The sequence below is a fragment of the Populus nigra genome, chromosome 14, assembly GCF_951802175.1.
Source record: "Populus nigra chromosome 14, ddPopNigr1.1, whole genome shotgun sequence".
In the NCBI taxonomy this organism is placed as follows: domain Eukaryota; kingdom Viridiplantae; phylum Streptophyta; class Magnoliopsida; order Malpighiales; family Salicaceae; genus Populus; species Populus nigra.
The window spans coordinates 5618139-5689421 of record NC_084865.1 but is presented as its reverse complement, the minus strand read 5'-3'; the positions used below and the strand labels follow the sequence as shown (position 1 = coordinate 5689421).

General features: G+C 31.7%; 5 protein-coding genes, 1 long non-coding RNA gene and 2 other non-coding genes across 13 annotated transcripts; 2 read left to right on the top strand and 6 right to left on the bottom strand.

Annotated features, from left to right (window-relative positions):
• Positions 1-13913: 13913 nt before the first annotated feature.
• On the bottom strand, positions 13914-20031 carry LOC133673351 (ubiquitin carboxyl-terminal hydrolase 27). Of its 3 annotated transcripts, XM_062094085.1 has the most exons (10): positions 19540-20031; positions 18945-19071; positions 18451-18551; positions 18141-18374; positions 17825-17893; positions 17573-17701; positions 17146-17283; positions 16125-16187; positions 15724-15981; positions 13914-14571 (listed from the first exon to the last, which is right to left on the bottom strand). In XM_062094085.1, the coding sequence occupies exons 1-10, from the start codon at positions 19765-19767 to the stop codon at positions 14299-14301; spliced, it is 1620 nt and encodes a 539-aa protein (XP_061950069.1). In that variant the 5' UTR covers positions 19768-20031; the 3' UTR covers positions 13914-14298. The 3 variants fall into 3 exon arrangements, with proteins under 3 accessions (XP_061950069.1, XP_061950070.1, XP_061950071.1); XM_062094086.1 differs by lacking the exon at positions 16125-16187; XM_062094087.1 differs by lacking the exon at positions 17825-17893.
• A 3455-nt stretch (positions 20032-23486) lies between these two features.
• Positions 23487-23594, bottom strand: LOC133673613 (small nucleolar RNA snoR99). Its single transcript, XR_009835026.1, has one exon. It is a non-coding gene; the product is annotated as a small nucleolar RNA snoR99 (small nucleolar RNA).
• A 200-nt stretch (positions 23595-23794) lies between these two features.
• Positions 23795-23922, bottom strand: LOC133673607 (small nucleolar RNA SNORD14). Its single transcript, XR_009835020.1, has one exon. It is a non-coding gene; the product is annotated as a small nucleolar RNA SNORD14 (small nucleolar RNA).
• Positions 23923-27935: 4013 nt separating this feature from the next.
• On the bottom strand, positions 27936-28667 carry LOC133672253 (uncharacterized). The gene is made up of 2 exons (XR_009834825.1): positions 28550-28667; positions 27936-28437 (listed from the first exon to the last, which is right to left on the bottom strand). It is a non-coding gene; the product is annotated as an uncharacterized LOC133672253 (long non-coding RNA).
• A 9130-nt stretch (positions 28668-37797) lies between these two features.
• Positions 37798-46773, top strand: LOC133672348 (crossover junction endonuclease EME1B). The gene is made up of 12 exons (XM_062092734.1): positions 37798-38110; positions 38190-38345; positions 38444-38517; positions 38997-39179; positions 39263-39416; positions 39521-39630; positions 39783-39958; positions 43143-43206; positions 43315-43433; positions 43599-43688; positions 44456-44570; positions 45878-46773. The coding sequence occupies exons 1-12, from the start codon at positions 37870-37872 to the stop codon at positions 46055-46057; spliced, it is 1662 nt and encodes a 553-aa protein (XP_061948718.1). The 5' UTR covers positions 37798-37869; the 3' UTR covers positions 46058-46773.
• Positions 46774-50533: 3760 nt separating this feature from the next.
• LOC133672626 (probable serine/threonine-protein kinase At1g54610) lies at positions 50534-54663 on the bottom strand. Its single transcript, XM_062093093.1, has 7 exons — positions 53769-54663; positions 53305-53589; positions 52716-53033; positions 52290-52511; positions 52045-52139; positions 51851-51956; positions 50534-51058 (listed from the first exon to the last, which is right to left on the bottom strand). The coding sequence occupies exons 1-7, from the start codon at positions 54147-54149 to the stop codon at positions 50702-50704; spliced, it is 1764 nt and encodes a 587-aa protein (XP_061949077.1). The 5' UTR covers positions 54150-54663; the 3' UTR covers positions 50534-50701.
• A 114-nt stretch (positions 54664-54777) lies between these two features.
• Positions 54778-57496, bottom strand: LOC133672627 (TSL-kinase interacting protein 1). Its single transcript, XM_062093094.1, has 7 exons — positions 57374-57496; positions 57056-57152; positions 56708-56943; positions 56391-56634; positions 55625-56038; positions 55182-55301; positions 54778-55102 (listed from the first exon to the last, which is right to left on the bottom strand). Exons 2-7 carry the CDS (start codon positions 57119-57121, stop codon positions 55010-55012), a joined length of 1173 nt encoding a protein of 390 aa, XP_061949078.1. The 5' UTR covers positions 57122-57152; positions 57374-57496; the 3' UTR covers positions 54778-55009.
• A 6973-nt stretch (positions 57497-64469) lies between these two features.
• On the top strand, positions 64470-69491 carry LOC133673425 (UDP-rhamnose/UDP-galactose transporter 4). 4 transcript variants are annotated; one of them, XM_062094220.1, is made up of 6 exons: positions 64470-64714; positions 65808-65980; positions 66884-67068; positions 67158-67358; positions 67738-67899; positions 68921-69491. In XM_062094220.1, exons 2-6 carry the CDS (start codon positions 65854-65856, stop codon positions 69248-69250), a joined length of 1005 nt encoding a protein of 334 aa, XP_061950204.1. In that variant the 5' UTR covers positions 64470-64714; positions 65808-65853; the 3' UTR covers positions 69251-69491. The 4 variants fall into 4 exon arrangements, with proteins under 4 accessions (XP_061950204.1, XP_061950203.1, XP_061950202.1 ...); XM_062094219.1 differs by having other exon boundaries at positions 65758-65980; XM_062094218.1 differs by having other exon boundaries at positions 64470-64798.
• Positions 69492-71283: the final 1792 nt, after the last annotated feature.

Below are 71283 nucleotides of genomic sequence, written 5' to 3'. Positions count from 1 at the left end.
CTTGGGAGGGGCAGGATTGATTGCCACGAAGGAGTGATAAAGCACTTTTTCTGCAAATATTCCGTGGACCAATCTTGGGTAGAATTCTTGTTAACTGACCACACCAGCACCCTTCGTATCTTTGTTTTAGGCAGGTTAGGGGGGCATTTTCGGAAGAAAAAACATGTGGGTGCTCCTGCCTTGCACAAGGGCACCCGTAAATAACAAGGCTTTGCTCCCGTCCTCTTTTTGTCTCCTCCCCTTTCTTTTTTGGCTTGACCGATCTGTCTATTTGTACAATTTTTTTTTATTATTATTAAAGAAAATGTCATTTAGAACATCCGTTAGAAAAAAATTATTCCACCAATACTAATTACGGGTATTTAACTTTTTTTCTTTTTTCGTTTCTGTTTGGTTTTATTGTGATTCTATAACTGGAATTAATTCTATTTTTTTATTGGGTTTTAAACAAATCATTTATATGTAGATTGATATTAACAAAAAAATTATTTTTTACAACCTTTCTTAAGTTATAAAAAAATAAATAATAATAACATAATATAAAAATATTGTATATGATGTCAATATAAAAGACATCTAATAAAAAAAAATTAGGTTTTTTGACATCTAGAGTTACTCTACTCTAAGAATTAAGTTATGTGTTTAAATATATGATTTTAAAAAAAATTAAATCTTTATATTTAAATTTGACATCGCCATTTATCAATTCATATCAGTAAGTCATTGGTACATGGTTTCATCAATGAATTTTTTTATATATTTTTTAATTTTTTTCGTTTAGGTTGGTTTAGGGAATATTTTTACTATTTTTTTAATTTTGATAAAAAATAAAAATAAATTAGTTGATAAAAAAATTAAAATAGTTTTAAATCCAAGCAACCATCTATAAAGACTTATCTTTTTTTCCTTAGAATATATTCAATTTCATTACAATTGAAGTAGATCTCTTTTTTTTGTTGAAAAAGTTTTTTTTTTCATTTTTCATGAAGTCTTCCTATATTTTTTTTATTGAATAATCCCTCCACCACATTAGAAGTAGAAAGCCTATAAAATGAGCTCTAAAAGTCCAGATATTAGGTTATAAAATTATATTTGTCAAGTCTTTTTTTAAAAATGCCAGCTCCAAATACAACAACTAAATCAGTGAGGAAGTAAGTAAGCTCCTCAAATGAGCACAAAGGTGCAAAAGCCTTTCAATATATTTGGTTGACCATAAACATTATGGACTACCAAATTTGAACTTGATGAAGTTGGAAAAAACTTTAAATTGAATTTGGACTTTTCCATGACTACTAGGATGGGATTTAGAAGAATTTTATTTAGTTAGAATGGTTTGGTCCCCGAACTCCTAAAAATAATCCCTCTATCAGGATAGAAGACTCTCTGATACTTAAGTTAGTAAATCATAGGGGAAAAATAATGTACAACAAAGAGGATGAGAATAAAGAGAGTGGATGTTATGATTATTGTCTTATCTAGTGGTGCAGACCTTGTTGTCAAGTATGATAGGACAACTCCCTTATACTGTTTGATCTAACTAGACAATAATCCTAACCGGATAACTTGTTGTTTGATTTTCTTATTCTTCTTCTTTTTTATGGTATTATCATTTCTCCCCTGGTTTTTTAAACATTTTATATTTGAAATACTTGATTGATAAAGGAAAGAAAGCACTTACTCTATTACCATGACTCACGATCTTGAATTATAGTATCTCCTTCCATTTGTATGTTTTTCTCTTATCATGACTTTAGAATGCTTTGTTTGCACTTCCACCTATAACTTGATTTTGTTTGGCAAGTTGCCTGTTTGCATGTTTTTCATGACCTCTTCTTTTCTTTTGTTTTTTTCATTAAAAGATTGCTAAGGAAAAATAGAATTTTTATACAGTTTCTAATCCCCGTAAGTAGTTTTAACATTTGAGCCAGATAAAGAGTATACCTAAGAAGGACAACATTTTTTCATAAAGTGGAAAACATTTTATGACCATGAAAATGAAAGTTCTAAGGATTGTGCAAATGACAATGGAGAATCAATGAAGATATTACCATGATAAATGTTTGGGGAAATCATTACAATAAGACATGAAGATTTCATTTAAAGACATGGAGATTTTTGCAAGGAGACTTTATTTAGAGATATGAAGATTTTGTTGGAGATATGAAAATTTTATTTAGAGACATAGAGATAAGCAATACTACGGAGAAAAAGGCACAAATACTATTTAAAGAGACAATATTATTTTTATTGAAAAGTTTAAAAGAATTTCTAACACAACTGAAAGTATATTTTTTGAAGATTATCTAATCTTGGGCAACACATTATGGGATCTGCTGGACTTTTTCTCTTTTTATTCGGGTAACATTTTCTTTTTTACAAATTTACAAAGGTAACCCTTAACAATCATTCTATCTCATTTGTAGAACATATCAGTCCTCAATATCATGTTCGTTATCGTGAAGAAAAAGAACATTTATTGGGGCTTTATGTGTTTGAAACACTCTTCATATGAGAGGGATATCTCACAAATTCTTTTTCTTTAATGGTAGTCAATATCTTAGTGCATGCAATTATCAAATATATGGTAATGAGCTTTGAAAATATTAGTTGATCATGAATAGATCACTTTATGTTCTTTTTGGATGCCTTAAGATGGTTGGAAGACTAATTGTGCTTGGGAGACTATGTTCTCTATTGCTAAAAGTGAGGGTGTCCTTACCTGGTTACATTAATTTCTTCTACTCAAATATTTTTTTTCATTTCCTATTTCACTTTAAAGAGAATTTGGTTGGAAAAAGTGTACAATCATTTCTATAAAAACTAGTTGTAGACTCCATTATTCAGGGCTTCAGTGGCAATGGATTCAATAGACTTTCCACGTTGAAAATGTTCCTATTAAACTTTTAAAGATAAGCTTTAGGGCCCTTATTTTCTCATTGTATGATAGAGAATAACTTGGTTATTGTTTTAGCTGGTATTTTCTCATTATATGATAGAGAATAACTTGGTTATTGTTTTAGCTGGTATATTTAATCTAAAATAGAAGATGAGTTTAGCATATAGATCCTCAAAGTCAATGATGAATCAAAGATCTAGGTCATGGTACCATACCTAAGCAGATCCTTAAAATGTTGTTAGAAATACTTTACACATAGATCATTGATTTGTGTTACGAGCTCTAACTTGCTTTTTACATTTTGTAAATGCTTTTTTAGGTCTATTAGTTAATCTTAGTTGTCTAAGTTTGTTTTCAAGAACACATAATCCTTGGAAAGACGAGTATGTAGCACCCAATAGAAAAATAAAGAATCTTTCACTCAGTAGGACAATATTCATTCTTAGAAGCTTGTGTCATTATTGATCTCCTCTCGTGTTGGGTCTTTTTTATAAGGAGTATTTGAGTGGGATTGATGGTGGTAAGTGAGATTTAGAGAGAGATTGATGGTAGTAGCCACTCTTATAGATATGATTTTTTAAGCCTTTTTTTATTATTGAAATGTTTAGTTTGATAATTTCCTTATAGTAGGAGCGACTTCTTCAAAGGGTTGGATTATAAGTATCCTCACACTAACTTTCTTATATGTCATTCTTCCATGTTTATTTGAGAAATTAGAGTTGTATACGTGTAATCAATGGTGTGTAAGGGTGACCATTTTTTATTCAATTTGGTTTTTTGATTAAAAAAACACAAACCAAAACTTCTTTATATATATATATATATAACCAGACCTAACCAAAACTGATTTAAATCGATTAGTTTCGATTCGATATTTAAAAGAGGAAAGCCAATAAAACCTTTTGGTTTTTTAGTGGACTTTTTATAAACAAATCCAATTGATTTTTATAGAATATGGGGAAAAACTAAAACAAGTTTATAAAATAAATTAGATAATTGCAGATACTTAACAACATATAAAAATAATCACAAAAATAGAAAAAAAAATATGTGTAACGTATTTACTTTCAAAAACAATAGTCTATGTACCATTCTATGTATCAATTTTTATTTATTTATATATATTATTATTCAATAATTTCTACCGATAATTCAACAGCATTACCCTGAATTTAAACACACCAAGTTATCAACAATCATTCATTATCACAATCCCAATCAATCTCAATCATTTTAATCATTCTTAATTCACCATTCACTTCATATTTCAATTATATTCCATAATAATCAAGTACATAATTAATGATTATCATCTGAAAGTTCACATAATAAGAGAAAAACTAAGAAGAACTAAACATATATCAAAATGTATTTAATAAAGAAAACCTATATCACATGTATTAGTCATACATGTAATTAGTTTACAACTTTATGCTTAAAAGCAATGAGATTACAAACTTAACATGATATCAATAACAACTCAAAAGACATATATATAATATTTAAGTTACATGTCAAAAGTTATGCATTATGCTTAATTTACATTAACAACATAAAACCTACAACACCACTCTAGTTTTACAAAAAAATGGACTTGAAAAATACAAGAAATAGCAAATAAAATAAATTATCATAACTTATTCATTTTCACAACTATAGTTAAATATAAATATCTTTCCTACATTAAGAAACTCAAGACTAACTACTTATTCTTTAAGTTAACTCTTTTTTCATTCTTTATTCACTAATCTCATAATGTTGATATCAAGCTCTTGATATCACCAATCACCATTTTTATGGAATGACTAATCAATGTTGATATCGAATTCATTCGATATCATTAGTTATCACCACATGATAACTAATCAAATGCATTTGATATCATTAGTTATCACCACGTGATAAACTAATCAATTTATGTTGATACCGATTACCTTGGTATCATTAGTAATCAAACCCATAAACAACTAATCAATTTCCATCCAAACATTTTTATTTTCCTTCAAATTGTGTCGATATCAATTTATTGACATTGATATCTTTAACCTTCCTTAGATTCTTATTCTCCTTCACACAACATTCCCTCGATCATTAGGATTTTTTTATGCCAGCCAAACTAATATCATTAGCTTCTAACACGTGGACAACTAATTAAACATCATTTCCCTTTTTTTCCATTTTCCTTTTACTTATTTTATCCATACAACTTAATTAACACAAACATTAATATAACAACAATAATTTAAATAAGGTTCCTAAACCTACATATTATAGGTGTTGAGCACCTACTTGTAACGTGTGACATCCTAGCACCTACTCAAGCCTATGGTATAACTACTAAAGTGTTCATTGTCAATATAAAACTATTGCATCCTCGTTAACTCTCCCAAATTAAAAGTTATGTCTTAGTTTTCAACATAACAATTCTCATCTTAATGTTTATATTACATCACAATTTAAACATCCTTTTCTTTTACCCATTTTAGCTTTACTTACCCTAAATAGCCTTATGGTAATCAACATGCACTTATTCTTTCTATTTCATTTTTTTCCCATCATCTTAAACCTTTTTAGCCACATATATTTATGTATAGACTTATTCACATAATTTAATAAACTTATTCACACTTTCAACATTTAAGATAACCCATTACAAAAAATCAAATTCATGAAATTCCTTTACTTCTTTATACAACTCTATTAATTTCACATGCATTAAATGCTTCAACTAACCCAATTAAACACAAATTTCATAACATTAAAATCAACATAAATCCTTCTTCTTTTCCTAGTGCTGGTCGAAATTCAATGCAGAAAGAACACATTAAATTTCTTTTCTCTATTTCCTTCAATTACTTCATTACCCGTCATTATAAATAAAAATCAACATCATAAACATTTTAACCCATAAGACTCAATATTCCATAATGTAAACCCTAACTAAAAATTTAAAATTCATAAATAACACAAACACTCATGGTAAAAGTTATCCTCACCTTCTAATCACATGGAACTAAAGAGAATTTGCAAAAACAAAAAATCAAACTTTTTATTACTTTTCTTCCTTCTTCCTTCCTCTTTTCTTTTGTCCTGACTTACTCTTTCTCTACCTTTCCCTCACTTGATTTTCTCTAAATCTTGATGTTTATAGTGTTTAATCCTTACAAACTTCAAGAGCTTCTCTTAATTTCTTGATTTTTCTCTAAATTTCTAGGCTTTCCTACATATTTCTATCTTCTCCTTCTTTCTCTCTATAGTTGGCCACACGCACACGCGCATGCACACACACATATTTTTTCAATGTTTTAGGTAATTCATATTATGTCCTTTATTAATACCCTTTTGTTTTTCCAGGTAAATTTCTTTGCCAGTTTTCAACACATATTTATATAAAATTTAAATTAGGCTATTTTGAAACTCTTTAAATTACATTCTAGTATTTTTCATTCCTTTTACTTTATTTCCATTTAATTTTTATTCACGTTTCTGTATTTTTTTATTTCTCAACCATTTTTTAGGTTTTATTATTATTATTATTATTATTTAAATTAGGTCATACACATTTTATTCTAATCTCATAATCATTTTTCATCCCCCAAGTATAAATTTTTAATTTACTAGCTTTTCATAATATTTATCTTATTGTCCATATGGATTTTACCCGGAGGTATATAGTATGAGCTAAATTAATAGCAAGTAAAACTCATCTAAACACTGGATCTCATGTTTTAACAAAAGGATGCAAATCTTAAGGTTTTGGGACAAAACAAACTATATTGTCATTATGAATAACAAGCTTTTCAAAAAATGAGACATCTTTTATATTTATTTTTATGAAACCATATTACAAGCAACATCATTTATATTTATTCTTAAGGGTCCAGTTCAATTGGTTTCAAAAGCTTTAAATTAAAACCAAGTCAGATCTAATTCTTTTCAGTTTTCTAATTAGTTTTTTTTCTTAATTAGTTTTTCTGGTTTTCTTGGTTTAATTATTTTTGGTTTTTTTGCTAATCACTAATGTTGCATGTAGAGGAGCTAGTTGTAATGTCACCCATTGAGGGATTGGAAAAGTTTAAAGCTATTATTGTGTAGCTAGAATAACCTTAATGAGAGCTTTCATTGGATAGGTTATTTGTTGGAGATTTGGAGGAGCTAGTGTACGTACAGTAAGGACGTCAATTACCCTCATATGTCCTGGTGTTTCTATATTGTCAACCATGGAAATAACTTTTGGATGATGTATGAATGAGAAAAAAACTAGCTTTTGTTTAGTTCCCATAGAATACATCGTTAATGAGGTCATAAAAAACTTTAAATTAGATATAGGCCTTTCTATAATTAGTGTAATAGGCTCTGAATGAATTTTTATTAAGTTGGTCCCTAAACTCCTACAAAACAAGTCTTTTATCAAGATAAGAACTCTTTTATGCTTAAGTTTGTAAATCATAGGAGGGGAATAATATATAGGAAAAGGGATAAAAACAACAAGCGTAAAAGAGTGAATGTTGTGATTGTTGTAAGTTGTGTTAAGATTTGTTATGTATTGGTATCTGATGACCTAATGTATTTATACATCTCATTGATAGGAGATTACCTCATGAAGTTTGAAGTTCTAGGCATACATTGATGATAACTATTGGTGAGATAGATAGGCATATGCTTGCTAGTTATCAAATAAGCAGACATTGCACTAAAAATTCATACGTTCATAAGCAACACTATATTGATAGCTCTGTAATGGAGAAATATGTTCCCATCGCTACATATCATAAGGTTATGATGATGTACTAAAGCTATGCGATGGAGAAGTAAGCATGTATTAAAGTTGCAACAATGGTGTACTAAAAGTACATGTTAAAACGTTGCGATGCTGCACTGACAAGATGTGCCCTCAAAGATTAGGTGTATGCAATAACATGTGGATTAGAGATTTTAAGTGACCAAACAAGCATATACATGCCAGGGATTGTGTGGGCTCGAGCCCTAAAAAATTTACTGAAAAGATCTTCGGTATGGTGTTTGGGTCAAGGCCCACTAAAATTAATTAGATATTTTAAAACAATATCCCAACTAGTTTAAATAAGACTAAAGTCGGTTTTTTTTGTAATTTGCTGATAAAATCAAAATCTAGCTTCAAATAAATGGATCTCTCTCATCTAGATGAATTAAAAGTCTTGCAATATATCACTAGAAAGTTATGGATGTCTACTTTACAATGCAACTAAAATAAGTTTAAAATTCCTTTTGTAACTCAAGTTATGACAAAAAAAAATAGTTAGAGGTCAAAACTGATATATTGGAATCTTCTTATTCCAATCTTTTTTGTAATGACTGAATGTTCACCTACAGGCCCTTATTAAACATAAATTAAATAAACGAAAGCTTGTACTTTCTTATTTAATATCTTCTTAAAGTCCACCTTAACCCATGTGTCTTGAAGAAGTCCATTAAAAACCTATTTAACCTCTTAGCTCTAAGTCTTGTTACCGGACTAACTGAAACCTCTAACAAATCTCTTGGTGTTGCTTAGGTCACATCATGAATGATAAATAAAGACTAAACTAGAAAAATCAAGAGGTAGATGTAGATAAAGATATTTAATCTCGCAATATAGGTCATGTACTTGGTTGTGTAATAACTTTGTTTATTAGAATCAATTTTTTATTTAATCAAACGATAATAGAAATAGATACACACATAAAAGCGATTAAATAAACTAAAAGGGAAAAAATATCATGCAGTGTTACACATATTAGAAAAAAAATGTTATCATTTTAAGTGAAAATCAAGTAAAAACTAAACAATATTTAACCAAAAAATAAATTGGAAAGCTAAAAGATAAATATGGATATGAATATTTGATTTTAAAACACGGGTCATAAACTTAATTGTATTTAATAACTTTGTTTCTTGGAATCAATGTTTTATTTAATTAAAAAAAACATGTATAGGAAAATGATTGAGTAAATTAAAGAAAAAAAAACCATGTAAGGCTACACAGAATCAATGCCTTCTAATATTAGAAACAAATGATGAAATCTTATTCGTAAACCAACTAAAATTAAATCATATTCTATTAAAAAAACATCATAAAAATTGTTAAAAAAATTAAAACCCAACATTAAATGAGGTCTAGACATGCAAGTCTAGCTTGGGTGGCTCAATGTGCCTATGCTTAAAACAATCAATGAAATTTTTGTTGGCATTTATATCAGTAATTTGACACGTCATCAAGTGCTAATAATTTTTAATTTCATGGGTAATTCCATCATCAATAATAATCTTGTTTTGTGGACGTACTTTTTCATTTTTATTGGTAAGTCTATCAAGAACGCTATTTTTATCGGCTGATCTATTAGCATTTCACTGTGTTTTTTTCTTGTTATTTGTTAAAATCCCTAACCAGCCTAAAAATAGAACAATAACAACATGAAGAAGAAAAAGCATATTCAAGCCAACAATTACCTATATTAAACCCATAACCACAACAATGAACACTTGAAAAAATATAAAAAATATAATGCATTAATTTAAAGCACCAGCAAATGTCTTAATTACACAATGTTAATTTTATTATACAATGATGTTTCACATCTAAATCAATTCAATACCTTTTTAATCATAATCATCCTTTTTATTTTTATCATTCTCATATCCATCATCATTTTCTTCATTAAATATAAGGTTGTTCTCATCATCTAATTTTTTATATCCAATGTTACTCAATATTTCATTTAACTTATCAATATCAACATCAATATAAGTATTCTTAGTGATATAAAAATTTAGATTTTCTAATTCGATAAATGGAGCAACTCGATAAGGATCAAGTAATAATTTCACTTGAAATACATAATCTCTCATAGTTACTTCATCGTTTCCATCTTCAACAACTTAGACACTACTTATAGTTTTAGTTTTAACAATGGATAACAATAGATAACCAATTAACTCTATTATGATTCTTTCTAAAAAAATTCTAAAGAAATAAGTGTTTATAATACACTTGTTGGCATTGTTTGGCAAAAATAAAAACATCGTCGATGTTGTGAAATTTACTTTTATTTATTTATTTTGACTATAATATAGAAAGGATCTACTTTAATTTCTCTATTGGTATCATACTAGTAACATTTGAATAAAACTAATCTATCTTATGAACTATGATATTGTAATTCAATAACCTCTTATAACTTGCCATAATAGTAAAATTCAAACTTATTGAAAGTTGAACTCTTTTACACAGTCCATATTATTATATGTCTTTCAATCCTCACCATATTCTTCAGTATAAAAAACATATCCATTGATGAAATACCTATTATAATACTAGACTTTTATTTCAAGTTCCAAATATAAGAATTTTAATCAACCAGCATTGCCTTCCATATTGAAAATATGGTTAAAGTTAACGATCATTAACAATCGAAGAAAAAACATAAGTAAATCTATTTTTAGGAGTTATAAAGTATTAAATACTTATATTTTTAAAAAACTACATAGCAAATTGTTCATCTTATAATTGAAAAGCTTGAGCTTTAGTAGCATTTGGATTTCGAGATAACGATAATTGATGATGTTGCTTGTAAAAAAGTTATTGAATTGAGTCTATTTATGAATATAAGAGAAAAAATTTTAAAATTATATAATCATAAAATTGACTTACCGAACAAAAGATCTCAATTCATTTCTGTTGAATAACACATAATTATATGTTTATTTGAATTTGATGTTTATCAAATATCATCTCTTCACTGTATTCATTGATAATGGTCATCCGGGATGGAAAATATTACAAATTCTCATTTAAAAGTAGTTCACCACCACTAATATATCTTGGAACACTGTTAATGCTTATTCTCAAACAAGGCTCAAAATAATACAAGGTAAATGTTGAAATTTACTTAACAACATAAACCTCTAATATCAAAGTTGATGCAGACCTTATAATCACATGGTCAAGCAACCCACAATGAAGATGATACAACTCCTAGAAAGCCAATAAATCAGATTTGATAGGAGTGTGACACAACAGAAACCTTTCCTAATACACCAACACTATTGGAATAGAAACCCTTACCTAACAAATACCAATTCGCAATGAGAAGTATAAAGAAAATACCACAAGGTCAGTTATAACTTGATAAGTCAAAATTGTTCTTTGTCCTAGCAAAGAAAATATGTTGCATCACACAAAACACAAGTTTATTCATAAATCCATGGCTGTTGAAAATTTCTTCGTACAAAACCTTATATAATAGTTCAACTAGTAACCCTAACGGATCAAAAACTTGTGGGCTAATATTTACCAACTTACAATAAACTCAAAGTATGTTAACTAAACCCAACACGAAGAAAATAATAAAAATACTAATTTGACACATAAACTAAAGTTGTTGCACCTAATTAAATAAAATAACCTAAGATGGATAGTTTTTCCTGTTTAAGTAATATCACGAACGAAATTCTCATCCTAGAAACACTACGATCTTTGTTGCCACCTCTAGCTATCCAAAATAAACTAGGTTATTGATTGCTGAAGTTGTCTCCCCTTTAGTTTCCTTGTATGTCTAGGATAATTAATTGTAACTTTAATGAATCCTCTCAAAGCATGAAAAACCTTGTTTCCTTCCTTTAACCTTCCTTGTAAGATTAGGAAACTCCTAAAATAAACTGTCATATCCTTGTAGGAAAAGGATCCTTGCTAAATAAAAAGTCCACAAGTTCAAATGAAGTAAGTAACAAAATTCATACAGCCTGTTCTGACCTATATCGCAAGCCTTCCTGAACTTCAATTGACTTTAAATTTTACCTCAATATAAAACAATATGTCGGGAAACTCTGGGTAAATTTCATCTCGAACTAATGATTGGATTGAGAATTATGATTATTGTTGTAAAACTAGACAGTAGACACGATTATACTAGAATTTGAATTTCCTTATTTAACCCTTTCTTGGATTATATCATTCCCTCTCTCTTTATGATGATTCGTCCTCGAATCATCGATAGGTATAATGGAGGTTTCATAAGCCTCTTGTTTAAGCATTCATAGCTTTTTTCTTGCCAACATTCGCCTCCAATAATTTTGTATGAAAGTAGCAGCTCTTATCTTTCATCCTTTCAGCATTGTTGCTCATCTTTCTCTAAAGCTTGTCATTCATATAATATTTCGTTTAACTAATCAAATTCTTTCATTAAAACCCCAAACTTATAGGATAGATCTTTGCATTCTTCATCAAAAACACCAATTTTTTTATTCATCTCCTTTTGATACCTCATCTTCCTTTACCATAATACCTCATCAGAATACATGTAATCTTGATTGTAATACTCTATTTACATGTTTTTACTCTAAGTTTTCAAACTGGATAGAAAACAAAAAAAATTCGACCAATCCTTTTTTATATATATAAAAGACCCTAAAACAAAATCTAATGATAGTAAAGAAAGTAAGAAGACACTAAGGACTAGACAAAACTAACCTGAAACAAAAACATGGATAGAAACAAGTAGGTTTGACGCGGAACAAGATTAAAAAAATGAAATTAATAGAAGGATATAACTTAATTAATGGAATCAAGTTTTGATACCAAATGATATAGGCCTCTTGATCATGTGATCAAGCAACCCGCAGTGAAGATGGTACAACTCCTGGAAAGCCAAAAAATCAGGTTTGATAAGAGTGTGACACAATGAAAACTCATTTCAAGGCACCAGCACTATTAAAATAAGAAACCCTACCCAACAAATAAAAATTTGCGAACGAGAAGTATAAGAAAGACGTTACAAAGTTAATTATACCTTGATAAGTCAAATTTATTCTGTCTCAACAAAGAAAATAAGTTGTATCACACAAAACACAAGTTTATTTTATAAATCCATGACTGCTGAAAATTTCAACTTACAAAACTTTATATAATAGTTCAACTAGTAACTCTAATGGACCCAAAACTGGTGGGCTAATATTTACCCACTTACAATAAACCCAAAGTATGTTAACTAAGTGCATGTATGAAGAAAATAATAAAAATAATTAATCTGACACATAAACTAAAGTTGTTGCACCTAATTAAACAAAATAACATAAGATAGATAGTTTTCCTAGTTTAAGTAATGTTATGAACGAAATTCTCATCCTAGAAACACTAGGATCTTTGTTTCCATCTTTAGATAATCCAAAATAAGCTAGGAAATTGATTGCTGAAGTTGTCTACCCTTTAGTTTTCTTATTTGTCTAGGATAATTAATTGGAATTTTAAAGAATCCTCTCAAAGCATAAAAACTTTTATTGTCTTCTTTTAACATTCCTTGTAGGATGAGGAAACTCCTAAAATAAGATGTTATATCCTTATAAGAAACGAATCCTTGCCAAATAGAAAATTCACAAGTCAAAAAGAAATAAATAGCAAAATTCATATAACATGTTCTAACTTATATCACAAAGTCTTTATAAGCTCCGATTAACCTTCAATTATTTTTTTACCTAAAGACCTAAGTAAATTTATTTATCCCTTCAAATAACTTAAAATTCGATCCAAAAACAAAAACATTAACCCAAAGCCCAAAAACTTTCTAATATTAGATCTATTTTAATAGATAATTTTAAAATAAAAAAATATATCAATAAAACTCTTTATATATAATAAAACTCATTGATACAAGATTGATTATTTTTAAGGTCAAAATTAATGTCAACATATTTTTTTTTCCTAATATTAAAATCCAACTGCTCTTTCTCTTCTTTCTCAAACCAAAAATTAAAAAATAAAAATAATAAACTTTTAAATTAAAATTGAATTTTAAAAATCAACAGGAAATCTATCAATTAGAAAGTAGAAGAACAAAAGTTAGTCTTTTTCACTTTGATTCCTAACTTTAGATCTTGTGCCTTCATCAACAAATTAGAAGCAAATAGCTTTTATTTTGGCTATGAAAGATCAAATTGTCCTGGAGAGAAAATGTTTATGATCGAAATAAATAAAAAAAATCATTGTGAAATGTAAGAGCGCCTCTCATAAAAGCAACCAGTCAATTGAAAACTTCAATCAAACATCATTCCACTGTTCATCTTTGTAGCCAAAGACTATACCTTCATATTTTACAACAATTTTTTGAGTGCAAACAAGAAGAAACCATGTGAAAGTTCTTTGTAGTTTATAACTATTCAGTTTTGAACATGAAACAACCAAACATGGCAGCGCTGCTTCATCCACAAGCACTTCCTCGGTGAAAGAATAAAAAATTGAGCCCTCATATTTCTTATCAGGCTTTGTTGAATCGAAAATGGCTATCTGCATACATTTGATTCCATGACATCCATACATGGCTTTGTGATTGAAAAATCTGCTTGTGAAGGGACATGCAGCTTCAAAAACTACAGGTGTGATTGGTGCGTTGTCAGCTTTCTACAATTCTCTCATAAAAGAGCAAGCTAGCTTCTGCAGCTAGAACATCCTCCTCTGAAACCCTATACACATTGGAGTCTGAAATACAAAACCAGTGCATGAGGGAAGGTTTGCAATTTTCATCAGGATGTTCCTCATGCGATTCTGATTGCAAACTTCTGTAAACAGTATAATGCCCACCACAAGCTCTTCCAAAATGCTCCACGACAGAAACAAGACGATATACCTGAGGTATTGAAGGGACTAATTCACAAGCTGCACTGACCTGTCAAAAATACCAAACACATGGAAGAATGTACATCACATTTATTGAGTTAAGAACAATCTCAGAGGTCATCGCATACATCGACCCAAAAGAGCGCTGGGCCAGCACCACTGAAAGATCCAAGATAGCAATCTCATCCCGCTATTATGGTTATAAAAAATTCAACATATTGAGTCTCAATATAAGGTAGACTGAGTCTCAATATAAGGTAGATGGAGATGACAATGATGACAGTTTGTTTATCCTTTTTCTAGGGTAAATAACAAACTCATTAGTTTCAGGAGATCAAAAGCAAGAGCCACGATATAATGAGTTCCTTAACAAGGTGGCATCTATCATAGAACCATTGGACTTGAAAGCTTAAGTTGTTATCTAAGATTAAAAAAAAAAAAACATGGGAGAGGTAGGATTTAAACTTATTATTGCTTGATCAAATAAAATACCATGTCAAAGGTCATCTCAACCTAAAAACTTGAGTTATTAGGTAATGAAATGGTTTTATATCAATTTAATTCTGTTACAGCATAAAAAAGAATGCATACGATTTTTAAAACTGCCCTTTCATTTCTCTTTGTGAGAGCAAAACTTCACATTGGGCTCTATTTAGTTAGTAAGTTACATATTACAACTATGAAACATATGCTATTCCACTTAATAGATTGAACCCATAACTAAGACGTTGTAGTTAAACTTGGGACATATCGTCTCTTCTACATTTCAGTGACAAACTAGGATTCAAAATTGTTGGTGAACAAACTACATGTACACAAGAGCATGAGTGCCAAAGCATGTTTCTCAACTCCTTTCTTGACTCGAGCCTTATGCCCCGTACACTTCCTAAATATGTGTCTTCAATTATTCAAGAGTTCATGAGCATATGGAGGCCAATATATGTGTCTTCAATTATTCAAGAGTTCATGAGCATATGGAGACCAATTTGGCCTTGGACTAAACAATGTTGTAGCCCGCCCCAATCATACCCTCATCAAAGCTTCCAGCTAGATTTAATCCCAAATGGCTTGGCACAAGGTGAAGTTACTTGACCAGCTAAACTAGCTAATGCTACCAAGTTCATAAACTACTAAAGCATTAACAATATTAACTTTAAAAAATGTACGACGATACATTCATATCAGCAATCATTCAGCATACCTTTTCATTAGCTTGCGAACTAAAGATGTCCGTGGTTTGTGGTATCTTGGATTGTCCCAGGAAAGCTTCTGTATGTGCGGGGGATCTAAATGCATTTGCAGATAATAATTTTGAAGCATTTCTTTCATAAATGCTGTTCAGCATTCTGGTGTCATATTGCACATCAAAATGGTTTAGATGAGAGCTTGGTTTTTGACATTGCATCTCTTTCATCATGAATGGAAGCAGGTTCAAAGTTAATGGAAAGCTAATGTGGCCCTGCAAGCATCAATAAAGCAGTCTTCTATGACGTTGAATCCTCATTCTATTAATTCTAACATGTTAATACTAAGAAAGTGTCCTTGGAACAAACTGTGAAGAAATCTGGGCATGCGATACCACCAAGCTAAAAATTTGAATACCTGAAGTTTGACTACTTCTCCGAAAAAATTTATAGAAGCACGTTGTAATTGAATGCAAAGAATCTGTAACAAAGTAAGAGTGATGAGCGAGACAACATATTTCACTGCATTTCTACAGCCAAGTGAGATCAAATGCTATTTTTTTTTTGTGTGTTCCAATTTTTATTTGAAAAAGGTGGGACTCAAACCTAAGACCTCTCCTCTCTTATGCAAGAGCACCACTCAGCTAAAGCTCTTTTTTTTTTTTGGATAATGCTCGAGAATTTAATTAAACAGTCATCAAGAGACTGACCACAAAAGAAAAAGGTACAAATTAAAGGAAAAGAAAACGTAAAGGTACAACAATGAAGAGTGAAGGCTCCTCTTATTCCTATAACAAACATGGAAACGACATCAGCAAAGCCTTGAGAAGCAACATATATAGCATGGGATCCCCACAAACTCAGACCATGGATGAACCACAAACAGGCGTAACAACATCCCCAAAAAGTCGCCACCTCCATAGTCAAGCACCAAGAAATTAATGAATCAGAAGCTACAAAGCCCTCCCCCTTCCAATGTTAGTCCAAAGTAAAATCCTCTTAGACAAATAAAATAGCAGGAACTATGTAAAAGAGAATAAAGGCTTGAAGAAATTAAAAAAATCTAGAAGCCAGGCGGTCATTTTTATCCTAAGACTACACTATCCATGCAAGAAATGAAAGGCATCTGTAATGCATGGCAGATTCAGACTGCTCATAACCATAAACCACAGCTGCTTTCCCTGATATCTGCCATTTTTTATCCCACTCTCAACCAACAACAAAATCCATCCTGCATTATTTAATAACATTCAAATCCAGTTACTTGCTCCAGATGATTTCATTATTTGATTAATGAACACCCAGTAGCTAGATTTTATTACTGATGAAGAGATCCCAAAGCTTTATACCAACTTTCCAGATGGTGATGCCCATGAAAATTCTTATACACTTTGAATTCTATTATAACAAATAAGAAGTTTGGAATCAAAACTTCATACCTTGGGACTACGAGCAATGCTTAGTTGCTTTAAAGTGCGAGAAAAATTATTTGACCATGGTAGATTTTCTAGATGAACAAGGAGATGGCAGGTACACGAGTCTTGCTCATTACAACTCTTAAGTCTTTTTATCTCCGTCTGTAACACAAAGTCATGAATAACCATTAAGTAGTACATATAGAGCACTCAATATCTTCCTAATAATAGGTCAGAAAAATTGAAAAGCCCATATCAGACCAACATAGAAAGAAGAGGCAAGGCAAAAAAGCAAAAAGAAAAAAAAAAGAAAAGGGATGAGTTCAGGGTGTGCAGGAGAAGAGAGATGCATAAAAGGGGTCTGTTGGACATGCACAAATCTGTTCCTTTTCTCCAGTAGGCTAGCCATTAACAATTGAGGATAGACAGATTATTTTAAAGACAGGATTACCTCTGTTGCTCCCCTTAAAGATAAATACTTTATTGCAGCAATGTGCCAACAGTGGCTGCAGCTGTAATTCTCAACTTGCTCAGAAACAGTGAACTGCCTGAGGCAATCCTCCAATCTACACCCAACCCTCTAGTATCATGTTCAAAAAAATGTAAGGCAGGCATATGGTTAGTTAGAAAAACCACAAAAACAAAATTCAAGTGGTAAAATTAAATAAATAAAACTAAATGTCGAAACCTTTGTTTAACATACAATGGTGGCACCACCTTCAAGCACAGGCAAAAGAGGCAAGCTATGAAAAAATTGAAAATTCAATGAAATCTGCAAATAGAAAAAAAATTGAAAAGGAGATAAAATATGAGGAGAAAATCACAAGATTCAACGCAATTGAGAATTAAAATGCAAGAACTTCAAATGTTAGAACCTCGTATATATACAAAAGCACTCACCAAATCATTATTAAATTACATATGCTCCAAACATCATGTATCAAACTATACAAACTAAAAAAAAGGGCAGAGAACGCTGATATTTTGCAAGGAGAGAGTGTTTTATGAGGAGTACAAACCTCAGTCGAACAACTTTGACACGTTAAAATGCTACTAAGAATTCCATCAAATGGTCCGAGGAAGTGCTGCTGCCACCTTTCTTGCTCACTCTGGATCTCAATCCTCTTTGGAGTCAGAATTCTACAGTTTAGGGATGCAAATGCATCTGACAGAGAATGATGTTTTGGAAGATAAGAATCAGAAAATTCATCCCTTAAAGAGGACAGTAGATGAAGGAATGCTTCTTCGGCATCCTACACACACACAAAAGATGAATCAGTCACTTGGACATCAATATTTGTTCAAATAATTGTGAAGATACATTCGCACCTGTTGGCTCGTCAGATTAAAATTTTGAGTATAATGAGCCATTGCAAGCATCACCTTTCTTGGACTCAATACAATTCTCTCTCTGCTAATCACAGACAGTTCTGCAGAAATGGACACTTGTCAGTCGGGTTTCAATAATCATGTCAACTATTTGTAATAATTGTATGGTTTCCTGAAAATTCTGAAAGTTAAATAGTAATTCAATGTCCGGGACTCCTAGTAGTTTTCTTGAGGAGCCAATGCAATAATTTATCAGAAATGATATTAGAACTCTCAACATAATCTTTTTTACTTCAATAACATCCATGAGAGCATTGTATCCATTAAAGTCTGATATTCATTGTGTAAAAAGAAATGTAGGAGTTACAAAAATAGAAGTGAATATAAGCATGCATAATTCTGCAATCCTTCACCTGTAACAACAACAATATTTAAATTATTTTGGAAAACTCAAAGGCCATTCATATAACTTGTAATATTTGTATTCATTTTACCTTCTAATAAAGCAGCCAAAGCCACCGTAAGCTGCAAGCTCTCATTCCATTCCTCACCGGCAAATGATTCCCATTCTTCTATAACCTTTTGAAGAAAAGATTGGAAATTTGAACAGCTACCTAAAGCCTGAAAATCAAGAATTCAAGAATAAGAACATCTTCAGGGGAAAAGCTAAAATAAAAGGACAATTTTTTTTTACTTTTATCCCTCATTTTTAACTTTAAGAAGATAGTTATATTGGAGAGCCAAATTGGCATTTCTAAATTGAATAGAGCTCAAAATTTGTTTAATATACTTTGATGTAAAAAAACTTTGATTGTAGTTGTATTAGTTAATTATTATTAATAAATAATTATATCAATATCAAATATATTAAAATACAAATATTTTTTAAATGATTTTTTTCCATTGAAATGTATATATAAGAAAAAAAAACTATATCTATATTATTCAAAAAACTATATTACTAATTTGAGTCTTCTAAATAATTTTTTCAAGATACTCTAACAAAACAGCTTCTTGATTCACTATAACAATTCAAGGCAAAAAAAAAAAAAAAACGAAAACAGCCCGGTTGGTAGAAAGTGATGATACCTGTAAGATAACATTCAAAAAGCAATTATTGCCAAGATTTTGCAAGCCAGGAAGCAAGAAAAGCTTCTTTGGACGATTATTATTCTCTCTCTGGTTTAATTCCAGCCAAGAAGGCAAGGCACTTAGTTTTAGATTCCAAGATTTGGGATCTTTTATTAGAGCCAACACCAAACCAGCAACCCCCAAAACAGCTGCAAGCCCAGATGCTGAAACCCAATTCGTCTTCATGTGAGATAAAAGATTGTCTATGAGTATTGCCGCCTTCCTTCAGTTGCTCCACAAGGACTACTCCCGCTGTAGTAGGGGTATTTGTCCCTCCCAACTTCTTTTTTTAACTGTTCTATTTTCGATTTCTAAAACTTTAGCCAGGAGAGATTGATCATGGCAAAACCTAGAAAAAATCAATCTTACAAGGTTTCAAGTTCAACATCTCATAGGTGTTATTATTTATATGAGCTCATGCTTTGAGGATTGGGTTTCAGGACATGAATCTCAAATATGTTTTTAAAGAGTTTGGTGAGAAACAAACTACAGTAATACTGTAGTTTTTTTATTAAATTAAAATCTCAAAAATAAAAATTATAATTTATTATTCAAATGTAATATTTTTCAGATTTATACTAAAATATGAGCAATATAATTATTATGATGAAAACTAGAAAATAAAAAACAAAGTGGAAATGAAAAAAAAAAATATATATATATATATATATATATATATATATATATATATATATATATATATTCTGTTACTAACACACCCTCAAGGTCTGTAACACAAAATCATTTTCTTTTTTATTTTCAATTTTTTAGTTTATTTTAAAATTAGGAAACAAGTTCATTTATTAAAAATAAAAAATAAATTTTCATAAAAAATACAGCAAGGTTATGACTTTTCTTCATGAGAAAATTGAAAACAAAATTTATAATAGTAATTTTTATGTATAATAATATAATTGTAAAATATTAGTATTATTTTATTTAAATTAAGAATTATCATGAAAACTCCATGCATGTTGACTAAAAAACAATCCTGTGTATAATATTTATAATAAAAATAAATAAATTTATAATATCAACTAAATATAAAAATATAAAATAATAATAATTTCAGTGTTTCACTTTGCTAAAATGTTTTTGTATATAAAACAAAATATTTTATTTGTTTTGAAAAACAGCAAAAACAAATGTAAAGAAATATTTTAGAGAACTCAAAAATGTACCTTCCAAACTCAATATAAATTTTGAGAACTAGAAAATACTGAAAGGATACTCATTATAATCAAAGGTTTTGTCTTCTAGAAAAAAATAACCTCTATGAATTATTGATTAAAGTGCAAATAATACCTGGAAAAAATTGAAAGTAAAAATTAGTGATTCTTTTTTTAAAAAAAAATCACATGTATTTGATATTATTTAAGTATAGTGTATTAATCACATGATTAATACCAATATCAATATATATATATATATATAAACTTAACCTAAATTAACAAAAAATACTATTAATTAACCTTAAGTACTGTTTGCATTGAATAAATTAAATATAAACTATTTACATTTATTTTTTCCTTTATTCATTGCATCTATAAGCAGCATTAAAGGATTTTCCATTTAAAAACTAATTTTGTAATTAGTTCATTTAAAGTGTTTTCCATATGAGTATCTAAATATAAATGTTTTGTAACTCCAATGAAATTTAAATTATTATCATTCATTTTATAATAAATATTTCAAAAAAAAATTGGAGTTGAAAAAGAAAAAAAAAAGAATAAGAATAAGAAGGTAGCCATGAGATTTCATATTTAAAAAAGGAAGGGATGTAAAGGATGCTTTTTTTATTGTTCAAAAAGATTGGAATAAAGACATTAAAGAAGAGAACTTGCTAAGCGAGAAAGATTTTAAAAGTCATAAAAAAATTATTTATTTGCAATCCAAAAATAATAATAATAATAAGATATTTAAAAGATGATAAAGTCATCCTTGGTATGACAATTCATGGAGCACTTTTGCCTTGGATTGTTTGAAATGTTCAACAATAAAAATAAAAGGACGAACGGAAAGTCATATTGTTTTTTAGAATTTTAAATAAAGCTTTATATTATGGATGAACAAAGCTTTAAATTCTCTAATGTAGAGAACTTATTGAGCCCTAATAATTACTTAAAAATTAAAATTTTGATGCATTTTGGCTATTTCTCATGCTCATTTTTATGTTTTTTGACTATTTTTTCTTGTTTATTTCTACTTGAAAAAAAACTCAAAATCATGTTTTTGATGCATTTGTATTCATTTCCTATTTTTCAATGTTTTTTCAAAAAACAAAAATTCAAAAAATATAATTTCAATGTTTTTAAGTCATTAACGTGTACATTTTGTAATTTCAGATTATTTTTTTTATCGAATTGATGCTAGAATTGTTTTCCAAAAACATCAAAATACAAAAAACAAAATTAAAAAATCAAAATGTAAAGAAAAATGGATGTCATAATCCAATTTTAGGTTCCAAAAAATTCTTTTATATTAAATTATTTTTCCTTTTTGAAATATTAAAAAATATCAAAAACTCAAAATTAAAAAATCAAAAAATATATTGTAGGGTCACAAATGGACAAGCAATTTAAAAGTGATAAAAATAGACTGAAAAGGAACTTGATCATATAAATTAAAAGTTTAAGGACTAAATTAGACCAAATAGAAAAGGTTAAGAACTCAATCGCAACAATAAAAGGTCTAATTGAAAAAACAAATATTGAAGATCTGGGCAGATTTGCAAAATAATTAAGTTCAGAAACTTAATTGAACTTTTGGTGGACCTAATTGATTTCATTAAGGGCTTAATCAAAAACAAAATTAAATTTAAAAGTCAATTTAACCAAAATTAAAAATATTAATCAAATCATTAAACTCTTAATAGGTTTAATTGATTTAACTGGGGCTAAGTTGAAGGCAAATTAGGTTTGAAAGTTTAATTTTGGTTAAATTGCAAGAGCTGTAAGTCCTGGGGACTAATTTTTAAATTCTAATAAGTTAATTGGCCAAATTAGGGCTTAACTGAAAGTCTAAGTTTGGTTAAATTGCAAGAGCTATAAGTCCTGGGGACTAATTTTTAAATTCTAATAAGTTAATTGGCCAAATTAGGAGCTTAACTGAAAGTCTAATTTTGGTTAAATTGCAAGAACTGTAAGTCCTGGGGACTAATTTTTAAATTCTAATAAGTTCAATGACCAAATTAGGGCTTAACTGAAAGTCTAATTTTGGTTAAATTGCAAGAGCTATAAGTCCTGGGGACTAATTTTTAAATTCTAATAAGTTAATTGGCCAAATTAGAAGCTTAACTGAAAATCTAAGTTTGGTTAAATTGCAAGAGATATAAGTCCTGGGGACTAATTTTTAAATTCTAATAATTTAATTTGCCAAATTAGGAGCTTAACTGTGAAGAAAAGAAAATTTGAAGGCTAATTAATAACTTAATTTAAGAAATCCAAAATTGAAAGTCTAGGATTAGAATGAAAATTCACAAAACCCTAATTTTTAAGGATGGGAAGGGATGGCGTGTCCTTCAACCACTCTTCTTCTTCTTCAGCCAGGATGCAAATCCGATTTCAATCTCGGTTAGAATTTAGGTTCAATTTCATCGGCTCATTAATACAATCACAGCAGGAAGCAAATCCAATTTCAATCTCTGTTAGCATGCAAATTTCAACAGAATAAATTAATTCTAAGCTCCAGAAATTTTCAAATAAAATGAAACCATTCAAGCTGGAGCATTGCAATTTTTTGGAAAAATGAAAAAGAAAAATAGGTTGATAAAATCCCTCAAGCCCCCACGAAGGCAAAAGCTCTTTGGCGGCCACTGCGAATGTTATGAGAAACAAGCAGCCTTTGAAATTAACATCATTGAACTCAATTACAGAGAAAGAGTAAAAAAATTTGAATAATTAAAATAATATTCCACCCTCTAATGATCAGCAAGAAACCAAAGAACACTGCTGACAAAGTGAAACGGATGGATGTAAATTAAATATCAGGGACTCTTTCACCCCCTAGAGCACTCCAAAGTTCGCTAAAGGGGCAGACGAAAAGTCCCAAAAACTGATAAATCTGATTCAAGTTGCAAAGAAAATCAAGCAGCTGGGTCATTGTGTAAATTTGCAAAATAATCGCAAAACTGGATCAAACTCTATGATAAACACATACAATCAAAAGATGATAAAAGATTCAAATAAGAAATGAGAAAGGGATAAAGGAAGGGGGGCTCAGACATCCAAGGAAGGAAAGATGCAGCAGAAGCTCTCAAGCCTTGGGCGAAAGGCGAAAGCTCTCAGGCGGCCACTGCGAATGTTCTTGAGAAACAAGCCTTTGGATCTATCATCATCATCCATTCATTAGTATATCCATAAAACAACCAGGAAACAATTACATAGAAAATTGAAAGACTAGACGGGTTAGGATGGATTAGCCATTTTTATACGGGGGCAGCGCAGAGGGTTTGGATTTTTTAGGGTTTGTGCGTCATTGTCTTATAGGCATAGCAGTGAGCCGTATTTTTTTAAAATATTAAATATGTTTTTTTAAAAAATTTAAATTAATATTTTTCATTATTTTAATGTATATAAAAAACTATCATTCGAAAACATTTTTAAATAAAAATTATATTAAAAATACTTTATGCCAATATTTCAAGCACGAAATTAAAATGTTTGAGATTTTTTCTGTTTTTTCTTAATATTTTTAGCTTGAAAATGAAAATATTAATTGATATTTTTATTATTTTAGTATTAAAAATTAAATTAAATTAAATTAAAAAATATTATAAGAAGCACCCCCACAATCTTAGACCCACACAGACACAGCCCAGATAAAAGTTGTGTAATGGAACCATCTAAACGCGGTGCTGCTGGCTGGAGTTCAATAACCTGGGCTGGGTGCCCCTATCTGTTTTCAATTCTATGGGCTCGTTTCACATGTTTTTATATATATATATATATATATATATATATATATAATTTTACCATGTAATTGCTTTATCTTATTTTAAAATTATTATTGTTTTTTTTAATGTAAAGAAAAATATGCAAGTGTTGAATTTTCTATTTGTAAGTGAGGAACAAGACATGTAATGTATTCGAAGTAAAAAATCAAATTAATTATCAAGATATAAACATTTTTTATTAACTAGGTTAACTTAAACTATGAATAGAATAGAAATATGAAAAAAAATTATTAAAATATTTATTTCATTACTATTAAAAGGGTATTATTTAGATACTCTTTGTAGTATTAATTACTCCACTTGAATATAATATAATCTAGAAATAAAGATATTTTGATTCTAAACCAATTTTAAATAATAACTTAGATCTACTCTTGATTAATTTAAAAATTCAATAAACTACTTTATTTATAATATTTTAAATTAATTAATTTAGAAATAAACTAAAATTGTTTTGTCTTAAAAAAAAAGGTCATGCCATAGGGCAAACCTGATCTGAATTTGCATGTTTGGAAGTGTGGTTATGGTTGCTTTTCAAATAACTTTTCATGCCAAAATATATTAAAATAATATTTTTTTATTTTAAAAAAATTATTTTTAAGATAAGCACGTCAAAATGATCCAAAACATACAAAAAAATTTAATTTTTTGAAAAAAAAATTTAAATTTTTTTGAGGACGCGATGTAACGCTAAAAAGCCTTAGCGGCCACGTGCACGGGCTTTTTTTTAATCATAACCTTAGGTCATCTGCTCTTTAATTTATTTATTTTTTTAAAAAACTAAGTATACAACAAGTTGTCCGTTGCAATGATGGTTAGAAAATCAGGAGGGTTTTTTAAAATTAATTTCTCAACCCATTTTCATACAAAAACACACTAGATACCTCAATAAATCAATCTTTCAACTCAAAATTAACGCCTCTAAATCATTTCAAAAACACAATATCAAATTTTTAAAAAAAAATCTCTCGAGTTTGATATACTTTTTCAAGCAATAAGAAATTTTAAAATCATTATCATTGAACTTTTCTTAACAAATGAAACATCAAACTTGATCATTTTGGTTGCTAGAATAGCGAAAAACATAACTTTCTCACTTCTTACCCTTTTTAAGTGAATTTAATGGGATGAACATAGAATTTAAGGGATACAAGAGTTACTAAAACACCATATATTTTATTGTGAAAATGAGGACCATATCCATCCACATCTACTGATAACAAAATGCATTTTTAAAGTTGTATTTTTATTCATAATATATATAAGGAAAATTATTTGTTTGTGTGTAAAACATAACGACAAGTTTAGTCTCTACCACAAATCGTAGAATTTAAAGAATATATAGAAAAGTTCACGATAAAATTATATATTTTATAGTGAAAATGATAATAATATACATCCACATCCAGGGACAGAGTAAGAAAAATAAAATCAAGAGGGGCCAAATTAAAAAAATTATTTTAAAAAGGGTTAAAATTTCAAGGGAGGGGTTGGAAAAAAAATTTCTTGCAGGGGCTGGGGCTCCTGTCAGCCCCCGCTGCCTCCATCACTGTTCACATTTGATAACAAAATGCATTTTTAAAGTTGTACTTTTATTCATAATATTTATAAGGAAAAGTATTTGTTTTTTAATTATTTTTTATTCTTATTTAATTTAAGAAAATAATTCTTGATATCTTTTTTTTTCTATTTAATTTAGTTATCTATACCAATGAATAAATAAAAATCATATAAGAAAGACTAAAGCACAAGTAACACAAAACTCTTTCAAATAAAGCTACCACATGAAAACTTTAATTTAAAATTTTATTATCAAATATTTTTTTAAATAGCCTTAATTTTGAAATAAAAACTAAACTATGAAATATTTTCTTTTCAAGTAGTTTTTTGAAATAAAAACTAAACTATAAATACATTTTTTAGTAGTTTGTTGAATTAATTAGACATTCTAAAAAACATTATTTATATTAATCTTATGTCTAAACTGAATAAGAATAAATTAATTCTTAAATTAACTAGAAAAAAAATCATTAAAAAGAATATTTGATCTTCTAAATTAAACATGGAAAAAACAAAAACAAAACTAAAAAAAATATTTTCATAAACTAAATAGAAATAAAGATGACTAATAAAACAAATAATTTTCCTTAAATTAAAATCCTCTGCATTAAATTCAAAAGGGAATCAGTGCATTCATCACCATCTACCGACAAGGCGATCGATAACAAAATGCATTTTCAAAGTTGTCATTTTAATCAATTAATTTTGTCGATATATAGCATATATATCACAATCTTCAGACGTGAATCCGAATTTTTTGACAAGATAATTGACAAGTGTGATAGAGTTTTTGGTAGGTTTTTTTTCTCAGATAATCCAGAGTTTTGAGCCCTAATAAAAGAAAAAAAGGAGGTGCGGCATGCGTTTAACAATTCCAGGCCCATTGTGAAAAAGCAGCACAGACACCACGGATTTAAGGAATTTAATTAGTTATTAATCTATCCATATTGTAATGGGAACAAAACAAAAATACGCCAATGTCATAGCTTCATTGTCAAAGTCACTTGCTATTGTACTCCATTCACTTGCTATTGTAATCCATTGATGGAACAAACACTCTTGAGTGATCTTAATCGCCAGCCGGGTGATTAATTTGACTGCAAAGGTTGTGACAGAGAAAAGGTGTTGTATTTGGGAATCAATCTTGTAGCATTTGTGTGAGGATTAAGTGTCCATATGTATGTAATGCGGGATGTTCTTCATCATCATCATTATTTCTGTAGAAGATAACCTAAATTGTTAAAAAATATATGATTTTATAGAGAAACTTTTGTATTCCTGTAGACGAAAGCAATGTGACTGATCAAAATACGATGAACATAGAATTTAAGGAATGAACATGCATGGCTATAGTTTGATAAGCATTAGTGTTCTCCCTTGTATTTTAAACACTCGAGTTTTAAACAAAAAAGAAAGAAAAAGAAAAGGTAAAGAAGAACATACACTTTCAATTCAAAGAAAATAGCAAATTAACATGAGTTTTATATGCAGTCTGTTCGGAATCTAAGGTGGCTTCGCCTGGAGTCTCTAATTCCATCGGTTTTTATATCTTTACAGGTTAAAAGATAGATTTAATTATATTTCAATGCATTAATTTGTTGCACCTCAGCCTCACCATTGAATCTGAGAACGTGACTTGATTTCAGTCTAGCAATGTATTGAAGATTGATCCCGTCAAAATCCCTACCTGGGATGTCACTAAATAGCACATACCCCTGGCAAGCAGCAAGTGCAACCACATTATCATCCAAGAAAAAACAAAAACGCAGAGCAATTCTCAAGAATCTATCTAGGAGTAGCTCAAACCAAAGAATTAAGCCCTCCAAAGACACACAAAAAGGGAGAAAAAATAAAAGTGTGCTTGGATTTCATATCCAAGGTATTACAAGCATGATTGATACTTCTGTATCTCAAGTTACTGTTAGTTCTCTTTAAGCCATGATTTATAACCTAATTTACAAAAAACAAATTTCCATAGACTAATTAAACCCCTCCTAGTGCAATATTCTTTGCAAGTAACACTCCTAAATAACCATGTCCTAATACACACACACACACTGCAATAATTGTCCCTCGATCCTATATATTGAACTGTATGTGCTAGCTAGCTCAAAACCATAGTAGAAGTGTATGATGAGTACTCGTATAGACAAGACTCTTGTCGAAGCTCAACCAGAAATTTCCATTTTTTTAGTTGTGGATTGGAGGCTTCTTTCTCGCTGGAGTGTAGTCCATCCCAACCAATTCCTCCACGTCTGGTAAACCATTTTCTTTTGATGGAAACATATCATTTTGGTCCTTTTTCTCTGCTCCGTGGTTGCTAGCCTCTCGCAAAGTCCTTGCTGCTAGAAATATAGGAGAAGAGGAATCAATTAAGGAATAGTTAATCTACAATATCGAAACTTCAACTCTAGTTGTATAAAGATCGATTGTCAGACATGGAAATTAGTTTACCTCTAGCACAAGTGGAAACAAAGCAAAGAAGGAAAAAGGCTACAAGAACAAGATGATTGCGTGAAATCTTTGCCATCTTAGGACTTCTTTTTGGTTTATGTCAATATCTTGTTTTCTTTGTGTTGCCTCTTCAAACTGATCATCTCTTATATAGAAGTGGATTGGTACTTTGATGCCTACATGCTTGGACATGTGTTGCAGTCGACTGTGACCTAATTTTTTGTAGTAATTCTACGTGAGCAAATGTGGTCTTGTAAGTGTCAAAATCAATGTCTCCCTGCTGTCTCTGCATGAAAATGCTAGCATAGACAAGACCGGCCTCCTGTTGAAAGCTAGAAATGTACCAGTTGACGGGGGTCACTTTTAATGCCTGTGTGTTAGGTACCTTCTATCTTTTCTCTCTTAATTTCTTGATTGTTTTACTTCGGATTAACTTATTTAATTTCATGCAAATTAATATACGTAGATGTTCAAGGCCCTTTGCTATAATAAGTGGGATTTCTTTCATATCTTTCTCTCCTTTTTTTGTCAAATCGAGATAAAACACATTCAGCAAAGGCTGTTTCCAATCACACTTCAAGAGATGAAATATTCGTCTTGAAAATCCCATTTGATTGTTTGCTGGGAAAGAAGGGTATGATTCCGCGCAAGGAGACTTGTTTTAGCTGTGAGGTGCTGTGCCACAAGAATCTGCTAGAGCCTAGGATCATTCTTGAAATTTCTGCTCAAGATACTGGAAACCTTGCAAGGTAGTGATTGTTAAATGTAGCTGAAAAGCATGATAAGATAGCCAACGTCATAGAATTTAATTAATTGTTTCATACTATCAAATTCATTATAAAAAAAAGAGAACAGAAGCTGTGTATCACTTTATGTTGATTTTTAATTAATAATGGCGCAAATCATCTAGGCCCAAATGGCAATAATTGCATTTGTCTTATTTTATTTCCTTGTATTATTCATTTGTTGGCAAGCTTATAATAGAGAGGGAGGCAGCAAATCATGGTGTAGAGGTGAATTGAATTTATTACAGTTTAGGGATCAGGGAACAGCTTCAAGCATGACAGATTTCTGGGCCCTAGTTCTTGTATACCGAAAAGCAGACGCTAGCTGCATTACCAAATCACAAGGAAATTTCCCCTCAAGTGGCAAATGAAATCAGCGCATAAAAGTTAGCTAACATGACAGTGTTAAAAAAACGCCTAGAGATTTAATTACTCTTGTTCATCGATCTGATTGATTCAACAGAGATTTGGATTCTTCTTCTTCGAGAAACCATGCATTAATCAGTGGAGGGAGAAAAACCGACATTGATGGAGGCTATCATCATTTCTAGATGAGCTGATCAGCTATGTTTGTACAAGAAAATCACGTGAAATACACTCTGGACTATCTGCTTCAGGGAACCCTACTTGCACTCATACACCAAGCATGTCTAATCTTCCAAATTACTACTTGATCTGCGAATTAATTTTTACTATGTTTAATTCTCTAATTCTTACTATACTATATTTTAAAAATATTTTTGAAAAAAATTATATTTTTTATTTTATTTAAATTATTTTTTTAATATTTTTAAATTGTTTTGATGTGATAATATTAAAAATATTTTAAAAAACAACCTAAAATTAATTACAAAATAACTTCACATCCAAATCATATTGCATTACACAGCGCATTAAAACATTACCTAATGTGTATTATTTTAGTTAGCAGACAAACACGTATTGGAGAAGTTAGTGTTTCTTTTCTGTTTTTTTTTTTTTTTTGTCGGTTCATCAGGAGATCTAATTACGAGTGGTGGACATTATTCATAATGGAGAATAGTCCTTTTGCATTCCACTTTTTCGATTTTTTTAGCTGCATCGCAGTGGAGCCTAGCTCTTTAAATTATTATATATATAATGATAATATTGCATTAATGGATTACTTGACTTTCCATTTCTTTTTCGTAAAAAAGATGTTCTTTTAAGCTAAATAATATTACTGTATTTAAGTTAGGTAGAGCTGAGCATTTCCGGTTCGGTCCGGTTTTGAACTAAAATAAATGATTAAACCGAATTTTTTTTTTATTTTTTGAACCGAACCGAAAATCCGTTCAAACCTATTAATTTCGGTTTGGTTCGGTTCGGTTTTTTTCCCTTCCAAACCAGTTCAAACCCAATGGTCCTTTCTACTTCTCCTGCAGCTGCGTACAACAGATCCCAAGTTGTTGGAGGTGAAGATCCATTCGGGCTTCCATGGCTAGACCTTTGTCTACAACCGCACCTGCGTCTAACTGTACATAGCGTTGATTGAGGCAATCCAAACAAAACCCAACCCTGTAAATTAGGCAAAAACCCCAAGACCCAAACATTAGCCCCGAAAAACATAATCACAAAAACCAGCAAGTTGTCCTACTTTAAAAAGAAACATAAAGGAAGCAATATCTTAGTTTTTTCGGTGCCGCAAGAGAGGTCATTTCTCTTGAAAACATCTTCAAGGGTGGAGTGAGTCATTTGACGAGTTAACCCGGTCATGTAATCTTCTTCATCATTCTCTGCCTCAGTAGAGCTAACCACAGACTCAACAGGAGAACTAAGATCCGAAGAAAACCCAAAGAAACCAAATCCATAAGAGAGGGGAGGAAAATCAAAGCAGAGCAGAGAGTAAAAGGAGAGGAGAAAAATCAAAATAGAGAGCAAAGTGAGAGTAAAGGGAGAGAGATGTAGAGAAGGGAGGGGGGCGGCTGATGGTCGAATGTTACTCTAGGGTTAGAAAACATTGTATTTATACTTGCTTTTTTTTAAGTGTTGGCTGGTTGAACCGGTTCGGTTCGTTTCGTTCAATTGGTTTCAGACTTTAGAAACCGAAACCAAACCAAACCGAGAATTTTTTGTGATTTTTTAATAGATTATTTTGGTTTTTTTCGGTTCGGTTTTTATCAAAAAAATAACAAAAACTGGTTTTTTAAAAAACAAAACCGAACCAAAAACGATTCAAACCAACCGGTTTCGGTTCAATTATTTTGGGAAAAAAATCGGTTCACACCAGTTAGGCTCAATTTTTGCAGTTTGACTTGGTTTTTTCGATTTGGCTCGGTTTTTTTAGTTTGGCTCTGTTTTTTTAGGTTTTTTTCGGTTTGGGTTCAGTTCGGTTTTTTCAGTTTCAGACTTATAAAACTGAACTAGTCAGTTTTTTCAAAATTCTAATCGGTTTAATCGAGTTTTTTTCATGGTTTGTTTTTTTTGGTTTGATCGGTTTTTTAATTTTTTTCTCACCCCTAATTTAAGTTCACCAATGCTTTGTAAATGGAAGGAGGCAATTAAGAGATTAGAGTTTTATTAAAATCTTCAATTTTTTTTTATAATGTTTCTAATTTCATTTTAATTCTTTGGATATGTATCATTTTATAAAATTTTTATTAGTTTTCAGTCTCATCATTCAATTTAAATTAATTAAAATATTATATTTTTCAATTTGATTCTTATTATTTTGATTTCTAATTTATTTCTTGATTTTTTTATAAAAATTAGAATTCCTTTCAATTTCACCCTTTAATTACAATATTTTTTTTCTATTTTTTATATCAGTTTTAAGTCTTGTTCCTTTTTAAAAAAATTTATCATTTTACTAAATTGATTTTTCTTGTTTCAATTTCACCCTTCAGTTAAATATAAAATTTATTTTTTATTTTTATTTTAATGATCATTCTTTTAATTGCTATTTTTTAAAATCATTTTGTATAATTAAATTTTTTTTTCAACTTCTTCATTCCATATATAAGTGATCATGAATTCGATTTTATATTTTTTCAGATTAGATGTTTTAGATCTAATAACTCGAGTCACATATTTAAAAAATAAACATATATTTTTTATATAAAAAAATTTTAAAATTCTTTTTATTTTTTTATCATATTATTTCAATTACGTGATTATTACCGTGAATGTGGCAAAAAAAAAAAATACAGCTCCACGACAAATCATGGACACCGATGCTAGTATATACTACCAAAATGCCATAATATCTTTCAACAGCTTGGACCTTGGTGATATTTTGCATTAATTAAGAGTTAAATCGTACGTATTCCTTTGTCGTCATTTTACAGTGATTTTAAGATTTCCATTTACAATTGAGAATTTAGAAATGAAAACTAATGTCTCAGTTGTAATTAACTTCCATTTCCTACCAGCAAAGTAGGATGTCATGACAAGGTGAGGGCTTCTACAGCCACGCCCCTCCCTCCTCGTAGTTATCAGATATGGCTAAAATTCTGATCTAATCCAAAGTTCATATCAAGAATTTACAGAGATTATCTCAAAATTAAATTGTTTTTATTAAAAATATTTAAATGGTATTATTTTAAATATATTTTTATTTTTTTAAGAAAAATAATATTGTTTAAACAATGATTAAAAAAAATCTAAAAGTTGACTTAGCTCGGTAAAATTAGTTTTTTATGTTTACTAGTGTAATAAAAAATAAATTGAAATATACTTTTCAGTTTTTTACTATATTATAAAAAATAAATTGAAAAATAATGTATTAATAATTTAATTTTTTTTCAAGTTTATTGAAAGAATAGGGACTAAATCTAACACATAAAACAATTGAAGGAGGTTGAAATTGAAAAAAAATAATCTAATTTTATAAATTATTTCAAATAAAACAAATAGTAATCAAACGAATAGAAACCAAATCTAATATATAAAAAAATTGAAAAATGATAAAATTAAAAAAAATAATTTAATTTCATAAATTATTTCAAATAAAATAAATAGAAATAAAAAGAATGAGAATATAATCTAATAGATAAAAAAAATAATTAATAAAAGGATAAGAGAAAATAAATATTAATAAAAAAATAAAAATCAAAATTGATATAAAAATCAAATTGAGTCAGATTCTAAAAAATGAAATTGAAGAAAAAAAAACATACAGCAATCAAAAGATCAAGGATCAAATCTAATATAATCAAGAAATAACAAGATATTTTTTTTAATATTTCATAACTTTTAGAAAATAATGTCTTTCATCTGAAAATAAAAAAAAAATTAATTTTCAAGAAAATATTTTTTTTATAAAATAAACTGGTATCTACAACCCATTTTTCACTGCTCACAGAGAGTTGGGGCCCTTGAATACTTATCAGAAGACAGAAACCTAACAATTAGAACCATCCAATCTACTGAAGTGAATCTGGCCCACTAAATGGATGGGAACAGGGGAGGTTGGGCTTTTTTATCACTAATAGGAGAAGCTGCTTTCTTCATTAACAAATATATATATATATATATATATATATATATATATATATTATTTTTTAAAATTTATTTTTAATATCAACACATTAAAAAAATAAAAACACCAAAAAATAGTTGAATTTGAAGCAAAAAAGATTTTTTAAAAAAACTCCAGCCGAAAAAAAAAACCCTCCAAACACCCTAAAAAAAAGCAAGGAAGGATGCCATTAGAAAATTGCTAACTCAATAATCCAATTTCTGTTGTTGGAATTTGGATGACTAATTCATGGTAAACTCAGTGAGGATAATAAAGCTAATCCATACCTTTAATTATTTTTGTTAGAAATCTCTCTTAAAACCAAACTATCAGCTCAAAATAGAGCACGTGTCACACTTTCTTGTCAAGCTTGATCATTAATGAAGTTAGTTTAACATTAATTGTCCATTAACTTCGACTAAATTTGTATTAATCTCATATTCCAAGACCTATTTTACTTCGATCGATATTGAAAATGAGTGTTGGAGCTGAATGGAGCCGAGCTTCGATTATAAAATGGTTGTTTGTATCTAAAATTTCTTTAAATTTGTTGACTTAGTGACCACTGACGACGGCAATCTCTGTTCACAAATCATGCTTCGATCAACAAGTTGGTTTACCTTACAGACAATATAATTGATAATGGGAGCTTCCTGTAACCCATAGCCATGGCCAGCCTCGAGATATAAAACTAGGTGGGAAGTTTGTGACCACTCTCCATGGCCTGCAGCGAGCTCCACACCCTCTTTTTCGATATAACATCCACGTAGAGCCATAAATATCGCAATCAAAGAATTAATTTCATTTAATAATTTAAATTATTAGATTATATATATGAAGATATGATTTATATTATTCTTTAATACATTCCTTCAAGTAAAAGATATTTGGACTTAAAACTTGCACATGTTCATACTATTTTATATTTAATTTTTATTATATAAATAAAAATTATAATATTTGAATTTATAACAATTTGATTATTAAAACTCTAATATTATATTAAAGAATCAATTTAATTCAATAACTTATACGTGAGATCAAATTTTAAGAAATAATTTCAATTATTTTCTAATAAATAAATGAGTACGATGCACCTGTCTATCATGATTAGACGCGAGAAGAGCCCAGGATTAGGCTTGAAAGTGATTCTCTGTGAAGCTAGGTAACTGGTGCTGAGAATGTCATGGTCTGGCATGAGCCGGGTTGTTGGAGTCCATTCGATGGTCCATCACGTGCCATGCAGGGTGGATTGGGAGAGAGCAGCGTTGATGCGTCTGGGTATCAATTGCTTTGCCTTTTGGACTCATCTGGGTCCTTTATGGTTCTTGGACTCGAGGAAGGGTGCGAGTAAAGATCACAATAATGGTGGCTGTGCTCGGCTCTTGTTGGGTTGTAGTTTTAGGTCATTTTCAAGATTATTGTAGTTATTATTTTCTTGTGCTATTGGGGACAGTCTGAGAGGTACAAGGGAGCAAGATCACATGAATGTGTTGCTCATCAACACTACCTTGATGTGGACAAAGTTAGGATGGCCTAGCAAACCATGGCCAGAGCATTGAAATCTCCTCCGGTCAAAGTCGGCTATTAGTCTCTGTAGACCAGTTTAGATTTAGCGGGAGGGTGGAAGAACTGGAAACAACTTCCAAGCAGTATCAACGAGTAGAAAATACGGTGTTTGTTTTTATTACTCGAGCCAAAACAATGTTCAACCATTCAAGAGATGGAAGGCTTTGTGAGGGTCCGCCGCATTGACAAAAATTGATAAATATAAATAGACATATCGATAGAATGTTTTTGTTGATAGATTATAGTTAATTTTTTTAATTGAATATGCCTTCTAGTATTCATCGGTAAACATTAACGAAAATACTCATTTTATATATATATTAAAGGAATTACAATGAAAAAGAAGGAATAAAAAAAAAACAGAAACTATGAAGTATGATAATGTGTCATTTTTACAGACAGATTTTTATTAAGGATTCCTCACTTCAAATAAACAAAATTACCCCTTTTTTATTTGAATTTAATTTGAAAATGTTAATTTTTATTGCATATTTTTATAGCATATGTATTTTGTGTAGGTGTTTACTTGTTTTATGACTTTTTAACATATAATTTTGTTATATGAATATATGATTTGTACATGTTAGGATTTGTTTAAGATTTTATAAAATTGTATCTGTTTGTAAGTTGATGAAATTTAATTTGAATTTGTGATGAAATAAATAATGGTTTTTTTACGAGTCCGATTTATATTTTTTTTAATTTTATTGTTGAGTTAATTTTTTTTTTGTCAATGTATAAAAGTTTAAATTTATATAGAAAATTGATAATGAATTAATTGTACTATTAAAATAATTTGAATAAATCTGAGTTAAACCAATGTTTTATTATTTATTTAGTTTAGGTAATTAATTAATACATGTTATCATCAATATTCTATATAGGTTTGACATAAGTAATGAATGATCATTCATGGATGTATCGAGATTCACCTGAAGATGATCGTTATATAGAAAATGGATGATCATTCATAAATTATTTTTAATATCAGTACATTAAAATAATTTGAAAACATATAAAAGTATTAGTTTAAAACAAAAAAATAAAAAATTTTATTTTTTTTTAAATATTTTTAAAACATAAAAATAAACTGGCTTTAAATATTTTTTTATTGTCTATTTGTTTAAAAAAATAAAAGAGAAAGATTTGAAAAAAATGATAGCGATGCTACGATTTTCCAAGAAGAATGAGAAAAATTATGATGGAGAAACTGCCACATCAACCAGAAAAAAAAAATATATGAAAAAATTGCAAACACGTGCCTGCTCCATGTGAAAAATCAGACGAGCTTGGGCCTGTAAAGTGTAAACTCAAACTCTCCGCCAGGTTTTTATTTCCCTCAATTTTGTTTAAAAAAACGTAGACGTCCGGTATCATTTGAATTTGATAATTAAAAAATTGGGATTCAAGTTTTTAAGCAAAAAAATCTAAATTCCTATTATTTTTCATCAAAAATATATATATATATATATATATAAAACATTTTATAAATCTTTATAACCCTATTTCTAACAACAAAACATATTTTAATCACTTTAAAAATTTAAAATTAAATCATTTAAAAATTTCATAACTCCTATCTATTTTAATATATTTTCTCCGGTATCACTAAAAATATAAACCATTTCTATTAAGTTTCTTTCTCAAAACTAAATTTTATGGTACAAAAATTAAAGTTATTGGTGACAAGAATTTAGACATTTGATAACTTTATTTTTTAAATTTTTTTTTTGGCTACTTTATTTTTTTTTCTTAAAATTTAAGGACTAAAAAGTAAAATAAAATATTCACAAGCCACTTAAACAATAACACATGAAAAAGAATGTTAATTTTGTCATTGTTATTTTAATTTTTTTTTTTACATTATTAAGAATTTTCTCTTGTAAAAAATGACTTATTCTTTAACCCTGAAACAATTTTTTACGACTCATGCATGCAATAATATGCAATCCAAATGAAAAAAATCTTGTAGAGGCAATAACAAAACTTTGGAGGACCAAATTAAAAGAAACTAAACTTGAATAATCACATTGAAATAAGTATAAAATTTGAGGAACCAAGAAAGGAAATTTATGCAATACTATTTACAGGAAAAGTGAAGTATTTTATTGTTTTTTTAATTAATATTAGAAACTGTTTGGAAACACGTGCAAATCGTATTTTTAAAAATTTAATTTTTTTTATTAAAATTTAATATGATTTGTAAGTTTTGGATCGTTTTAATGTATTAATATTAAAAATAATTTTTAAAAAATAAAAAAATATCACTAATATACATTTTAATATAAAAAATTATTTGAAAATCAACCATTAGCATACTATCAAATATAATCTTAAATTTTAACAATAATAAAAAAAAACTAACCCCTAAATATAAAATCAGAAAATAATAATATTACAGTATCAAAACTGTTTTCTTGTATCCCGCGCTTATTCGAAGACACTAACCAAACCAGTAACAGTCTCTCTCTCTCTCTCTCTCGTGTTGAATGTGGAATCCGATAATCCTCTCCGATGAAGAAGAAGAAAACCAAAAAACGCCACTCCCATCTCTCCCTAAAAAACCCCGAACCCTACCCGATCCGACCATTCTAGTCCTCGACGTCGATGACCCGACCCCACACAAATCTCCCTCTTTCGTTCCCGAAACTCCATTGTCCGATGTCTCCATCGTCAAATGCACTTTCCCCCATATTAGGGTTCCCGATTTTGATTATGAAACCCTCTCTGGTTAGTTAGGGTTCCCAAGTTATCCATTGAAATGTCGTTTTTATTTGCAATTAATTAGGGTTTTGTTCTTGTGTGAAAGGAAATGCTGGATTGATCTGTTTGGAATCCGAAAATGATGAGCCGGATAGTGCGAAAAACTGGAAGGAGAAGACGACTATGGATGCGGGTTATGATGAAGTGCAGGAGAGAAGAAGATGGAGTACTTCTACCAACTTTGACTCAGTCGATTGGCTTGGTAAAATCAATGTTGATTTAGTGGACCATGCTATTAAAAATCTCTTCGATGTTTAGGTAAAATTTACGGATGCTAACCGAAGATATTTGGTTTATCAGTGGATGCTAATGTAAATCAAATGTCTGGGGTCAGTTCTTCGCAACCGAGTCTCTCACAAGATGATATCTATCAGGTAATCCCTTAATAACAATAACATATTGCGTTTTTGTTTGTAGTTTATTTAAGGTCGAACTTGAAGATTGAGTGGGATTGTTTTCTTACGATTTATATGAAATTGATGTCATACTAGAAAATCTTGATGATAAGATCAATTTGTATTTTCTGTTTTTGAAGTCTTAACTTCATTTTTCTCTTTTCTTAAAAGTATCTGTAAATTGAAGTTATGTTGCTTGTTAATTCTGTTTTGATTTATCAAGTTAATTAAAATGGATTTTTCGAAGCTTTTTGTGAGAAGTTTATTAAGTTCAAAATAATTAAAGCCAAAACTCTGTTCGTGTTAAAAAGCTAGTAGTGATTTCTGCTGTGAGCATATGAGCTTTTCCACTTTAGGATACACTATTCTAATCAACTTGTTTTTTTTTTTTTAAATCTAGTTGAATATGTGTCTCAATTTTCTGATTCACATTAGCTTAATTATTGAAATTGAACCAGATAGGCGATTGTCCTGAGAAAGAAAATTTTAGCATGGAGCAGATGGCTTGCACCTTGAAAGAGAAAAGGAAAACTAAAGTTAACTCTGCCAGGGAAAATAGTGCAGATGAAGCAGTGGGAACGAAGAATACAAAAAAGGATGAAAGAATTCGTTTAATGGAAGAAAAGAAGCTAAAGAAAGAAGTAATAATTTTAGTAATGTTACTCAACTTATATAGTATATGAGTTTATAAATTAAAATTATCTAATCAAAATCTGCTGAGCAGCAAGAGAAGTTGCAGAAAGCAGCTCTAAAGGCTCAAGCAGCAGAGTTGAAAAAAATGGAGAAAGAAATGCAAAAGTGGGAAAAAGGGAAGTTTGCTCTAAATTCTATTGTTGCTGAATTTGACACTAGAGTAATTGAGCATGGCTCAGTGGGAGGTAAGGATTATTTTTTTCTTGTTCAATATATTTCTTCTTTTATACTTCAGTAGATTCCTTATGCTAATATATAGTTTTCTGAATTATCTACTTTATTAGTATAGGACCTCTGCTTACCAGGTTTGCTGAGAAGGGCCTTACATATCGCGTAACATCAAATCCAATTGAAAGATCTATTCTGTGGACCATGAGTGCTCCAGAACATATTTCTCAGGTAATTAGTGCAGTAGATTTTGAAAGTACAAGCTAATTACAAATTTGCAAACGACATACCTTGCCAGTTTCTTTCAAAATTGTATTGTTTTTATGCATGCACTTCTCCTATCGTTAAATTATTACCTATATAATCCTCATTATTTAATGCAGGTTTCTCGTGAAGGAACTGACATTCAATATGTAGCCCTTGTATATGAAGCAGAAGAGTTCTGCAATCTTGTTATGAGTGAATCTCTCCTGGATCATGTGTCTTCAGTTCGAAGCCGTTATCCTTCTCATACAATTTGCTATCTCACAATTAGGCTGATGGCTTATGTCAATAAAAGGTGAGCAATTGGTGAAGTTTAATTAATGTAAATTTTTAACATCTTCGTTCTTTCCATGTTTGATGCTTGTCTACTTTCTGTGAAATTTTATGCCTTGTTTCTGCTTCTATGATTGTGTTGTCTCTGTGTTTTGCATGTGGAGGGATAGTCATGTTTATCATAGCTGGCCAAAGAGACATGGATTGTTCATCTTGTTTTTTTGTTGTTTTTTACCCTAGAAAATCAAGATTTAATAGATGAGGTCATAAAAAAAGTAGAGAACTGTGAATCCAAATTTATTAAAACTCATTCCAAAAACGTGAGTTCTTCAGATTGATTAAATTTAAATTTGAAGCGGTGAGCAATCACTTGATTTGCAGAATCAGAAAGGAATGAAAACTATTTAAGTTTGCAAATCTGACTGGAGACATAATTCAAAGATGTGTGTTTGAATATCAGGAAATTGATTTCATTAATAAAATGGTGAATTTTGTTTTACTTGAGAAGCCTGAGTACTTATCTAGAACCACATAATCAAGCATTGAAGCACAAATCTCAATGATACAGGAAAGGAATTAAGCTTAATAAAGGGCTGTTATGGCAGTGTTATTATAAAGTTTTGTGGTATCATACAGTAGTAGCACTATTATGGCTATTAAGGGCTTGTTGTTGCTGGTATCATACTGTAGTAGTGCTACTCAAGTAGCACTCTGTTCAGAAATTTCTCCATCTTATTTAGTAATCTTTTTATCATTATGATATGCACCTTCCCCTCACCTTAAGCAAGTGAGATCCCCAACCCCCCCACACCCCCCCCCCCCCCCCCCCCCCCCCCCGGGCGGGCATTGAAAGTCCAAAATACAGTAGTTTTTGTATTTTGATACTAAATAATATATTTCTGTGAGTTAGTAAATTTTTTAAATAATTGATATGGTAAAATATAAGGTACAAGTACATAAGTTTGGGTCCTGGTGGATTTTGTGGTGGGGGGTATCTTTGCCACCTTGGTCTGACAGGGACAACTTCTCCTCAAATAGTCAGATCTGGCTAAGTTTCCATCTCCAAAGGGAGAAAAACTACCATCCAACCTCTCGGAGACCTTCCAGATTATTGGTCCCAAATGGATTCACCTCGTGGTTTTCTTCCAAGCAAAGGGCAGCATCATGTTAGGCGCAATAACTATGAACGCTATGCCATTTTCAACATGTTCATATTCAGGTCCAAATTTTCAGTAGAAGATATGTGGAAAAGATTGCACATTGAAGAAGCGACTATCATCATCCTCCAAGAAATAGATAGTGTCTTCCACTAATCACCATCCCATCCTCAACACCATCTTATGACCCTTCACCAGGTTCCACTACACATTCTTGTTGATCATGTTATTGGAACACATCATCCACAACGGGAAAAAGTAAAGGAGACAGCAAATCACCTTGATGCGACCCTCTAAAACCTTCACACCATATTATTTTTTATCCTAATTGACAATCAATGTAAATACCACTATTTAAACATATTTCATAATCTGCTTCATCTATCTTCTAAAATATCTCCACTCCTAGAAAATCCCAATTTACACTGTCATAGGATAGGCCTTCTTAAATCCACATTGAAACAATACCCTTTGTCATCTCTAGACTCATCACCTTTTCGCTTCATTAACTCCTGATTATGCTTGTAGAATCTCTGTCCTCCATGAAAGTGCTTTTGTAATGCTAACTCTCATCAGTCAACACAAGCCTGGAGAATCCTCATAGCCAAGACTTTATAAACACCTGGCACCAAAACTTGTCGGTCTTAAGTCCACTGTAACTGAAGAATCCACTTGGGAACCAATGTAGCAAGCTCAAGTTAGCACTTCACTGACAATTCTATTGCAAAATGATTCTCCACAAGCTCTCTTTTCAGAGATGAGGCCAATCCATATCCTTGATAATTTTTCTAGTGATGTCTCCAATCGAATTCCTTAATGATCTAGCCAACTAGGTAATCCCCTCTTAAATCAGGTCCGGGTTTCTGACCATTTCAACCTTCTCCTATCTTCCAAAGGGAATTGCAGTCACCATCATTCACTTTCCAATTTATCTAATTGTTCTCCTTTTAGCAGAACACTGCTCTTTCAGCCACACTGCTCTTTCAGCCACAACTGACAATGAAGACCTCAACATTTCAATTCTTCAATTTCTTTTAAAGAATAGCAGCCTCATAAAGTGAATTCAGCCCACCATCCAGACCAAGGCATATTTTTCTAAGCAAAAAACCGTGTATTGGTTATCCTTGGCCTTTAACTGATCCTTGTAATTTGAACAGATTTAGCAATCTTTACCAAAGTGTAAGTTGGAGAGAGAGCCTTCTCGAACTCTGCTTTGAAGCTGTTGGTAAATACAAGAATCTGCAAAACCCATTTCATGTAATCAGTACCCCAAAGTGCTCCTCACCAGAGTCTGGATTATTAACTGATCCCCAGCCTCAAAAATTAATCTCCAGATTGTCATCTCTGTTTCTCCACTCAGCATATAATTTTGGCGATGACCACTCAAGGAGGTAAGAGTGTTCTCTTTGCCTTAATGTCCTTGCCAGGCTAAGGCCTTGTTTATGGTAAAATGTGAATGGATAACAAGAACTACTCTCTCTTGGACGCCATTTGGTGGGTTCTATGGGTTAGCTGAGATCCTTGCTACTGGAACAATGCGACTTTCTTCTCGCACTCTAACAAATGAAAGAAGGGCAACTGAGATGGTTTGGCCATGTCCAGCATAGGCCACATGTAGCTTTGGTTCGGAGAAGTGATAAGTTGACAGGAAGGACATGGGGAAGATGAAGTTAAGATAATGTGGATGGAAGTGGTATCAGAGGATCTAAAACTATTGATATTGAAGTAGATTTGGTTTATGATCCACGTAGCCAATCCCAAATAAGTTTGGGATTGAGGTTCTGTTGCTGTACTCTCTAATAAATGCCAGCTACATCTAAAAAGAAAGTTGCTTCATTTGTGTAGCAGTTTCCATCTTCTCTAGCATTTTCGTTTACTTGATAAATATGCTGCAATGTTTGCTGCTGCTGTGTCAAAATGGAAATCTGTGATTGTACTGAAGCTTGTACTGTCTACTTTAGTGTTTTCTGCTATTCTTTATGTTGTTTATTTTTTGATAATGTTGTAGTATTGTATTGCTTTCTAAATTGGATGTTGACAATGTATTAGGGGAAAGGAGCAGTACAAGCAGCAGGAAAATGATGATGGTTGGAGATGTCCATCTGTTGAAGAGGTCAGAAGACAAGCTTAAAGTTTATACAAGTCTAATCACTTCCTGTATTTTCATAATAGATGTTTGGAAGGCATTATGAAGTTTAATAAATCGCAAACTTGTCTGCAGGTGCTAGCAAAGTTAACCACACATTTTGTTAGGGTACATTATAGGCTGTGCACAGATGAAGCTGAGCTTGCTGATCATGTCTTTGGTTTGACACGCAGCTTGGCATCTTGTCAATTTAGGTGCTGAAAATTATTTTTCTGTTGTCATGTAATCAGCTCAACTTGTAATCACCATCACACATTTTTTTATTCTTTTTGAATCACAACTCCTCTATCCTGCTTTCTTTTTCATAGTTTAGCTGTTCAATTTTCTCACTCTTTCTTCTGTTTTACTTTTAATTGCAGAAAGAAGTTAACACAACTATCCGTAAATGCTAATGGGTCCTTTATCCCTAAAGACTTCATTGACAGAAATTTAATAAAAAAGAGTCCATGGTGAGTAATATTTTTTCCAAATTATATTAGTGACGAGCCTGCTTGTGTACATATTATCGTATAACTCTTAAAATCTATAAAATATTGCTTATGTAAACTATTGAGTTCTGTTTCTCCAGTTGTCAATTGTTTTTATTCTAGTACATTTTTGGCAAGTCTACTTGCCATCCCATTTGCATTTTTCAACACTTTCTGTAACAAAAAATCATGATGTTTATTTAAATATGCATGTGCTGATATTCTTCAATCTTCATGCTGCAGTTTTCCTATTATCATGAAAAAGCGATTTGCATATTTGAATCTAAATTCAAATTGTTTGGAAAATAATTACTTGAGCTGATGCATGACAAAATTACAGCGCCATGATGCTCCTCCTTTCCTTTTTTCCCCCTTTACCTTCCACCAGAGACTTCAATGCTGAAAAATACTGAGATCATGCATAAAAACAGAAGATGCAGAACTGGAATGAGCAGAGAACTAGCAAAATTGAAATATTTTTATTAGGTTCTCCTTTTCAGTTTGATATGGTTTTGTTAACAATTAATCAGTAATACTATAAAAGTGAGTCAAACCGACAAAATGTTCTTGAAATATATCAAGTTTCCTTTGTAAATTCATCCATAGATATGAAACTGAATATAGTATCAATTTTAGTTTCAAATCTAGCTGAGTAGTATATTGGAATGTTGGCTTTCCTTTTATATTTGCCTCCATTTATTTTCTCTGTTGCAATTGCTGTTGTTTGTGATTCTTCTATCTGCATTCAGGTTAAAGGCTTTGGTAGCTATTCCAAAGGTGCAGCCACGGTTTGCTATTGCTATATGGAAGAAGTACCCTACCATGAAGTCTCTTTTGAGTGTATACATGGACCCTAACAAATCAGTAAGTACTAAGAAAAGGCCACCAAAATTTTGGCATTAATGTTGACATTCAAGCTTTGCCCTTTATGTATATCATTAATGGTTTATATACTACATATTTTACTATGGGTTTTTTGCTACCATCCCTGTGAATTGAAATGGTCCATTTTGGATTAATTTTGGGCTTGGATTTCATTCAATGTAGTTGACACTTCCACCATCATGCTGTCTATTGTGACAATATATCCTTTATATAAAAAGAAACAGGGCTCTTTAACTGGTCAGAAGATGCTATTTATTGCCATATTAATTTCACTAGAGGGAGGGGGAGAGACTCAGAGAGCAAGGGAGGGGGTGTTAATCTCTATTCCTATATATGCAAATTTCTGTTTTTGCGCATGCATTTTGGTCTGGAAGGTCTGTTTACTATACATATACTGTTAAGTAGAACTTGTGGAGTTTAATAGCACCAATCTTTTTACTAAAGAAAATTAAAGGACTGGACCAAAATGTTTGCCTGTCAAGTTTTCAATTACCTAGTGGGGAGATCTTGAAAATTATAACATGGAAATATGTGAGGTTCAGAATGGGTGTGCAGGTTTCATGTGATGGGAGATGCTGACCCTTTATATAGCTGAAGGTATAATGAACCTTCTGATGAGTCAACAATAAAAAATAAAAAGAAAATAGAAAAGGCACAATTTCCCAAGGATGAAACGATTATATGATTTTGTGACCCCTTGTCCTGGAACATTATAATCAACTGTCTTCCATATCCTTTTAAGGGAAAAATTAAATGAGCTGACGAGTACTAGAAAATGTTTTGAAGGATGATCCAAAATTAAGAGTATCAATGAATGAAAAGCAACCTAGCAATTGCTGCATAATATCATTAATTTATAGACATTTATTTTGAGGCTATTATGCAAATGAAGTTACAGTGGTTGTGTTGGGAGTAAAGTTTGATGACAAGTACACTCATGCGCACTGCTCCAGGCATGATGTTGAATTCTTTAAACAAAGAAGGTGCTTGTTTCAATAATTCTGCAGGTCTTTTTTTTTGTTTTTCCATTCCATCCATTCTCTTTATAATTTTTTAAAATTTACAAGAAACAACAACCCCTTTTCATTGTCAAATGTAAACCAAAGGCAGAGCCAAATGCTGCTCTTGACACTGTTGGACGGCAGAATATTCCCCAACTCTCATTTGTATCCTTGCAGTGCACCAGTGTCTAGAAGATGGCCCTTAAATTGTGTAATTCTATTTTGTGCTGTTAGAGGTAGCTGCATTAGAATAACCGTACATTTTTCTCTTTTATGAAAATGTAGGTGCACGAAAAGGAATTTCTGCTTGAGAATCTGACCACTGAGGGTTTCATTGGTGGTGAAAGAAGAGTGGGTCAGATTTGTTCAAAGCGAGTTTACAGGATACTTATGGCTCAAAGTGGAAACATCATAACTGATAACGTTGAAGATGGTGCTGACTTTTTCAGAGACCACTCATCTTAAACAACTCCCTGCTGTTATTCTCGGGGATCAAGAGTAGAGGTTTCTATAAATCATTTATAATTTTTTTCAGTCATTCTTTCTTTATGAGGACAATTGATCTGTTAACTTCACTTAGGAAAATGACCTTCTTGTGGAAGTTCTAGTTGGAATACACTCCCTCAAGTGGCATTTTTCATGTGTCATGATCAGTCAGGCCTGTTGACAAACAGAGCAAATGAAATCCATCACCAGTGAAGGTGGGGAGATTTGAGATAGTTCTGTCTTGTTCTTGTCAGCAAGTTCTCAGACATCTTTCAACGCATCTGAAGGATGAGGCCACCTCACGGGTATTCTCTGTAGCTTTGCACTCGGGATAACCACTCTTTAGTGCGCGCTTATACTGGTAGAGTGTGAATATAGACACCAATCACTATTGCTAAGATCAGCTATATCAGAAATAGGTTTGCACTTCTTCCCAAGTTTCAACAGGTTACTTGGTCCTTAATAATCATTCTGGATTGTGATGTCTCGTCATCGTCCTGTCCTGGAGCCTACTGATAGATGACTACTGAAGTTCTCTTTGATTTGTGTTTTGAGGTGGGGTGTTTAGTTTTAACTTTCAATTGGTTGCTTGATCAATGGTTTCGATCAGGTTGGTGATGAGGGTTGGCCAAGTGCGTTAAGCCTGTTTGGGATATGAACTCCATTATTTATTCAGGTTCCAAATTTGATCTCAAGCCATGCTTCCGTTGTATCAGTTGTTTTCTTTTATCAGGAAGAAGACAATTCTTGTTGATGCAAATGGAGATTGAGTTCTTAGGAGCAGAGACACTGAACAGTTTGAAGAAATTATCAGATCAGAGAAAAAGTGCTGCGTTATTTGTCGAGGCAGCAGTTTAGTCTTTACTGTGTTTTTCACCACCCGCTTTCCTGGTGGCTGTCTTCTTTTTAGCTTCTGAGTTGCGGTAGGTCCCTCCGGCCTTTACCTAACATCTGTGGGGGCCTCCATCACATCAAACTCATCTAGAACACTGATAATTTGTGAACATCTTTATTTCGAATAGGGTCAGCCGCCACTGGATTGAGGTTTGGATTGAGGTGCGTAGATGTGAAAAATAAATTTTAAAAAATAAAATAGAAATATTATTTTAATGTTTTTTTAAATAAAATATATTTTAAAAAGTAATAAGTACATCTGTTAGTGTTATTGGATTGGATCACTCCCAAGAATATGTGAAAACAATAGTCGTCTTCTAAGGTGCCACCAAAGTTGAAGAGAGAGGATATGGACTGATCTTCAGCTGTCTTGGAGGGCATAATGACAGTTTCAATTCGATAGAGATGGTTAATCCCTCCATTGACTAATACGTTTATTGAGGGGAAAAAACAATTAATGGGGGGACCGTTCCTTAGTTTAGCCGTGAAAAGTTGGGTGATGTTCAACTACATAATAATATTCTAATTTTCTTTTTCTTTTTCTTTTTTTTAAAAAACAAGCTTAGGTCATAAAAAAGGAATTCAAAATCACTATTTAAAAGCAATATTTCTTCATCAGAAAACTAAAAAACTAATTTCTTAATTTTTTAAATTTATACTGAGTTTGAAAAACATTTTAAATGTTTCTTCCTGATTTTTCTTTACAAATTTTTGTTTTAAAATGAACAATACAATTTTTTATATATAAATACTTTTTAACGTTATAAATATTAAAATTATTTTTTTATATATTTTGTGTTTAATTATTTTTATAAATTTAGTTTCTATTATAAATCGAATATACTTTTTTCGAGTAAATAATATAACTTTGTTAAGTTAATGTTTAGTTTGAATGAAATAAAATTAATATTCTATAATTAGATTATTACGAATACAAGATATTTATTATAAATTATGGCTTTAGTTTTTTATATATAAAAGAAATAGTAGTGGTCTTGATATATTTTTTTGCAGTGAAAAAATGCATTTTTGTTCTCAACAAATGAATACATTTTCTATTTTTTTTATTTGATAAGGAAAAGAAAAGGAAAAATAGTTTTCTGTAATAGATACTATAATTTCCATAAAGTTTCTAGTTTCATCATGTATACAAAACCAAAGAGGTGATCTTATTGCATGAAAGATGCCTGGAGATGCTACTATTTCAAAGAAATAAAAAACAAAAGAATAGTATGTTTGTTTTTGTGTTTTAAAAACGTCTCAAGATATTTTTTTTTTAAATTAATTTTTTAGTGTTTTCAAATCATTTTGATGTGTCGATGTCAAAAATAATTTTTAAAAAATTAAAAAAATATTATTTTAATATATTTTCAATAAAAAAAATACTTTAAAAAACAATCAATATTATACCCTTAAATATCCAAAAAAAAAAAAAAAAAGCAGCAGTAATTCCGTTGAGTGAGAGCAAAACAGGTATAGCACGGCAATACGGTAATGCATAGAGGGACCGTTCTTTTTCTCAAAGTTTTATGCTAAACACACACACACACACACACACACACACACACACACACACATATATATATATATATATATATTGCATATGGCCCTCCTCTCCTCTCCTCTCCTCTCGTCTCCACAGACTATTGTCTCCCACCAAATCCCACAATATCATATTTTCCCATCTAATCAAACACCATTTACTAATAATGTTCAAAACGATCTCCATCTTCTTTTAATCAAACTCCATACTCATCAGCTAATTCAAGCACACGTCATTGCCCATGCAAACTCCACTACCACTAGGTTAGGTTTGGTTTAGCTTAGCTTAGCTTCTCTTATATAATACAAGTTAGGCCATGGCCTGCCTCTTGTGCTCGTTGATCTGATGGAGAAGAGCAAATCATTTTCCGGTTACTCAAATGCCTACTCAGAAATCCGGCTAGGCTTCGAGGAACGGTCTAGATCTTACAGCTTTAATGGCCCGGCCGGCAAGGTGGATGATGTTGAGCTAGAAAGTTCAGGCAATCCGGAGCTCAAGCGGAGGAAGAGAGTGGCACAGTATAACATGTACACCATGGAAGGTAAGATCAAATCATCGTTGAGAAACAGCTTCAAGTGGATCAAGAGCAAGCTTGTAGATGACTATTTTGATGACTGAACTATATCTATATATTCTGCCGCCTTGCTACTGTTTATATATATATTTTATATGCAAGAGTGTAAATTAATAATTATTTCTAAAGTCTTCGCATGCAGTACTTTGCAAAAGAAGAGTGCGATGTTACTGGGTTTTATATGCAATAACCATGCTCTCTACTCTCTAATTTCTCAGACTGTAACCAAGGAGGAGGAGAAACATGCTTCTCCTTCCATATTCAATTCATGCGAATCCACCCATGAAACCCTTTCACGTCTTCGCTGGAACTGTGTTCATGTTCTTGGCTTGAGTTGCTCTGTTTAACCCAAGTTCTTAAAAGCTCAGCAACTGTAATATTGACTAGTGAGGTAACCCTTTATTAGTCCAACATATATATACATATCAACGAATCTCATTTCATAAACCCTGAATTAATTGTTTAGATAAGTGGTTTTTATAAAGGATTCTTCATAAAATTACCGTTAGTTAATTGGTTTAATTGAGCTAGATATGTAGTCTTAATCTAACCATTAATTTTGTAAAAAAAAAGAAAAGAAAATAAATCAAGCCATTAACTTTTGAAATTAACAAAATGAAATAAGAATACTTCGGTTGCATGATATGAAAAAAAAAATTAATTAAATGATGAAGTCTTGAATTTGTTTTTCAAATCAAACAAATTAATAAGAACCCTTGAAATTCCTCAAAGGATAGGTTGGATGATTAAGAAGATTTACTGATTTTATAACGTTTTGAATTCGAGTTAATACTAGCTAGTATCTGGGAGAAAAAAACTCACTCATATTAAAATAGAGTCTCTGCATAATTAGACCTAATTAGGTGCATATTTTAGAAAATATTTATGGTATTTACGAGTTAATTAGTTATATCTTATTAATTAATTTTTAGATTCATCTTGAAAATAAAAAGTAACATGAAAAAAAAACTCATAAGCCATCAAAAATAATAAAATTATTTAACAAAAAAAAATTATAGAATCTAATTTATTTGATTTTCCTCATGTTTTTCTTTTTCTTCTTTGTTAGACGTGTGGGCCGGACAATGTACAGGCCCAGCCTGTTGATTATTATTATTATTATTATTATTAACGGATCTGCTTAGAGCATCTCTATGATTTATAGAATATTAAAATTAAAAAAAAAAATAAGAGACGAAAAGGTTGAAATCCAATTCTATATATATATATATATCCTCACACCTAATCATGAAAGCAAACACTCTAGGTAGACCCGGTTGGAATGGACAATAGCAATTGTTTTAAGGGATAATTAGAAAAAATATATATCTTATAAGATTTGATCGTGTTTTTTCTTTTTGAAAAATCAAATTTAACATCGTAAAAAATCAAAAGATAATTGCTCAGGATATCACGCCGGAAAGATTGTGAAATTAGCCGGAAAAAAACGAAGAAGAAAGGCTGCTCTCATTTATTGATGAGTGCAGATAAAACAAGAACAGTTTACAAACATGAACGCATTGTACAATATTTCCTCGCAGCAACAGCTTCAAGGAGGGGAGATGAAGATGCAGTAATATCACAGATAGTAACTGGTGAGATTTTGCTTGGCCTAATCTTTATCAAGTCCAAAGAGTTTTGATATTTTTTCTGGATCAAGAGTACGAAAGTCCAGCGTAGAAACAGACCGGCGGTAACCACCTGGCATTGCATTGCCTCCATTAAGGTTAATGATGTCTGTTATAGAAGCCTGTAAAAGGGTGAAATTCTGGATGTTCTTGGTAGCATTAGGATGAGCCTCCGTTCTTATCGATCTGTTCTGATTCTGATCAAGAATCGGCGAGAAGGATGGCCGCGGGGGGCCTTGCTCTTGCCTCAGTATTGATTTTAGACCCAAGGATGTGCTGCTGCTTGCACTGTTTCCTGTCTCAAGGCCATTATTCATGCTTGGCTCTGAGATTTTCGCCACCTAAAACAAAGCAGAATACCATAGATTATTTCCAACATCATCACTTCTTCTTCTTTATTGAATTACTAGTTTGATTTCTCACACTACGAGTCAACGCGCCAAAAAATAAAGCTTTTTTCTTTTTTTTCTTAGCACTAAAACGGTGCATGCGTTTGTTAATATTTTTTTATATGTGTGTTAACTAAAATAAATAGCGAATTATATATGGTAATAAATAATAATAATAATAAGTTTGTTTACTTTAATTCAAAATTAAGTTGGGAAGTTAAGATAAATATATTATTTTTTAGAAAAAAAAAACTGAATATTTATTTCATTTAGAAATCAAGTTTCTAAAGTTTTAATTGGTTTGAATTAATAAAATTAAATTTTATTTTATCAAATCAAACATTACTCATATTGAAACATATTTTTAACATCGTGAAAGCCCTATATAAAATTAACTGAAATAAAACATCAAACTCAACCCTAAGTCAAGTTAAGAATAAAATTAATAAAAAAATCAAGTAATAAAAAAATTAAAAAGAGAAAAAAATATTATGGATTATTATTGCAATCTAAGTGGATGTTGTCTTTCTTCTATGTTGTATTTTCATTGTTTTTTAACATTTATTTCATCTTTCATTACTTCGTGTAATCATGATTTAAAACATTATTTCATGGTTTATCTAGAGTTAATTTTGTAAAATTAAATGATAATTATTAAATGAATAAAAAAATTGATCCAAAAAAAATGGAAAAAAAATAAGGTGGTTGACTGTTTATATATATATATATAATCAAGAATGTTACCTCTTTAGAAGATTCTGTTTCTTCTTTGGCACGTTGAGAAAATGAGCTCTTTCTCCCTTGACCACCTTGTCTTGCTCGAGATGAGTGCTTCTTTGGATTCCTGCGCCTATAAGATGGAAGTACAAGCAAGTACACATTCATCAGTTTGTTGGGTGCGGAAATAAATCGATAAGTTAAGCAGCATTGATACTTACTTTTTCCGATCATCGATTTGATTTGGCTCATCCTCCTCTTTGTAAATTACTGGTAGACCTGAAAGTTCGCATGCCATTGGACTCGAAGAGAAGAACTGCTGGGGAAAGAACTACTTATAATTTTACTCATTGAAATAAGCTCCAGAAATTTGCAAAAGCAGCAGGAAAGAAAGAAGAAGAACAGATATAACACAGTATATAACAATCACAAATTAAGGTAGGCATTGCCATTATCGCTCACGTACGTGACTTTGGAGAGCAGAAGCAGCAGTGCCTCGATATGCTGGGTTCAGAGCGAGAAGTGTGGTCAAGAGGACAAGTGAAGACTCAGGAAAATCCTTAAAGGCTTCTTGGAAACTAGGTTTGTAGTGCTGAGGTGGTCTGAAGCTTGTTGGTAGCCTCATTATCTTCCAATAATCCTCTGGTGGTGAACCACAGAGCTTGAAAATCCTATGAAGTTGCTCAACCTGAAAACATGCATATTGCATATATATAACCTCACAAAACAGACAAGGAGGAAAATCTGCATTCAAGAAAATGGAAATGAAAACAATATGTTCCTCTAGCATTTGATTGTGTGTGCTTCTTGGTGATCATGGGATCTATAAATTATGAATAGGAATTGATTCAATGAACTTTCCTGATGGTCTCATAATGTCTTATCAATGTACCTCTGTCCTTCCAGGCATGATTGGCCTTCCAATGAACATCTCAGCCAATAAGCAACCAGCGCTCCAAAGATCAATACCTACTCCATAATCAGTGGAACCTAATAATAGCTCTGGGGCTCTATACCAGAGTGTTACCACTCTGTTGGTAAGGGGTCGTTTTGGTTTAGGTATGAAGAAATTTGCAAGCCCGAAATCTGCGATTTTCAGCATCCCATTTTTGTCTATCAACAAGTTGGAAGCTTTAATGTCTCTGTGCAGAATACCCCTCTCATGGCAGTGCTGGAGACCTGAAAGCAGTTGCTGCATGTAGCATTTGACCTATATCAAAGACAGCAAATCGCCATGTTTAGAATCTCGTATATATGCACATAGCATTAAGTGACCACTAGTTTATGTAACTTTCATTTTTCCCATTTTAATGTAATATTTGAAACTTTTTCCATTCCGGTTCTACATATTTTCCAGGAGGTAATAGATTAAACATCTCTTTGAGCCGCATACAATTAATGAATGGTCAGTTCATTACTGTGGCCCCAACAAACAGCCAGAGACAGTTGTTTTTCGAAGAAGCAGGAGGGAAAGTTCAAACCTGTGGTTCAGTGAGCCTTTCGCCTGGACGAGAGATGATCCTGGTTAGGTCTGACTGCATGAAATCAAAGACAAGATAAAGACTATATTGCATCCTTGATGTGGCTAGTCCTTCAAGCTTGATTACATTTGGATGATCTAGCTTCTGTAGCATCATTATTTCTCTTGCCATAAACTTGACACTTTCAGGCTCTGATGTGTCAAACCGAACCTTCTTTAGAGCAACTATCTTTCGAGTGTCCCTATCTCGAGCTTTATAGACATTGCTATAAGTTCCCTGGCCTACCTGCAAATGAAAAACACAATTCCAATAAGATGATTCATAGTTTCTGCTCCATTAATTTCCCACTAATCACCCTAGCCTCTATCGCCATACAAATTCGAAAAAGAGTTCTTCGAATACTGTTTTGATGTATGTTTGTGGGTCTGAAGTAGAGGAAAAGGTAACAAATATCAAACGCTAACCTTAGCTAGCTTATCATAAGAATCAGCACTCTTTGGAACCAAACCAGCCAAAACCTCTCTAGCAATGTTGTCAACAAGCCATTTTGGCCACCCATCTACAAGTTCATCTCCCCCTGCCTTCTTCGAAGAAAATCTTTGTGACACATTTCCAACATCATTCTTTAACCCTTCTCCCACAACCAACTTATCTCCTCCATTGACAGCACCATTCACGGCAACCTCTCTCTTCTTGTCCAATTCTTGCCTGAACAACTTTCCAGGTTCTCTCTGACCAGCAGGTCTCCCTCCATTCTCTCTCTTAACATACCCATTTTCTTGTTTCAACTTCTCTAGTGTCTGAGGAGGCGAGTATGTTGAACTCTTGGTCTGAACACACCCCATTTTTCAGAATCCTTAACTCTTCGCAGGGAATCAAAAGCACGTTGATTGCTAGGTGACATAGTAATGGTAATGAAAGGAGTTACATATGAAATGATTGTGAGCAGCATAGAGATTTATTTTTGAACAATCAAGAAATGCGAATTGGCCGTCCTTTGGCCTGCATTTTGTTTGGATTTTTGCAAAATGGAAATGCCTGTTGTCTTTGTTTGACCCTGCTTTCTCCGCCTTAGGAGTTAAGGAAGACGTTAGAGACAAGTTTCACTTTTGTCCTCCATCGTCAATGACTCGTTCTGTGTTACCAAGGAAAAGCTCTAGCTCTTTCTTATTTTGGAGGGTTGGTGAGATTCAAGGGTGTCGGTCCGATCACAACCTCTTGCATGCAGGGACAATTCAGAGTTTCAAACTTCACTATAAATAATAATTTACCCTTGTTTGCAATAGACAAGCATTTTCCACTAGAAGTCTAGCTCTATATCCAAGATTCTGGATTCTAGATGCAGTTACTTTCCATAGTGTTTGAAGAGATTGTACTGTGGAGAAAACAGAAGTGCTCTCTCTCTAGTTATCAACAGAAGCTAAACTTGAAAAATACATTCCAAGAACATTGGAAAAGAGACCAATGTAGGAGTGGATTTATAACGTGTTGTGCACATTGCTCTTTTAAACAAAAAATGGGACAACCAAAAGTTCAAGTACCTTTATAGACCTTCAGATTTCATGGCTAATAAAACACATTTCAAATATTTTCAAATTGATATCCCACAGTTGTTTATCCAACGACCAAGCTTTAGCTTGCTTATTTCAATTTCACTTTGCCCAGTATGCTCCAACTTTCACAATTAAGACAATGCAATCAGACGTCAGGAAATAATCCTGCCAATGCTTAAGCTGTCACCATTGATAATCTTTCTAGAAGATGACAGGCCAAGGTCGAAGGGTCCCAAAGAATCAGTCTGCATCAAGAAAGTAAATTAGCTGTTTGTAAGGTTATATGCAGGAAAGAGAATACATTTCAATTACGAATTCAAGTACCCATTTAATTCCTGAAAGCCCTAGGCTGTTTTCATGATTGTAAACTCGAGAACCAAGTGACAGCCCTGTTTCAGATTCTTCATAACCATGACCTTGTTGAAGGTCAGATTGGTTATTGACCTGCAAACCAAGGACACAAAATTTAATGGCTTACTGAAGTTTATCTGAAATCGTGAAAATTTTGGTCCTCAACTACAACTTTTTATGAGATCAATACCCCTAAAATGACTTCAACTGCTGTTCCAAACCAAGTGTATAATACCAAATTATCAAATATCTATTAGCAGAGCTCTGCTTCAAATTTCTTGGAACCATCAAACATTTATATCAATCAATTTAATAGGTGAGCACGGGTCTAACGATGCAGCTAAAGTACTCTACACAACCAGTATCCTCAGACATATTTCCATAAGTAAATTACGGTATGGGAGAACTTAACAAACCGCAGTCATAGTTGGATGTTTAGATGACTTTGAACCAGCATCTTGACTGCAGGTCTGAGAATATGCCCTTCCACTCAAAGCTTGACAATCTTTGCCTGAGGCAGAGAATTTCTTAATGGCAAACTCATGGCAAGTGTCTTCAGCATCCAAAATAGATGAGCTAGAACATTGAGGAAGTCTCGGTCCTTGGGAATGATTTACTTGCGCAGCAATAAAGGCATCTAGTGAATCAGAGATTAACTGGGAAGGCTTCAAGCCTGGGTTACTCCCATTTGATTTTGGATCAAAGGTATTCAACACTCCCTGCAATGATGCTTCAGATAGCAGGCCCCCGATGCTTATGTTAGTTAGACCATCATCCCACAGAGTTGAAGGCTGCCCAATGCTGCCAACATCCCTCTTTGCTTCGTTAACCTAGATAGACACGAATAAGCAAATTTCAGAAATATATAACATTGAAAAGCACATTCTAATCAAATCTCCATAAAGATCAAACATGCAAAGTTGACCTTAATCAAATAATTCTGGCAATCGATCTTGAAACTTTCTCAAGTAACTTCCACAAATCTTAAAACACTAAGATCCGATGATCATTTTGATGACTTATCAGTTACACACACACACACACTCTAAAGGCTGAAATCTGGAAGCACTCATAAGTCACAATCGCCACAGGAAAAGATTGCTGAACACTCAAATCAAGCAAATTACACAAGAACACAATAACAGCAATCAATTGAGAAAATGCCCAAAAAATATACAGTACCACAGGTCCAATTAATTCATTGGAAGACACCTTATCAGCCAAAACCGCATTTGTAGCTCCAGTTGAAGTGCTTGGTTGGAACTCCTCACTGGTTTCCTCCATCCACTTCACTTCACCACGGGCACTCACTGCACCAATGCTGCAAACTTGCTGCATGATTTGAGGTTGCAAACAGGCATCATAGGTAGTTGACATTGAAGGTACTCCAACAGATTCAGTTCCAGAATCCGAGAACCAACCATACCTTAAGACACAAAACAAATCAGAAAACTAAACCAAACTAATAAATGCAACAAAAAGGTGATCAGACCCAAGACCTTAGACGGAAAATAGATGGGTTCCCAATAGCTGCATAGACCTCTCCTGCACTGATATTAATGTCACTCAACGTCCACTTCTTAGTAGTTGAAGCTTCAGATGTGTTGTAAGGGTAGAGGACTGGCTCCCCGCAAGCAATTCCCGAACCACCCCACTTGTCATTTAAATGCTTTAGCACAGACGACACCTTTTTCCGAGCGCTTAGAGTGAGTTCCAGGTAGGGATGATAGCCATCCTGCAGAGATTAATATATATAAAAAAAAAGGGTCAGCATTTAAAAATACACAAAACAAAATAGAATTAGGTCAAAACATATTTGCAACATCCCGCTGGTTGATATTCTTGACCTTTTCCAATCCCACACGAGTTCCTTCATCAATTGGAAAAAGCTGCAGCTTTATCTTCGCGGGCATTCGCTTGCTTTCTCCGCTGACCCGCTTTTTCCTACGTAATAATTAAAAATCAATTTTACACTAAAACAATACCATAATCAAATAATTAACTAAAGAAAAGACCTTTAGCGGATCTCATAATCAGCTTGGTTTAGTTTAGTGCAAATTAATTAATGATTAGCTAGGGTTTGTTTGTAGTACTAATCAATATCAGAATTCATGAAAGAGACTTTATAGAAATTTGGAGTTATGAGATTGAGAAAAATAGCGTACCTGGATTGAATTTTCAAGCTGATTGCTGAGAGAGAGAGAGGGAGGGAGGGAGAGATTTGAAAACTGTATAGAGAAAGAGAAATGTTGGCGGGAATGAGTTTTTTTTGTGAGGGTGTGTGTGCGGGGGGGCGCTGTGATTGGATGAAAAGAAAGGTAGTTCAGCTTACATGTTACACACTTGTGGGCCTCATATTTGGGCTTGGGTCTATCTTGTTGACTGGGCCTTGATATGTTAAAGTAAAAATGTATCCTCATCTTCAAGAAGTTTGGACTAATTTTTTTTTATAAAAAAAAAAACTAATATAGACAAGTGGCATGAGTTATCCTATTCTAGTAAATAAAACCATAACGACCAAAATAAATAAGATTTAAAGATAACTCATTTTAGAGAATAAGAAATGGATTTAATGATTGGTAATTATATTATACAAAAGTCTCTCTCCTTTTTTTTCCCACTCTCATCTTTAATTTTTTTAATCTAAATTTCTTTATTTGTGTTTATAGATAGATCTATATACTTATTTGTCTTTGATTTGTTGTCCCATTCATTAAGAAACTTTTTTTTTAGAATAATGGTTGATTATAATTACTCAACAATCATGAATCTTTTTAAAATATTGTTTAGAATCATGAGAGGTATAACTCAATTGGTCAGACTCTAGATTTTTTTTCTAAAAATCACAAATTTGAGTTTCACAAATATTAGAGTCATTGGAGGCTTACATGGTCATTAACTTTAAGACTCGTGATATTAGTAGAGATGCGCGCCAATTGCCCTGACACCCACTTTAATAATAATAATAATAATAATAAAACTTGTTTAGTATTATAATAATAGTTATTTTTTAAAGTATTTTTTGTTTAGAAATGTATTGAAATAATTTATTTTTGATATTTTCACACCAAAACCAAATAAAAATACCAAAAAATTAATTTAAAGTCAAGAAAAAATAAAAAAATTAATTTTGTCAAAAACTTTTAAAACAAAAAAATAAACAGAATTAAAAGAGGATATTTAACCTAAACCTAAACATGATATAGGTCTTCTTTGTTTTTATATTTCAAAAGTGATTTTGAAAAAATTAAATTTTATTTATTTTTTTCTTTACTTCAAATTAATATTTTTTTGGTATTTTTAGATTATTTTAATACGCTGATGTCAAAAATAATTTTTAAAAAATAAAAATATATTATTTTGATACATTTCTATATGAAAAATATTTTAAAAAACAACCGCAGCCACACTCTCAAACACATTAATAAACTACTACCATGCATTATCATAAATGAAGGAGTTGTTAGCTGATTGAGAAGCAGCTTGGAGTAGCTTTTACTTCACTTGCGTTTTCAACAAAAAAATTAACTGGGATCCACAAACAGTAAACAGCTGTTTATATGTTACCAATATTTTAAATAAAAAAATTAATTGGGTTTCACAAACGGTAAACAACTGTTTATATATTACCATACATGTATTTTCCATTACATATATTTTTTATAATTAGTTTTAAACACATAAATAACCACGAAAACAAACACATTCTAACACTAGGATGAAGACCAGCACTGGCGAGCTTTGACATGTCTTCTCCCTCTTTACTTTTCAAAGAAAACGGAGGAGTTGTGTGTAAATGGGTGAGTGATATTTGCATCATGGAAAGGAAAGGATGGCGGCTTTAGCCACGAGACTAGAGCACCCCTACCCTCTACCTAATTTTATTAGGTTTACAACGAAAACGACAACGCTCCCATTAAAGTCATTTTAATGACATGTTTATTACTTCTTCTTCTTCTTCTGGAGATGTTAATTTGTTACCTTCCTTTGGAAAAAGAAATTTAATTATGGGAATTATAGAATCATTAGAAAATTAAAATAAATAATAATAAGGCTGAGAATGTTTCACATGGTTGATTGGCATGCTTGATGCCATTTTTTCCCCACCAGCCACTTAATTGTAGATTTTGTTGTTAATTAACTTATTTAGTGTTTATTTATGGCAGCGGTGCATTACTGTTTTATTAAATTTTAAATTTGTTTTTACTATAATATTTTTTAGATTGTATTGGTATGCTGATATTTAAAAAAAATTAATAAAATAAATATTTTTTAATATATTTTTAAATAAAAAATACTTTTAAAAGTAATCTTTATTATTATCCTAAATACCCCCGACATCATTACCTGATGATCAAATAAGAGAGTGTTTTATTATAGACTACATTATTTGGTGGAGGCATGGTGAGGCTGCAGCCTACAGGATCCAAGTGCCAAGCTGGAGGCACGGCCATTGGGATTGCGGACACCCGGCGCTTGGCTGCCAAGCCTGAGCTTTGGGCAGGTCGCGCCTGCCTGGCCGCACCCCGGGCCGCAGCCACCTGGCGCTTGATCTGCCCAGCCTTGGTCACTGAGAGCAAACTCGTGCGCCTTGCTGCAGTCCCCGGGCGTGGGGGTCTGCAGACCCGCGAGGTAGCCTGCAGGCCCCAAGCACCAAGTTGGAGGCATGCTCACTAGGGCTGCGGACACTTGACGCTTGGCTGTCAAGCCTGGGCATTGGGCAGGCTACACTCCAAGCTGCAACCACCTGGCGCTTGGCCTGCCCAGCCTTGGGCGCATGTGTCAGGACCTAATTGGCTTGGGTCCTGCCTCAGGACCCAATGTTCTTGGGTCTTGAGTTGTGTTAGGAATAATATTATTTTTATTATAATTCTAGGTATTAATATAAAAATATTATAATTTGTTTTATCAATATTCTTGGGTTTTTTAATATAATTATTTGTGTTATAAATATTATTATTCTTTTTATAATTCAACATATTCATGTCAAAAATATTATTATTTGTGTTATGCATATTATTATAATTCTAAATATTTATCTCAAAAATACTATTATTTGTGTTAGAAATATTCTTTGGTTTCTAAATATAATTATTTGTGTTAGAAATATTATTATTAAAAAAAACAATAATAAATTTGGTTTGAAGGGTAGAATTACAAATTATTATTATTATTATTATTATTATTATTATTATTATTATTATCATTAGTAAATTGAAAAAACATTATTATTACTAAAAAAACCATATATTTTTTAATATATATATATATATATATATATATATAAAAGAACTTGGGCATAAGTTAAATATTATTATTAATATTATAAATAACTATGTTGGGTCCAGCATTGTGCATGACCCAAATAACCTTGGGTCCTGGCCGCATATGGACCAAAATAGCCTCTGGTCCTGCAGGTTGCAGCACCCAAAATAGCCTTGGGTCCACCCGAATGCAGGATCCAAATAGCTTGGGCCCTGCAGGCTGCATAACCCAGAATAGCCTTGGGTTCGACCAAATACAGGACCCAAATAGTTTGAGGTTCTGGCCGCCGTAAGACCTCAATAGCCTCGGGTCATGCAGGCTATAGGACCCTAAATAGCCTAGGGTCCGGCCAGGTGCAGGATCCAAATACCCGAGGGTCCTGCAGGCTGCATAACCTAAAATAGATTAGTGTCCGGCCGGGTGCAGGACTCAAATACCTTGGGGTCCTCGCCGGGGTAGGACCGGAATACCCTCGGGTCATGCAAGTTGCAAGATCCAAAATAGTCCTGAGTCCTACCGGGTACAAAACCCAAATAACCTTGGGTCCTGGCCGCGGTAGGACCCAACTAGCCTTAGGTCCTGCAGGACCTAAAATTAACCCAGATAGTTGTAGAACCCAAACTAGCATTTGGTCTTGGCATCATTAAAACCTAAATTATTTATGAAAATAAAAGGTAGGTCCACGATATAACATGGACTACTTAACTAGTAAAATCTAATTATCGTCGTAGATAAGTAAAATGTAAATCTTAAAAATTCACTGCAATCAAAAGGGTATTAAAATGTAATGAGGTAATATATTGAAGGGTAGGATGGGTGTGCTCTCACGGGGAAAAGAAAAGAAAAGAAAGAAAAACATATTATTTCTACTTTTTATGATGAAAAAGTTACCTTAATATTTCAATCTAAAAATTTAAATTGTTACTGAGTTTTTAAAATATAATTTATATTATTTTTAATATATTTTTTCATATGAAAGCTTTTTAAATTTGAAACTTGTATAAATTTATACTATTTTATGTTTAATTTTTATTAAATAAATAAGGATTGTGAGATTTGAATTCGTAATCACTGAGTTGTCAAGACTCTAATATCTTGTCAAAGAATTAATTCAACCCAAAAGTTTAAGCTATTAGGTGAGGTCTCAATATATGATTTGTATTATTCTCTAATATATTATCTCAAGTGAAAGCCCTTTTAGTTTGAAACTTGCACATGTTCACACTACCTTGTGCTTGATTTTTATTAAATAAATAAGGATGATAAAATTTGAATTCATGATCACTTAATCATCAAGACTCTGATACCAAATCAATTCAAAAGGTTAAACTATTATGTGAGGTCCCAATATATGATTTATATTATTTTCTAATACATCTTTTCAAGTGAAAGCTCTCTATGTTTAAAACTTGTACATGCTTTTATACTACCTTGTGTTTGATTTTTATTAAATAAATGAGAATGGTGAGATTCAAACTTTAACCACTTGATTATCAAGATATAATTTATATCATTCTTTAACATGAACTAAGTTACATTAAGCATTTGCTTTTTTTAAAAAAAAAGAAAATACTTTTGCACATCCTGCAATTCATATAATATTTTTTACTATACATTCCTTTATTTTAACGTGCTAAAACTTTGCATTTATGTTGGATCTTTGTTAAAAAAAATTGAATTATTTCAAAATTGTTATCAGGGTTTTGACTAGGTTGTTCAGAGCATTTTTTTTTTTAAAAATCAAAATAACATCATTTTAATATATATAAAAAATAACAGTTAACAAGTTGCATAAATCCCGAGACAACCTACCAAGCTAGATTTTAAAACTATAATTTTCAGAATTTAAATAGAATAGCAAATCTACAAATGAGATCTGATTATCGTCTTGATAATAAGTGAAATGTAAATCTTAAAAATTCACCTATCCTTGTTTAAATGGTTTATTTTTACAATATCGAAAAAGATGGATTTAAAACATAAAATTATTCTTAAAAAATACTAAAATATTAGGCACAATACCATGTGCATTCAAAAGGGTATCAAAATATCACCTGAACACTATTTAGCCTGAGAGAAGTTACATAAATTACGTTGCACATCCTACAATTCCAATTATATTTTTTTTACTGTGCATTCCTTTATTTTTATCGTGCTAAAACTTTGCATTTACTTTGGATCTCTGTTAAAAAGAATTGAATTATTTCAAAATTGTTATCTGGAGTATAATAATAAAATTTAATGAAAAAATTGATCTTCCACTAATAAATCAACAAAGAATTAAATATAAATAATCAAAATCAAATTTGTTACAACATTTCCATGATTGTTTATTTCAAAATCTTGTTATCAGTAATTCAGTTTTATATATATAAAAAAATCAGCCCAAAAACTCTAATATTAAAATATAATTTATTTTATTTTTCTAAAACACTTTCTTAAATAAAAATATTTTAGACTTAAAATCTGTACGAATACACATTATTTTACACTATAAATTAATTTTAATTAGAAAAAATAAAAATAATTAGATTCAAAATCATGATTGTCTAATCAATATTGGAATTTTATTTGAAAAAACTTAGTAAATGGATACTTTTGAGACTAAATTAAAAAATTTGTATAGTTAATGTTAATAGTAAAAAATATTATATTAAAAAACGAAAACCTCTCAAATATGTTTTCTAGACTTGGTGGAAATTTGAAAAACTAAAAAACCAGTTTTTCAATTTTTTTGATGGAGAAATATTGAATTTGAATAAGCGGTTCCAACTTTTCTTTTTCTTTTTTTTTTATTCTAGTTTTCCAAAAAAAAAAAATCATTATTGTTTCTCAATAACCCCTTATAATTGGTTTCTAGTTTTTTGAATGGAGAAATATTGAATTTGAATAAGAAGTTCCAGCTTTTATTTTTCTGATTCTAATTTTCTAAAAATAAAAAAAATATTATTTTGTTTTTGAATAGCCCTTTATCTTTGATTTAATGAGAATAAAGAAAGAAAATGGAACTTATGGACAACACTTATTAAATATAAAAGTAACAATCACCCAAACATCTTATAATTTACTTCATTTTATATTTTTTTTATTGTTTAAAAAATTATGGTTTCATTATAGGTGAGCTCAATTTTTTATATTTAGATTAAAAGACAAATCTATCCTCATATATAATATAACTAAAAAAAATTATTTGTGAAAAAAAAAACACTCAATCAATCAAAATCTAATTTATTTTTCATGTCTTTTCTAAGGACTGTTTGCTATTATAATAGAATTATTATTTCATAATTTTTTAAAATTTTGTGTTTTAAAATAATTTTTTTATATTTTTTTATCATTTTGATGTGCTGATATTAAAAATAAATTTTAAAAAATAAAAAATTATTTTAATATATTTTTAAATAAATTTTTTTTGTTTGAGTGATAATTTTTATTTTATTTTAAAGGAATAAGAACTTTTTAGTTATTAAATTGAATATAATAGTAAATCTGTAAATAATTTAATATTTTTTGTTGATTTTATTATAGTATAAAGTGTTATGAATTTGTAAGATTTAAAATAAAAACAAAATTTTAAAGTAAAATAAATTATAAAATTCTCATAATAGTTTTCCGAATATAAAAAATGTGTTTGGAAACGTAGTGTACACCGTGTTTCTAAAAAAATTAATTTTTAAATTAAAATTTAATATATTTTATATGTTTTAAATCGTTTTGATGTGCTAATATTAAAAATAATTTTTAAAAAATAAAAAAATATTATTAATATATATTTTAATATAAAAAATTATTTAAAAATCAACTATGAAAACTCTAAAAATCCATCTCCTTGACTCGTTGCTCATTATGCTATAAAGAATTACTGGATATTCAATCAAATCATAATTAGAATAAATGGCGGCGCATTGATTTACGAAAATAGATTAAAAACAATGTTTCTATTTTGAACTTTTCTTACCTTTCTACTTTTATCTCAATAGGAGAAAATCAAAATTAAATCAAGAAAACAAAATTAGTTCCTTTCTAAACATCCTCTCTCTGCAATTTCTTTTTCTTTCTTTCTTTATTTAAATATTAATGATTTCCCTCAAAGCCCTGAAGCCCATTTTTGTGACTACCATCCTCTCTCTCTCTCTCTCTCTCTCTGCCTCCCTGAAATCTCCTGCTGAATTTTTCGTTTTCCCGTTTGCTTCCCGGGAAAACTCACAATTGCTTCCCGGAGAAGTCTCTTTCTTTTCCAGGTACAGCCCATTTACTTTCGTTTTTCCGTTTGTTTCCCGGGAAAACTCACAGTTGCTTCCCGGAAAAGTCTCTTTCTTTTCCAGGTACAACCCATTTACTTCATTTTAGTCCTTGTAATTATTGGCAAGATGGGATTCGTTTGACCTGAATTTCTTTCCAGTTTTAGTAATTCTTAGCTTTTTTTTTTGTCTGTGATTGAATTTGGATGGATCTGCTTCAATTTTATGGATTTTTTTGCTTCCATTTGGATTTTATTTTCTGAAATTGAAATTGGGATTGTTTAAGTTTCCGGGACATGATTACTTTGATCTTTTTTTTTAAAAAAAAAAAATTATAAAGCTAAAAACGTTGTTGGGTTCTCTTCAATACTCTGCTTGATTCAAGAGTAAATTTGAAGAATAATAAAAAGATCTCTGTTCAATCTCAAAGCTTAGAGCACTTTAGTTCACATGAAATCTAACATGGTATGATACTTTTAAGGTAGATCATGGATGAAATTTAATGCGACATTACGTTACGTTTTACAGGATGTATACTGTAAGCTTCAATGATCATTGTGATAGATTAGCTGTTAGAATGAGCATCACGTCGTAGTAGTGGTAGAGATCTTGTTTATGCACACGTCAGTGGTTCCTTTGAATTGATTTAAGGCTAATATGTAAAGAGATCACCTTGTTTGATTGAGAACTACAGAGGGGTCCCAATCCAAATACGTCGTAGTTCATGAATTAAAATCAGAGAAGAATACTATAGGGGGTATCAATCAAAATGTTGATAGTTCATGGAGGCTCTTTATGCTTTAGCCTTAATTGAATGACCAATTTGATTCGTGTCATTGTTTTGGGTAGTTGTGGTGCTCTTGCATCCATCTTACATTTTTATCATCTATAGTTTGTGTTTTTGGTTCAAACTACCAGCTTTCTTCATTGTTAAATTGACATGTTAATTTGTCATGCTATAGTATTCTTGTAATTTTCTTATGCTGTTATGTAATTCATGACATAACCAATTAATCTTATTCATGTATTTTTCTTGAGTACAGATATTACACTTAACTTTTAACCTTCAAGTATTGTATTTGCTCTCATGAAGAGTGACCAGTGAAGTTCCTGCTGATAATTGGAAGTCGTAGAAGAAAATGTCTTCAACAAAGGCTGACAGGAAGGCAGCTGGTGATGCAGCTTCATGGCTGTTCAATGTTGTCACATCTGTTGGAATCATCCTCGTCAATAAAGCCTTGATGGCTACCTACGGTTATAGTTTCGGTATGCTCCCAATGACAATCTACTCAAAAAAATCTTATCAGTGTCTGATTTTTTAATCACCAAACTGATTATGTATTTTGTAGTTTAAGCCAAGTGCTTAGGACAAGGCTTGCTGGTTTTGATCTTGTCCATTCTTTTCATTAGAATGTGTTTTGGATATTATTTTCTTGTGTAGTACTAAGAAATGTAAAATGAACACATGCATGTATAAATTGGGCAGGGATATGAAGCCAGACATCACTATCTCATTTCCATTGGCCTACTATTACATATCTGCATTACTTTTTTATGCTGGATGCCTGCGCATTATTACCTACCCACTTAGTTATATTGTAAAATGTAATACAATTTTGTGGGCCAAATCTGGGATAAATATTTAATCACACTTTTTTCCACACAATGTTCATAATCACCGACTTCTTGAAGCATGAAAATGGGGTCCAATCAAGCTATCATTTTGCTCGCATTGTACATTCTTGCTACAATTCCTTCTATTGATACATATGCACATGGAATTGCCCATACATGACACTAGTTTCAAGGAGAGTGCATAATACAGATTGGGACTTCTAAAAACAATAATTAAGTTGTTTATATATATAAAAAACAATAATTATAACTAAGTTAATTAACAGCGTGATATTATGCATTCACCTAATGCTTACATGTTTTTCAAGTAATATCATAAGAATTAAATTGATCTAGTATTGTTTATTCATGTGGTTCAAGTTATAAAACTGGAAAATTAACTGCGATCCATTTTGTATGTAATATGAAGATTTCGATTATCAATTTCACCAAGGAGTGAGGATAATGCCTCCTATTAGCTGGTAAAGGAGTCCTGGGCATTCCGATTTTTTTTTTTGCTGTGCCTGATTTTTTAAATCTAATGCTTTCTTGCAGCTACAACATTAACGGGTCTGCATTTTGCCACAACAACATTGTTAACTGTTGTCCTTAGGTGGCTGGGTTATATCCAGCCTTCCCATCTACCACTGCCTGATCTTCTGAAGTTTGTTTTGTTTGCAAACTGTTCTATTGTTGGAATGAATGTGAGTTTGATGTGGAACTCGGTTGGATTTTATCAGGTCAGTTTCAGAGTATTTCTACATGTCTATTTGCTCTTTATTATGTCAATTTTAGAAGTTACAACTTTCCTTTTAAAACTTATTGTCAGATTGCGAAGCTGAGTATGATCCCAGTATCTTGTTTTCTGGAAGTTGTCTTGGACAGCGTGCGGTATTCAAGGGACACAAAGCTTAGTATACTAGTAGTTCTTCTTGGTGTGGCAGTATGTACTGTTACAGACGTGAGTGTTAATGCCAAGGGATTTGTTGCTGCTGTAATAGCAGTTTGGAGCACTGCCTTGCAGCAGTATGTAAGTAACTCTATTTGGGCACGACGTTATTACATATGATTGGCATCAAAAGCTGGGATCGTTTTTGGGTGCTAATTCAAATTTCGATAAGTTCTAGGATGGGACAAGTACAGGTTCTTTGCATATTTAGTCCCCCCCCCTCCTCCCATATGCACCTTTTCTTTTCATATTTATGCAGATATGCTTAATTGCATTCATTAGAAAAATTAGTCAATGGTTTAATTAGAAAATTGTTTTGACCTGCACCATTTTATGCCCATATGGGTCCAGTTGGGGCATGTTAACTGTGGTTTTGATTCTTCCAAATCTTAGTTTGTCCGTTTCTAATATTTGTTTGGATACTTTATTTATAACGCTGTTGGGTTTTCACATTTTACAGTATGTACATTATCTTCAACGGAGGTATTCTCTAGGATCTTTCAACTTATTGGGGCACACTGCTCCAGCACAAGCTGCATCTCTGCTGGTAGTAGGGCCCTTTTTGGACTATTGGTTGACAAACAATAGAGTTGATGCTTATGCCTACACTTTCATATCCACTGTAAGTTGTCTTTCTGTTATCTGGTTTTGGATTGTTATTTGAGGGATAGTTACTTTGCACTGAAGTTGACTACTTTGAGCTAGCATAATCCTCCCATTAGCCCATCAGAGGACGTACAGAGGGTTCAAGCCAATGCTTGATCACTACAAGAGCAAGAAAATAGCAACTTGTTTGATGCTTAGGCAACAAAGAGAGTTTAGCTGGCTGGGGTCTTAACATCCTTTTGTATGCCATTAAACAGTGGCTGCAAATATGCTTATATGTCGTTGCCCCGAAAGGAAAGTGTAAGCATCTAGCTTATACACCAGATGAGTACTTGATTACATGAGTGGACATGTGTTATGACTGATTAAGCTGAGGATGATTTAGACTGACTAAAAATAAACATTGGGCTCAGTTGAATAATTGAGCCTAAGGGGAAATCTTGGTGTTTTAACAAAATAAATAACAAGAATGATACAATAATAATAATAATTGTAGGGTGTACTCAATCTGGTGAAGTGCCTTTAAGGACCCAAAAGAAAATTAATGTCTTGTAATCCCTGCCAATAATTAGTCAGATATTGGAAACTGCATGGAGAAGTTCTCTGTCTCCACACTTGAACAATCACAAAAATCTCATACCTGGACTGTACAGGTTGATAATTCTAGTTACGAAATTCCTGTTTATTTCTAGAAAACATACAGCACTAACTTTCAGTTTCAGAATTTTCCTTTTTCCACTTTTAATGTGGTAAAATGTATCTAATATGGTGTAGCAACATCTATTCATGTGCTTCTATATGTTTAGGTTGCAGATTTGGGGTGACTATCTGTGCCATGGATATTAAATGCTTGTGTAGATACTTTTGCGGATACTGAAGCACCTTGCTAAATTCTTGCTATATAGCTATTATAGTTATGGTTTTCTTTCAATGCTGTTCAAAAGCTCAGTAGCATGCCTGATTTTTAAAGCTGCCAAGAAGCTGTGTGCTAGTTGTGGTTACTTTAAATGATCTGACACGCACTTTGTTGTCTGCAGTTGTTCATAGTCGTGTCTTGCAGCATTGCAGTAGGGACAAATCTCAGCCAATTCATATGCATTGGCAGGTTTACAGCCGTGTCATTCCAAGTGCTTGGACATATGAAGACAATTCTTGTCCTGATTTTAGGATTTATTTTCTTCGGGAAAGAAGGTCTCAATCTTCATGTAGTTGTAGGCATGATCATTGCAGTAGCAGGAATGATCTGGTATGGCAACGCCTCATCTAAGCCCGGAGGGAAGGAGCGCCGTAGTCTTTCAATGAATGGCAACAAATCACAAAAACATGATGGGTTACCAGAATCCATCGAGGTGGATGATAAGGTTTAGAGTTCAGTTGAAGGTTGGAAAAGAAAAGGAGGAAGAAGACAAATATGCACTCGGCATTTTAGATCAGCTGATTTCAGGAACTCTTTACACTTGGGAGGTCATAGTACTTTACTAAATTTTTTCATCACAGATTGTTTTCTTGTTCTTGAATTAATTCACGTAAACGATGTTGAGTGGGATACTAATTCCCCAAAGTTACGTCCACAATCATCTTCTATAGTAATTTATTTCCTTGTGAAAATCAAGCTCGCACTCTCCTTTCTGGCCTCTCTTTAATGCATCTGTGCTATAGATTTACTGCTTATGAAGGCACCACATGCTCCCAGAACCCTGAGAATAGCCTGATGATTGCAAGGAATTGTTGGAATGAGCTTGTTTTTTCTCTCTCGTCATGGTCCCAAAGGAGCCATGCCTATTCACACTTGAAACACAGAAAACAAGACTTTCTGTGAACCTGATATTGATACACTGGGAATAGTTAGCATTCAGGCCATCCCTTCTATAAAAATGGCATCAAGAAAAAATACATCTCATTTTACGTTACAAAGCATCTCGGTTTTTCATCTTCAAGCCTTCCTCCAAGTTACAAGACGACAAAAGGGTGAAGGAATTGGCGAACCTCTCTATGCTAGCTTCTTCATACTCTTTTGCTGGCACAAGAATGAACCTTTGTGCAGCAAACCTGTAGCTCTAGGTCAAGAATTAAAAGAGGCTGTTATCTCTTCTGCTGTAGGATAACAATGCCTGCACTGCCATAACTCTTCTTGCTGGTCTGCCGAGAAAAAGAGAAGAAAGAAAAGGAATCTCTGGCTGGGCTGCTGGCATGGGCTTTATTCAGTATTGGTAGGGGCTGCTGGCATGGGCCTTCTGCCCACTCCCTTACACACCGGAGGTATCCCCCCCCCCCCCCCCCCCGTCTCCCTCTCTCTCCTCTCACTCACACCATAATAATAATTCTGGTAGGGTCGGTCTCTTTGAAAGCCATCTTCTCTCCCGTGTGGCATTGATTTTCCATTCTCTATCGTTTTCTTTTTACTTTCCATTCAACGCAGGGAAAGACCAAAAAGAGAGGGAGAGCCACTCGCGCAACCCAACATCTCTCACTAGCTTAATCATATAACCTCTCATTATCCAATGAACGCCTTCCCTCGGAGCTCCCACCCTCTCTTATCCTCATGCCACTGTTTATTTAAGAAACCAGAGGGTCACCTTTCCTCCATAAAAGTATTTTTTTCCCTCTTGGAAGACAAGAAGTGCCTCAGGCTATGCGTGACATTGTGTGTATGTTTACACGCAGTGAAGACGAAGGGATTTTTCAATATATCACGTAAAAACGAAAAGAAATTTGGATACATTATTTCAAGAGACGGACCCCCCTCCCCCCCAATAATTGATTGTGTAGGAGTTGTTTGTGCACGTGTGCTGTCCCCCCCCTCTTTATTACATTATGTACGTGTTAGCATGAGTCAAAATGCAACCCCATCAATAAATAATGGCGCCTTTTTTCTTGGCAACCAAACACTTTGAGTTCCTGTTCATGAAATAAAAACAAGTGGAATGAACAGTGCTGATGGCAACTACTCACTCGCTACTTCAACGCTCCATGTTTTTTCTTACTACCCATCTTGATTGAAGATTTTCATGGAGATTTATTGCCTTTTTTTTATTATTATTCATCAGTGTATGTTCTTCTTGCTTTTGGAGACTGAATTCTATATTAAATTTCAAATTTGACCGTAATGAATTTGGGTTGGGTGGGAAGCTATATATTGAAACCACCCTTTTCAGAGGTGCCATTTGGTGTTGCCATCGTGATCATAGATGAGCATTGATCATGTTCTTGCCTGCCTCTTCTGAAATCTACTTCATTATTTCCAATAAAACCCCATACTATTTTATTTATTATAAATAAATTAAGACTCTAAGAAATAGAGTTTTTTAGCATAGTTAAAAAAAATAATGATAAAGTGATACAATAAAAAATAATAATTAGAGATCTAGTGCACTTCCACGTGTTGCATATGACATCTTTA

Bases quoted from the DNA above. Each gene is read 5' to 3' on its own strand.
- LOC133673351 (XM_062094085.1), bottom strand. From the start codon at position 19,767: ATGAAGACGAATTGGGTTTCAGCATCTGGGCTTGCAGCTGTTTTGGGG. The intron at 16,188-17,145 runs GTATGAAGTTTT...ACTTTGTTACAG, and splicing joins GCATTGCTCGTAGTCCCAAG to ATTCTTTGCATTCAATTACA. The intron at 14,572-15,723 runs GTATGCTGAATG...TATTTTTGACAG, and splicing joins GTTCGCAAGCTAATGAAAAG to GTCAGTGCAGCTTGTGAATT.
- LOC133672348 (XM_062092734.1), top strand. From the start codon at position 37,870: ATGTGGAATCCGATAATCCTCTCCGATGAAGAAGAAGAAAACCAAAAA. The intron at 39,180-39,262 runs GTAATAATTTTA...TCTGCTGAGCAG, and splicing joins AAAAGAAGCTAAAGAAAGAA to CAAGAGAAGTTGCAGAAAGC. The intron at 43,434-43,598 runs GTGCTGAAAATT...TTTTAATTGCAG, and splicing joins TTGGCATCTTGTCAATTTAG to AAAGAAGTTAACACAACTAT.
- LOC133672626 (XM_062093093.1), bottom strand. From the start codon at position 54,149: ATGGGGTGTGTTCAGACCAAGAGTTCAACATACTCGCCTCCTCAGACA. The intron at 52,512-52,715 runs GTACATTGATAA...GCATGTTTTCAG, and splicing joins TCATGCCTGGAAGGACAGAG to GTTGAGCAACTTCATAGGAT. The intron at 51,059-51,850 runs GTAACATTCTTG...GCTTTGTTTTAG, and splicing joins AAACAGAATCTTCTAAAGAG to GTGGCGAAAATCTCAGAGCC.
- LOC133672627 (XM_062093094.1), bottom strand. From the start codon at position 57,121: ATGCCCGCGAAGATAAAGCTGCAGCTTTTTCCAATTGATGAAGGAACT. The intron at 56,039-56,390 runs GTACTGTATATT...GTGTCTATCTAG, and splicing joins ATGAATTAATTGGACCTGTG to GTTAACGAAGCAAAGAGGGA. The intron at 55,302-55,624 runs GTTTGTTAAGTT...CTTGGTTTGCAG, and splicing joins AACATCCAACTATGACTGCG to GTCAATAACCAATCTGACCT.
- LOC133673425 (XM_062094220.1), top strand. From the start codon at position 65,854: ATGTCTTCAACAAAGGCTGACAGGAAGGCAGCTGGTGATGCAGCTTCA. The intron at 67,069-67,157 runs GTCAGTTTCAGA...ACTTATTGTCAG, and splicing joins ACTCGGTTGGATTTTATCAG to ATTGCGAAGCTGAGTATGAT. The intron at 67,900-68,920 runs GTAAGTTGTCTT...TGTTGTCTGCAG, and splicing joins CCTACACTTTCATATCCACT to TTGTTCATAGTCGTGTCTTG.